This window comes from Wolffia australiana, chromosome 11, assembly GCF_029677425.1.
Source record: "Wolffia australiana isolate 7733 chromosome 11, ASM2967742v1".
NCBI classification, from domain to species: domain Eukaryota; kingdom Viridiplantae; phylum Streptophyta; class Magnoliopsida; order Alismatales; family Araceae; genus Wolffia; species Wolffia australiana.
This window is the reverse complement of record NC_135845.1, coordinates 13,473,489-13,545,577: the sequence shown is the minus strand read 5'-3', so window position 1 is coordinate 13,545,577 and position 72,089 is coordinate 13,473,489. Positions and strand designations below refer to the sequence as shown.

Genomic DNA, 72,089 nt, shown 5'->3' with positions numbered 1-72,089 from the left:
CGATATCAGAAACTGCCTTGTCATTAACCGAATATTGGATATCGGTTGTTCAATAAAGGATACAGACGGATATCGGATGACCGATCACTAATCACAGTGATATGGATCAACTCAAATTCATTGGCCAAAATTTGGGTTTATGCTTTCGGGTCAACAATGGGTTACTTAAATGAATGTTTGTATTGTAAACTAAACATTGAATTATTTTCTACTTTTAAAATAAAAAATTTGACTTTTCATAAGTTTTCCATTGAATTAATTTCATAATTTCCTTAAGTGTATTTTGGCGTGTAGGCTTGGTAGATCAAACAAAAGTGCCTTGGTTGATTTTTAAAATATTTTATGTAGATTATTTTGATGAGGTTGATATGACATCATCTTGATGATAGAGAGAAAAGATGAAGAGGTAAATAGATTACATTACTCTTTTGATTTTCGCTTATCTCTTCCCTCAAAAGCCAGCTCCCCTCTTTCCCAAAGAGGTAAGTCACATGTATTTCCCTTAATCCTACATTATATGATTTTGTTTTACTTCAGATAAATAGAGAATGTCCTCGCCAAAGGATTATATTAATGGCCTCACGTTTCAAACCTTCATTTTGACCTCAAATTAATACATGATTAAACTTACTCGCTCTATCTTCAGTTAGTCAATTAAATGGCCCTCTCCATAATGTCCTAGGTCATCTCTCTTCAATGAATCAATTATTCACATGAACCAAGGTGCAGCCACCTGCAAGAAAGAAAAAACGAGGCATTCAAGTATCCAACACTCCCATTGATCATTAATAATCTTAAATTTAGGGTTTTAATTTGTCATTGGAAATTGAGATTATTCAATAAAAATATATTTAACCATACTTACTTAGGAATATTTAGCTAGTGATGAGTACGGATCGTCTCCAGAGGAAACAATGATTAAGGATTTAATTTTCTTATTATGTTGATTAACAATACGAGAAAAGATAAAGATGAGAATATAATATGCACGATAGTGAAATCGGGTAAAAGGCTGTAATAATTATAATTCAAACTTGGAATTAGCAAAGAAAAGAGGAAGTAAAAGTAGAATTACGGGCATGTTACGAGAACAAGGTAGAGGAAGTGAGAGATACGATAGTGGTCAAGTGTGTAAACAATGTGATGGTAAAGCGAGAGATGAGATACGAGAGTGAAATGATTGTGAAAAGATAATAAAAACCCCTAATTAAGGTAACGACGATATCAAGAAAAGAGCAACATAAGGCGAAGACGCTTACCTTAGATCCTTATGTTCCGCCAGGATCACAGAAACTTACAAGTGCCAGTAAGCTCCCCCTCTTCTCCAATACTTCTTCCCACACATCCAAGACACCCAAAACACACTTAATGGATCTCAAAACTCACTATCTTTCAATCATCCCACATAAGTTGGAATCAAGTTCAAGATGAACTTCACAATGATCCAGTACTCTATTTATAGATCAGCGGTATAGAAGGAGGAGTGGGAGACAAATATCAGAGTTGTAGATCGTCAGATATCGCTCTTTGAAGTTGGAGCAATCCTAGCATTTGATTTCTTTCTCCCTCATTGTCAGCATCGCTGACACTTCCTCTTTTCCTATTTCCGTTAAACTGTCACATTGTTAGGAGTCCATGCTGCATTGTCTTCCACGCTCGCAATTTCAGGAGGTGCGACATGTACGTGTAGTTGGAAAAAGACAATAAAATAATAAGCAAATATCAAATATGATATATAATAAGGTACTAGCCCATGTCAGCATTTTCTGTTTTTTCCTCTAACCAGCTGCCGACACGCGTGCACCACGTGTACACTCATAGGCCACGTGTACACTTGGCGCCATGACATCCCGCCAAGTTGACCTTTTTTCTTTAAAATCACAAAAAAGACATCTTTTTTTTATTGGTTCACATCACTCTGCACCAGAGAAAAGCGAAAAACATAATTCATTAGTTGCATGCCTTATGGCATCACTTTTCACATGCCATAAAGGCCTAGAAAATGATTGGTTGTCGCCAATCATTATCGTTAGTTCAGATTCGTCGCTGTCGATAAATCAAAGGGTGACACTTGGTGGCCCAAAATAGAAAGGTTCAAAATGGATACAAATTTTCATATTTAATAAAATAGAAGTCCAAAAAATACGTATGAATATATATTTGGACTTACAAAAATTATATCTTTCCAAATTTAATGTCAAAAAATTCCAGAAAAACATATTCTGACTCATAAAATTATATTCTTTTAGAATCTGTTGTCATAAAAATCCCAAAAATACATATAAATGTGGAAAATTCAGATCATCATTTTAAAAATAGATTTAATCATTTTAAGATTGATAGCATGCATGTATAATAAATTCCATGCAAATAAACATGTAAATATTGTTCCATTTTGAGGTACTAAAAGTGCATGTTATCAATCATCTCTCACAAAGTAAGAGGAAGAATAGACGATTCATTCCCCATTCCTGGTATGTCTAGGTTTCTTTAATTTTTTGCATCAATTTCAGGATTGAATCCTCAGGAGGATCATCGAAGGGATCATTAAAAAGAAGTTGGACATGGAAAGAAGAAATGAAAGGAAGATCATTGAAGGGAAAAGGGAATAAGCAAATATCGAGGATTGAATCCTCAGGAGGTGCACATTTCCACTTTTACATTATTCATACATTAAATAGGAAAGAGAGGGAGAGAGAGAGAGAGAGAAAGGACTAGTTAGAGGGATTTTGGAAAATTTTAAAGAAATGAAAGAGGGAAATCCTTGGATTGAATAGAGAATATCTGTGAGAAGAAGTAAAGTCATTTGAAAAGGAAAGAGGAGAATTGAAGCATCAAGTTAGAGAGAGATTGAGAATGAATATTATTTAGAAATAGAAAGCGTTTGACTGATTTTGAGGAGTAGAAAGAGAGAGATTGGGCAATCAAGGAAGATCAAGGAAATACCTTAATGGGCTATTTAATTGATTTCTTGGGAATAACATTATAATTATAACAGTTCAGGGGAATTTATTGGACAAAGTTAAAAAACTTTGGTGGGTTAAAGTTGGAGAGTCTTAATGTGCCTAAATTAATTACCTATTGGACCAACATTTGATTCTTAGTGGAATTGTTGGTGCGTGATTAAATTTAAGAAGTTAAATTTAGAAATTTAAGAAGTTATTTAATAGCTTATCGTGATTAAGGGATTCTGCAAGTGAGTCGAGAATTCAGTGGAATGCTAAGTCAAAGCCAAAAGTCGATTTTCTAGGAGAAAGAAGCAAAATCTGTGAACTTCATTTGATCTTACTTAACATTGTAGCATTGTTGTTTCTCTTTACTTTACATGAATTAAAGTAATTTATAGAGTTTCAAGAATTCTCTAGACAAGGCTCATAGGGCCAATCGACTGACCTGTATGGGCTACCCAAAGAATGTGGATTGATGATTGATAACATGAAAATAAGCATGATAATTAATGCTTAAAACATGGAATCTAGAGCATAATTAGGCTAATTTTTCTGCATGTTATCATGAATTTCTGGTAATTTCACTAAAGCTAGATAAGTTCACTAAATGATCGTTCTTTACATTAAAATGACTATATTTTGATGTTTCTATGAATTTAGTGAAAAATATATTTTAAAAAAAGATTAAAATTGGAGAAAATTTTATCTTAAAAAGAGTTGCAAATTGAAAGGTAGTTAAAGTTGAATTCTCGTCATTGTCTGGAATTCATTGGATATTTTTGAAGCACTTTCAGGGCAAAAGTGGGTCCACTTCCATCGGGCTGGCATGTCACGTCCGTTAGGCAGACACGCCTACATGGCATACCATAGAGGCCGAACATAAATGAACACAAATGTGTGCATGAGAGAAGACATATGGGAGCTTAACTGTACAATTTCAAACATCAAATGTCAGCTATAGATAAATTTGACTTGAATTTACTCCATATGGGGTTAAATTCTTCACTTCGGCGGAGTGCGGCATGGCATCATCTAGATTGCACAATCGTGATTGGTGAAGCGGTGAGCTTACCGGGTCGCTTTTGTAGTTTTGTGCAGGGAGAAGACACAAGATAATCTGGCAAAATCTGGTGTGGTGAACTTCAACTCCATCGCATCCGACGAGCGCAACTGCACCAGATCGAATTCCCAATGATCAGATGGCTGAGGATGAAGCTGACCATCAGGGATGGTTAAACAGCCAAAAAAATTCATAAAAAAGCATGACAATGTAGAAAACTTTGAGGCGGGAGTCTCTACTGCCAGACAATCGAGAGCTACGGTAAAGGGGCTGTGGAAAGGAAAGAGGGGGCTTTTCATTTAGTATTTCTCCATTTAGGAGACCTTGTGAAAAAAAATTCTGGGAAGTGCCAATTTGTAGGGTTTCAGCTTCTTCCAAACGTGAATTACTTCCCTATCTTGATCAATCTTTGTGTCCATTGCAACACGCCAAGCTCCGGGCAAAATATACAGGCTCATGAAGGGAGATTAATGTTTGGGAGCATAACTAAAGAAGGAGGTAAGTCCTGAACACTTAATAAGAGGTTTCATTCCATGTCTTACCATTTTTCCACCATTTAGATGAGCTTGCATCATTCCGCCTCTCTGTTGTAAGCTGTTAATTTCTATGATTAGAAATTAAAGCTTATACATCATTTGCTAATTAGGGTTTTTGTAGGAAATCCCAAACTAGAGTTTCCTCATAATAATCTCTACATTTCTCTCATCTTCTCTTCATTCCACGGTTTTAATATCATAATAATCTCTGTTACAAGTTCTTAATTATTACTTATACATATATTTATTTAAAATCCAACTATCATACACGCTTAATTATCTCTTCTCTCACATGCCCTAATTTAATCCACTTTCTTCATCACTAAATTACTTTAAAAACTCAAGCTTAATCCCAAACCCCTCTTTGTGGTTCGACCCCTTTCTCACCATTTATATCAGTTATAAGTGAATTAGGGTTTATAATAAGTTTATTGCTTAAATCTCAAAATTAAACATCGACTAGGTTAGAGACCTAAATTTTGAGATATCAATGATTATGAATAAATTGATGGATGGATGTTGAGAATATGAGATTGAATTGAGTGAAAGTAAATGCATCATGGACATTTATACTCCTCTGGGATCAAAGTGATTTGTGAGATCAGGAGAGCCCTCAATTTCTCTTTTGTCTTATAACTTTATCAACAATGAGCAACAAGAAAACTTGATGAATCTCAATTATACTTGTTTCACTCCAGCTACAAGGATGATTTTTACTTGCATGGAGGGGTCTATTTATGAGTCAAGCTGACAATATAGATAGAGGAGAGACCAAGATACCCTCAAAATTTCAGCCCTAACATCCTTCTAGATTGTTAGAATCATGATTTGAATTGAATCATTCTCAACAACTCAATTTTTTCTCTCGTCCCCAATCCATGCGGCAGATTGCCAGCATGATATGAGATTTTCAGAAAATGAGGAGAATACATAAAAATTCAAATTATTTTGTAAAATATATTTAACTCATATTCTGACTCATAAATTTATTTTATTTCTGAATATGATGTCACAAATTTCCATAAAAACTAATATGATATTCTTAAGCTTGATAACATGCATACATAATCATTATATTGAAAATAAATAAGTAAACTTAACGAAAGTAATCTAATCATTGTTGTGTCATCAGACCCTCCCTTACAATTAAAAGAATAAAACAATTTCACAGAAATCTTGATTTAATTTATGATGTGAATTTTATTGAGCATACCTCTTTGACTTCTATGAATAGACCCTGTTTATGAAGGATTTCCATCTTCATGCCTTGATGGTATATCTGAATAAAAATGATAAATAAGGGATCAAAGATTTTTTTATAATGGCAGGAATGCAAGACAAAGTTTTGGAGTATTTATGAATGTGAAGACATGATGAATAATTCAAGATGGCTTCAGTGGAAACATATATTGGGATAATGAAGGCAATGAGGACCATACCAAATAATTTTAAAAAAAAATTGCAGGAAGCTAAAGGGAAGGAATATAAAGCTTAGGTCAATCAAACATATAGCTCTTTGTGTTTTTGTGTATAATTTTCTTTATGAAATTACGTTGTGTATGACAGATGAAGCCCATATCACTTGGAATATTATGAAGGATAGAATTGAAATACAGGTAACATGAACAACTTTCAACCGCAACCATTTGTCCCCAAACTCCTCAAAACTATCATTATTTAAAGCCCTTTATTTCTGTTACATCCTTCTCTAGTGAACTTATTAGGAAAATGGAGGAGAAGAAGAGATATCAAAGGATAATATAGGTATAATAAGCCTTCATGAAAGTCAAGGGGCATCCCTTCTGTGAGAAGAGGAGCCCCTTATCGGCCTCTATGGGTGGACACCGGTCCATCTCTCTCTCTCTCTCCATCTCTCTCTCTCTCTCTCTCTCTCTCTCTCTCTCTCTCTCTCTCTCTCTCTCTCTCTATATATATATATATATATATATATATAGAATTGCCTCTTCCGATGAACCTTTGGGGCGAAGCACTCAAGACGGCTGCCTATTTACTTAATCGAATTCCAACAAAGGCAACTAAGAAAACTCCAAATGAGCTTTGGACAACTTGCAAACCAAGTTTGAAACATTTACACATTTGGGGTTGTCAAGCAAAAGCATGACCCTTATTGCCTAATGAACGAAAGCTTGACTCCAGAACTGTCACTTGAAATTTTGTTGGATATTCTGAAATGTCTAGAGGTTTTTAATTTTACGACCCCACTACTAAAACCATTTTTGAGACGGGAAATGCTCATTTCTTTGAGGATGTTGAGTTTCAGGGGGAGATAAAGTTCATGACATTGTCTTTACGGAAGAATTAGAGGATGCCCCTTTAGTTATTGTTGATGACCAAGAAGATGAATTAATCACACTTGGCCCACCAACAAAGGCACCACTAATTCAAGATAATGCTTCATGCTCCTCTATTCTAGTTAAACAAACATCACAACCTCAAATACAAGTGCCCTTAAGGAGATCCACTAGAGAAAGAAAATCTGCAATTCCGGATGACTATATTGTTTTTCTCCAGGAACATGAGGCTGATTTTGAGATCATGGAAGATGATCCTCTTAATATAAAACAGTCCATGCAGAATTTTAACTCTCAAAGGTGGATAGATGCCATGAACGAAGAAATAAAATCTATGGTTGACAATGATGTTTGGGATCTTGTCCCATTACCCGAAGGTAAGAAGCCCATTGGCTGCAAATGGATATTTAAAACCAAAAGGGATTCAAAGGGTAATATGGAAAGATATAAAGCACGTCTTGTTGCCAAAGGTTTTACTCAACGAGAAGGCATAGATTATAATGAGACTTTCTCTCCAGTTTCATCGAAAGACTTCTTTAGAATCATAATGGCACTTGTAGCGCATTTTAATCTTGAACTACACCAGATGGATGTCAAGACTGCGTTTCTTAATGGAGAAATTAATGAGACCATATATATGGTTCAACCAGAAAACTTTGAGATTGGAGATCCAAAGTCAATGGTCTGCAAATTAAAGAAGTCCATCTATGGTCTAAAGCAAGCTTCTCGTCAATGGTATCAAAAATTTCATCGAATTATTGTCTCTTTCGGTTTTGAGGCAAATTTAGCAGATGAATGTGTGTACCATAAGTTTAGTGGGAGTAAATACATATTTCTCATCCTATATGTCGATGACATATTACTTGCCACAAGCGATACAAACCTACTTCATGACACGAAGAAATTTATGTCGAGTCATTTTGAGATGAAGGATCTCGGTGAAGCCTCATATGTATTGGGCATTCAGATATATTGTGATCGCTCTCAAAATATCTTAGGTTTGTCTCAAAAGGGATATATTGAAAAAATCCTTAAATAATATGGCATGGAGGATTGTAAACCTCTAGACACTCCTATTGCTAAAGGAGACAAGTTCAATGTTGATCAGTGTCCGAAGAACAATTTTGAAAGCCAGGAAATTCAAAAGATTCCTTATGCATCAGCTGTGGGGAGTCTTATGTATGCCCAAGTTTGTACACGCCCAGATATTGCTCATATTGTTGGTGTACTTGGCCGATATTTAAGTATTCCAGGTATGGATCATTGGAAAGCAACCAAGAGAGTCATGCGATACCTTTAGAGAACAAAAGGACATATGCTCACATACAAGAAATCAGATCAATTGGAGATCATTGGGTATTCTGATTCTGATTTTGCTGGATGCGTTGATAGCAGAAAGTCTACTTCAGGCTATATTTTTCTGTTAGCAGGAGGAGCTATATCTTGGAGAAGTGCGAAACAAGCATTGATAGCATCTTCTACTATGGTAGCAGAATATATAGCATGCTATGAAGCATCAAATCAAGGCAATTGGCTGAAGAATTTTGTCACAAGCTTGAGAATCGTTGATGGCACTGAAAGACCGCTGAAGCTCTATTGTGATAAATAGTCAGCCGTCATGTTTGCCAATAACAACAAGAGCTTAACAAAGTCAAAGCACATTGACATAAAGTTCCTAGTTGTGAAAGAAAAAGTTCAGACAGGGCAGCTGTCTATTGAGCATATTGGGACAAACTCCATGGTAGCGGATCCACTTACAAAAGGACTGCCGCCAAAGGTCTTTCATGAGCATGTTGCTCATATGGGTTTAATACCTCATGAGGATATGTAATTCAGTGGGAGTTTGTATTTTGATGTTCATTCAGTAATAGACACACTATGGAGTTTATTTTCGTGCATGAGTAATCTCCTAAATATAAGTATGTCTGAACAAAATTCAGTTGATCTCCATTCAGAATCTGGAGGACTAAGTTGGAAATGTACACCTATGAATCACTTGTTGTGTAATTTCCATGCTACACATCCACACATGATCTATGTCATTCATCGAATTGGTGTATGTGATCATTGTTTGGGTTTAGTTACAATTACTGTAACAAAAGCCCCATGGTTCTATGCAAGTTTGTGATGGACGAGATTGGTTGAAATGTCTTAGTAATGATAGCAAAATTTTTGAGTTCCTACAGTGATAATATGCAATATCTCATGAACATATTTATATTGTCCAAGTGGGAGATTGTTAGATTAATTTCTTAATCTGTGGACAATTATATATATGTATGTATATAATTGCATATTGTTAAGCTATCAGTTATAAATCCCATTTCATATGTGATTCACTTAATGACGGGATTAAGACATTTATAACAATAAGTGTGGTAATTAATTGTGTAGAGGCTAAACTTGTCTTAATTATATTGATGGGATTAATTAAGACATGCTTAAGAGGCTTAAGTATCTCCTCTTCCTATAAATAGGGGCCAGGTCCTTGGGTCATAAGGCAATTGACTTTTCTCATGAGCATCCCATTACTCAGAGAGACTTCAGGAAGTCATCCGGTATTGATCCGAAAGGCCTCCCCTCAAGCTTGTTCTATTCAACTAGAGAAGACGTGATGGATCGAGGTATGTTTTACATTGATTTACATTCATGTACGATCTTCGTCATCCTTGAGAATCGATACAAGACTCCTGCGAATCTAAAATTATATATATATATATATAATTTTAACTCACTTAACGTAGTCGAATCAAACATTTCCTATTCTACACCTTCAACAGGTGAAGCGGGAGCTTTAGATGAAGTCCGTATAAGGAGCGCAGGTCAACTCAACCCAAAAACTAAAAGGATGAAAGGTAAATTGGATAGAACTTTTTTCTCAACAACACAACTTAAGTCAACCTCCCAACTCAGACTGTAGTTAATTGTAAAAAACTTAGCTTTTTTTTAGTTGTATTCTTTATTGTAATGGTATATCTGATGATCAAATGTACAGTATTTTTTCTTCTAGTGATAATACCTTTGATATTTAATACAAGTATGGTATGTATAACATATGATTGGAAGGAAAACACCTGATTAGTATGGTCTTAAAATAGAAGAAAACCACAATATGTGGTAAATAATCAATGGGAATAAGACTGACAATATGCTAAAGGGCAAAAGAAAATTCTATATCCATATCAAAACTGCAATTCCCCCTATATCCTTAAAGTCATCCATGGATAAACCAAAAATAATCATCTCCAAAATATATCTAAAAAGGATACCATCACTATCCCATTATTTGTGTATCCCACTAGGACACAATATTGGGTTCATCTTTAACAATATCAGTTAAATTTCATTGAATTCAATCCTTGTAAATAGAAGAGACCCTGAATCATCATTTGTGAAATCACGGTGCTGGGTACGTCCAACCCTGCGGTTGTGCCCGTAGACCGATCCAGTCGTGCCCTAGATGCCACCCAAGGGGTATTTTATAGATGAAATAGATTGTTTACTAGCGTTTGTAGGCATAAAGCGAGCATAAATATCCCAATTACACTCGGATCCCACTCATCTATGCCCATGTGTGGGAAAGGGAAAAGATACATAAGTGATACTTGGCAGGTGACCCTGAATCACCATTAATTAAATGTGAAACGGGTGGAATAATTTTACTAGGTCCCTTTGAGACTCTCAAATATTTCAATTTTTCCAAATCTATCCATGGTAAATTCCAACTTGGGGATGTAGATCCTATTTTTTTAGAGTTATAATGAGCTGACAGACATGTTGGGGAACCTTATTGAAAAGCTAGAGGATGAAATATAAAAACTTGAGAACTTTGTCATTCATGTGGATTTTCCAGTGACAGCTATGAAATGATGGGTTCTAGGTCATGAATGAATGACTTTTGGATCTCCTCTTCTTTTTTCCCATCTATTCTTGAAGATCTTGTTGATCTTCTCACCATCAATAATCTCTAATGGAATGAATAAAGAGTAAAACTGAAATAAAGGGGTGGTCCCAGATCTGCTGGTATGGGCACCTAAAATGGGTCCCCCTCTTTATTTATACTTATCAGGAACTTTGCATTAAATTATTATTAGAAAAGTAAATCTTCCAACATCCTTTAATATTATGTGTCTGACCCTCTAAGCCCATATATCAATTTAGAATAACTTTAAAGGGCTATTAAGATTCATTAATCATATTTAACCCAATCTATAGGTTAAGTTTCTATGGAGTGACAAGCTACACCTCATGCTCTAGAAGATGCAAAGAAGTATCTAAACTCTTTCATGGAACCTTTACAATTATCAATTATCAAAAATGAATAACTTTTTGTTCGCTCGAGGCACTTGAGTCACTTAGAGTATGGTTGGTTTTCAAACAATTACTTATCATTTAGTAAGTATTGAGGCGTAATGAGGATCAATGGAGAACACCTTCTTCAATATCTCTACTTTCTTGGCCTGGGATTTGACACTTCTTCCTCAAGTCAAATTCCTCTTATACCGATGTTAGATGGTATTGTCTTGACATCTCAAGCATCTTTGTATATCTCTTGCCATGTTTAAGCTAAGACACGTTTGAATCACGTGGGTTAGGGACTCAAAATATGTCCGTCCATACACAAGATGTATAGTACTACCAAGGGCTTCATATGGATCACTTTATCGAACTCTTTCTCTCAAGAGTACCCACCATCTATCCTAATAATTGTCTACATACTAATGGCCATAAGATCAACAATAATTTTTATATTAGGACTAGATAGTGTTATTCGATCTGAATAATGTGATGCCCATATTGAGTATCCAATGAATAAGAATATTTTGAATGCACACTTGAAGACTAATCATCACTTTAGTTTGATCTCATCATAATTTATTAAGTCATTGCATATATTCAGGGACTTCATTGTAAACATCACACGGGAATAATAGTTAATAAATATTTATTCATTAAAATTAGATATATTTTGCAGGGGTGATAGGCTTGGCAGCCATATAATATAAATCATTAAATTCACTAGAAATTTGAGTCATTGACCCATGATCTTAGGCAGGCCTTTCAAGGCACGACCAAGGCCATCATAGCTTGGAGTATGTGACAGTATAATTAAGAGTATGAATAGAAGATTTTGAACAAACCATGTCTAAATTAAGAAAATATCATAAATAACTAGATCAACATGTTAATATCTTCAGTCTAGTGGAAGATTATGATTATACTTTTGATCCATTATGTTGAGATAAATTTGAATAACAATCCCTTGAATCTCAAAATTACTCGAAGTTTTAACTTAAAATTTTTCCCTCTTCTCTTAAATATAAATGTTTAAGTCTAAGTAATCATATCACTAGATAGAACTGAGAATAGGAATAGGAAAAATTGAAATACCTATACCTGAATTAATGAAGTACGTTGAATATTCACATGTAGATACTTTTTGAGTTTGGTGGAATAAGATGGTTTTGATTTTGATCCATGCAGTTATGGTTTATTTTACTCTTGATGTTGGGAAAACTTTGAATAAAAATCCCTTGAACCTCTCAATTTCTCAGATATTTAATTCCAACAGTTTCCATCTTCTCTTAAATATGCATTTTTACAGTTTGGTAATTCTTTTTGTATCAGATAATGCAAATTTTACTGTCAGAACAGTAACAAACATAATTTATATTATTAAATTCATATTAATATCTAAAGGGGTGGACCATTTATGATACATAGAGCAGTAGCCTAGATATATGTGAGAACATAAATTTTAATGAAGAAAAATCTAAGCGCACAAGAAACCCTCAAAAGCCATTGAATCCACATATCCTTAAGGTTTTCAATTAATAAATTTTGAAATGGCTAAAGGCTGGTTTGATTAATACCATTTGTAATAGTCCTTGGGCAGAAATCTTGAAATGGTGAATCTAAAAATCAGGGATCAATGTGTAGAAAATTAACAATGATGAGTAACTACATACCATAATAGCTTCTAGTGTGAGAGTAAAATCAAAACACTTTAAAATGACCAAGAGAAAACAACCTTCACTTGTCATATGGTAAATTTTCTTTTAAATAATTTATTTTTGGATTACCCAATGCATCAGTTACGTTTTAAAGATGTATGAGTGATATGCTCTCTGATCTTTCAATTCTAGGTTTCTATGGGGTTCTTAGTATTTGTTGACATTTTATGGAGTAATTTTGAGTTGTTGAGTTTTATTTTGATACATTTTTTTGTTAAACTTAACACAGTTTTGTAAACATATGTAGAGAATTATCTAGGGAGAAGTCAACCCCATGTTGGATGAGGGAACAGTTTTGAAGTAGAAAGGATATGCTAGAAGTAGGCAATCCCAAATTGAAGAGATCAAAATCCCAACTCACCGACCATCATCAAACAACTTGAATGATTCATGTGGCATGATGGCTTCTATAGGAGACTCAACAAGGAATTTACTCAACCTCCAAGTCCTTGATATGTCCTATTTAAAGACATTGGTTTATTTCTGATGACAATGTCAAGATTTCATTTCTACAATTCAAAGAAGCTTAAATTTCAGCTCCTATTTTTTTAGGCTTCAAGTTGAATCCTTCCTTTTTAACATTTGTATGATGATTTTGATGTGTTAGTTGGAGCAGTTTTAGCTCACAGGGTAGACAGAAAGCCACTTTCCTTAAGTCAAGCTAAGGTAAATAACAACACCCCGGAGAATGAATTGCTAGCTATTATTTTTGCTTTAGAAAAAGTCTGCTCTTAAATAATAGGTTTCCTCATAAAAATCAAGGTTAACAATGTGGATTTGATTAAGAACTAATATGAGGTGGAAATCCAGGATAGGTACAATGTGGTAGAACCAACTAAAGATTGGAACTAAATATGTATTTTAAGATGTATTCAGTTTTACTTTTTATGATTAACATAATTTTTTAGGAGAAACAATGGAATAATCATTCAAAGATTATTCAAAGAATAATCATTCAAGTTTCATCATATGTCAGGTGATCATTCAAAGATCGTCATCAACATAAGACTATCGCATTTGAAGAATTAAAGTTTGGATTCTTTTGTTCTACATCATTGTATGATGATTTTGAGTAGTGATTTAAACGCCTTAGTGAACTTGATCAATCTATGTTTTAGTTGCTTGGACCACAAATAATGAAATTAACTACAACACTACACATCAATTATTCGTCCATTTTCAATAAGACTTCTCTAAAATTTTGATAACGACAACTAGTTTGGCTGCGCTCCTAACTTTCTCTAACGTTTAGCAAAATATGACTCACAGAACTTATTATGTAATTAACATTTGGATTAGATAATATTGATGTTACTAAATGCTCAATGTTAGTATAATATAAGAGCTCTTTCTCCAAAAGTAGGACAGAAAATTGGTGCAGAGTGTTCAACAACAATTGTTGAACATTGAAAGTAGCAGAAAACCTAAAATTAAAAAATTACTTGTTCGAAGAAGCTTGATTCTTGTCTTCAGCAGCTGCCTTGTCCGCGTACTCTTTCAACTCTTTTCGGTAGATATCCATCGCCTGAGCTGCCTTGTCGTTCCAGACTTGCTTCTCTATAGCGCTTAGATCCTGATCAATAATTGACTTAGACCAAAGTTGTATGAAGGGATTGAAATAATAGAGGAGAGAGAAAAGAATGAAAAAAAGATAGATAAATACGAGAGATCTTGATGTAGAGAGAAAAACATAGAACGAAAGAAAGAATATTTCATAATTATATCAAAAAGAACAATTTGAACAAGGCAGTGAGGGACAAGATGCGGGGGATTAACAATGAAGATGGAAAAATAAAATGAAGAACAATAAAAAGAAATATTCATGAGGATTGAGTGGGGGAGAGATTGAACTATAGATTGACAGAGAGAGAGTGTATGTGTTTATTAGAAAGAGAGAGGACAATCGAACCTTCCATTTCACTGAAATGAGAGCATTGAGAGTAGAAATATCAATCCCAGGCCTCTCCACTTGCAGAAGTGCCCTCGTTTCCTTGCTGAAGAGCAAAAAAGAAGACGGTGGTCTTTTGGGTTTATTCGGATCTGTAACATTCTGCTTCTTCTTCCTTGTTTCCTTGGCCTTCTACACTCCAGAATAAAATAATAATATTATAAGAAGCTGTGAAGAAGCTTTAACTACAAAAAAGATTTCATAAATTAGCAATCCACCTTGATGATGTGACCTGTTTTTTCCTTCTTCTTCAGCAACTGAAGAGCCTCTTGTTTCATGACCTTCTGATGTTCTTCTTCTTCCTTCTTTAGGTGAAGGGTTTCCTGAGATAAAGTTTCATCTTTGAGTCGGCAAAGTAATTCATTAGATAAATAAACCCGTAAATGTAAAGTTCAGCAATCACCTCGGCTTTCTTTTGTGTATATTCTTCCATGTGCTTTGTGTAGAGCTCTTTCTCTTGCCTCGCCATCTCTTCATATCTAAGCTTGCTTTTGGAATCCATGTTCTTCCACTCCTCACCCGTAATCTTTGCAATCTGAAAGAGAGGGATTATAAACTGTTATAAAAGAGAACCGGGTACGCCCAGAAGAGGAAATTGAGGGATTGAAAGTTGAAGCCCGCCTCAAGAACACTCTTTTTATCCTGGCCCAGCGCTGCTCTACGTTCATTGCAGAAGAGGAAGAAAGCGGACATGGGTTTCTTGGGTTTCGAAGGATCCTTCTCCTTTTTTGTTTTCTTGATCTCCTTCTCAGACTCCTGTTTGAACTGAATATACTGTTCCAGAAGCTCCATGGCCGTCTTCTGCATCTTCTCTTCTTCAAGAAGTTTCATGGCTTCTTGCTCGCGCTTCTCCTGGCCTAGAATTTGAAGGTAAGCCTCTTTCTCGGACTGGTATCTCTCCTCGTACGGTTTCTTCTCTTCCACGCTTAGAGATTTCCATCTTGCGCCTAATAAATTGGAAATCTCTTTGAATTCTGCCTCCGGCTTCTCCTTCTTGATCTGTGCATCAAACTTCCCTCAGCGATCTATTTCGCCTTCCGATTCGTGAATAACGTGAAACAACTGTTACCTCGTTCCACTGATCTTTGCACCATAGCACGTAGGCAGGCGAAGGCTTCTTCTTCTTCACGTCCTTCTTCTCCAGATCCTTGCTGACAAGCGACTGGAAAAGAGGAATACTCTGCAAAACTCGCAAGAATAATAAGCGCGAAACTCTCCGGGAAAAAAAAACAAACATCGAGTGAAAATCGCACCACACTGGGATTAAAATCCCTAGTTTTCTGGAGTTTCTTAATTTCCTTATGAAGCTTCTCCCGCTCCTCGTCCTTCTGCTTTAGAAGCTCGTCCCGCTCCTTGATCATCTCATCGGCCTTCTCCTTCTCGATCCGGAGCTGATTGAGCTTGGCCTGCAGCTCTTCAAGATCATCAGCGATTGAAGCTCCGGCGTTGCTCGATTTGGGCTTATTTCCAGCCTTGGACTTCTTCGGAGAGAGCAAATCGCTGATTCCAGCGCTCTTGCTCTCCTCGCTCGACATCTCGTTGGTGGACAGATCCTTCAAAGCCGCCCTGCGACCTCTCGGCTTCTTCTTCTGCGCTTCGAGAGCAGGAATCGCCGCTACGTCCGCCATTGTCTGCTCTCCTGCTTCTTCTACTTCCCGAACAAGACAAGATTTCGAGAGAGTGGAAACTCGGGTTTATATAGGAGAGGACGATAACCCCAACGGTCATCAACCAAATTTGAATTTTAAAAAAGTGGGACCCACATTTTGGAAATATTAATAACGATAGAACTACACTACTGGGCCGTAGTACAGGCCCATAACCGTTTTAGACGGCCCATTACAAAACATTGGGACCCACGTATAGGGTACGGACGTGGACGGGAAGGTTTCTCGTCCCGCTTAGAGCCTCGGGGTTCGGACGAGACGGAAATTCGTTCACCGGAACATGGACGGGACGGACTTTTCGTTCTACGACGAGAAAACCGTCCCGTCCCCTCTGTACACTATAGGTGGGTCCCACTTTTTGTATTGGGCGATCTAATGGCAGTTATGGGCTCTAATGGACGAATGTGCAAAATTTTCATTTTATGATTTTCTTATCAATTTCTTGTTTTCCATACCCAATGTCATAAGTAATCGGGCTGTCCGGGGTTTTTAACTGTTCTGCTTGGGATGATTACACAATAAGGTTTTGGATGGGATAGTGCAGTTTTGGACGACCCAAAAAAAATGGGACATGAGATGGAACGAGAACTATCCCCAACCGTCCAATGTCCCCTGCCTGGAGGATCGTGCACTATGAACCCACGTGTTGAAATTTATCTGCCGGCCAACTCGAGAGTAGACATGATTGTTCTGTTCTTTTTGTGCTAATTTGTGCGTATTGTTTGTTCTGTTCAGTTTTCCAAACAGAACAAAAACAAATTCGAATAGAACATCGCACAGACCCATGTGCAGTTCTTTTGTTCACTTTGTGCAAATTTTGTTCTAGTTTTGTGCGAATGTGCGAATTTTGTTTGTTTTCAAAAAAAAAAAAACAGAACAAAGAACAAGGCCGTGCATGGTTATTTTGTGCGATTTTTTTCTCATTTAAAACGAACAAAACAGAACAACCATGTCTACTCGAGAGCCTAATGAATGGGACCCACTGTTTGGAAATAATAGCAAAATAAAAAGAGAAATATAAAAAATAATAAGCTACTAGGCTGAAGGAAGAAAGTGGGAGACAATATGGAGCGAGCCCGTGACCACAATTAAACGGCCCAACCCTATATCAACAGGCCCATTTGGGAGGAGCTCGTTAGCGAGTCTCAAGGAGGCCATTGGCAAGCCCAAGCAGCTGACGAAGGCTGTGGGCCCACCGGGGTTAATTTTTTCATTCGGCCCAATGGGCTTGAAGCCAAGGCCGAGGCCCGCGGCCGCATCCACCCAGGCATCTTTTAGAGAGAGAGCCGAGGCCGTGCGGGAACTGCTGCCCGCGATGCTCGCCTCCGTCAGCACCACCAGCTCTGGCCGTAGACCTGAACAGAATTTTAGAGAGAAAATGGAGAAATTTTCAAAAAAAATAAAATAGGAGACTTTTTATTTTAGGTGTTCGCTGACGATAACAAGTTATCGTCATCGTCTGTCAGCATGACTGATGATGATAATTTCACCATCGTCTCTCGTCACCAGAGCAAGATTAACACAGGGACAATGATGGGAGACGATGATGATTATTATTTTGTCTTATAACTGTCATCCATTCGAGGACGAAAAGTCGACGACGACCCATGATCATCATCTGTGATGGCAAACACAACATTTGATTGTTGACTTTTTAGATGTAGTTACCAGAGAGGAGTTGACTTGCAAACTTGAGATGGTTCTTGTCACTGGCCATGGCGACCACCAAGGCCAGATGCCGGTTGGGAGCAACAGCGTTGACCATGTCCGCCAGGGCTTTGGCAGAAGCTTCAGTATGGGCTGAAATTTATTGATTATGGATAAGAACAGAGAAGAATGGGGATCGTGACGATGAAGATGCATCGTGATCATGACCATAATGACTATGATGATCTCGTATCCTCGTAACTGTCATAAACATAAGTGAATAAAATACTGCGTTAATAATGAACCTGTCATGTTCATCATCATTCGTTCAAGCTAAACATGTATGACAATGAGGACGGCAAATTTTGTGGATGACGATGATGAATTCATCATCCATCTGCTGATTTTTTCAGAGTAGAGTTCACTTGTCAACAAAGATGATGACAAGTGGACAATAACCATGACAATGACGATGACAAAATGTAGGGATGACCATCATTCTTCACCCACCAACCTCAATTGGCACAGGTTCTCATGCATAGCCATGATTCTTGAACATCGAGGTGAATGAAAGAATAATTGAAGAGCACAAAAGAAATTTGGGTAGAAAATTAAAATAATCCTAGAACAGTCATCATGGTTCCTACCTGGGATCTGTGGACAAGTCAGATAAAAGATTTAAATCATGATGAATACCTCCATCAAGGAGCACTGATACTCCCGATAACCCTAGCCCTTCGATAGCAGCTGAAGTCAAGAACTGGCCTCTTCCGGGTAACTCCGTCTTCTCCAATCCCTCCTGGATAGACTTGGCAGGAATCGCCCATCCTATAACTCAAAAGATTTTTAGAGGAGATTGTTTTTGAGGATGTCAACCAATGAGAAAAATGACAAATCACTAAAAATAATTACTACTATTATGATACTATGTTTAGATTTAATGGCTAAAACATCTTTTAAACAGTCAAATAGATTTTTACTAATTTTGGTAGCCCTAACGACAGTCAATGCACTCACCCTGATTGCGGAGACACAGAGCAGTGCACGTCGCAGTAATGGCATTCTGCAGCTGATGATGGCCAAGCATTCGCAGATTAACATCAGAGAAATCTCCTGACTGCAGAAAAAAATACTTATTTTAGGCTTTTAAAGGACTAGTTGCAAAATAACATGTCGCCTCTAAGCAGAAGACAATATCTTACCAACCGTAAGTCTCTTTCAATGTTGATGTGAATATTGCATGACTGGCATGGCCTGCAATCGACAGTTCCAAAGCTTTTGATAACTCCATGAACTCCAGGGTCACACCCCGACACTACCGGCGAATCCAATGCTGAAGCTCGACCCCGGATAATGTTTTCTATATGTGGATCAAATGGGCCGCCAATCACCACCTGAAAAGCAAAAGGGGTGAACCGTCAAAGAGAGTTATGGTAAAAAGCAACGGTGATTGGAGTGAGAAGAGGGGGGGGAGGAGGGGAGCGAGGAGAGGGGAGTAATCTAGAAAACCAGGTATGCAGCTTCCGGATTGCAGATTTAAGGTTTAGACCTTAAGACTTTAGGATGTTTGGGTTTAGGGTTTTATGTTTTGGGTTCAGAGGTTTAGGATATAGGAAAATCGGCAGCCGTTCAACATTCTAAATTTAAAGTGAATGATTCATAGTTGATTGTCGTTAAAATTTTCACCATGGTGAATGCAGATTCTCTTTGAAAAAAGATAAGAAAAAGAATACCTATTTCTTGAAATCGATCAACTCTAACCAAGATAAAAGAAGAAAGAAACATAAGAAGTATCAGTATCAGAGCATGAGGCATAACTAAAAAGACGATAATTTTGGATTTATTGAGATCCTTGAAGAGTGAGCAAAGAGAAGAGCAGTACCGGGCAGTTGCTCTTTATGATTCCTGATTTTGCTAGAGCAATACTCTCTAACGATCCTCCAAGGGCGGCCAAGTGTTCCTCTCCGATAGTTGTTATAACTGCAGCGGTCAAATTTCTGCTGCTCAGGACATTCGTTGCATCTCGCATGCCACCAAGGCCAGCCTGTTAAATATAGAGAAAGTATTAGAGTAGATCATTTCAGAAATGAGTGAATTTCTTTAGGATATGATATAAAACATGTAGAAAATACAAAAAAATGTAAAGGTGGAAGACGGTTGCAGAATAATCACAGACCTCAATGACTGCGATATCAACTTTTTCTCTCGAGAACAGAGCAAATGCCAGAGCAGTAAAGACCTGATGATATCACAGCAATAAATCTTTAGGTAGCCGCAGAAGTTAATAAAAATTTGAAGGGATGGGAGCGCTAGGTGTGCACATGGATAGATGGATAATATGAACAGAGAGACATGAGATGCTTCCAAACAATATGCTAACAATGCAATTAGCAGAAAAGTTGATACGTTCCTCATGAGAGAGTGTTCCCAGGATGAAGAAGAGAATGGGCAAGGTCAAGGGAGAGGCCAAACGGAGGAGATAGGGATCGACCAAGGATGAGCCGCCGGAAGAGAGTAAATAGGAGACGATCACGAGGGATGCCGATCGCAGAGGAAGAGAAACGGCTTGGATATAGAGGGGAGAACGGACAAGCGCTTCCAATAGCAAGATACTTTCTGGCTACCCTCCTAAAGGGAGGGCCAGCCTACTTAAAGAGAGCATGCAGAAGCAAAAAAGACAAGAATGCCCTTAATATCAAGGTTATTTAACAGATCTCCAATATTTGAAGAAGAAACAAAGAATACACGATAGCAATTTGATTATGAACTTGGATAAAGGCAGCCCCCACTTCAACCAGAATGAGTAATTGGTCAAGAGAAAGTTTTACGTTCACTGACCTCAAAATGAGTAAGCAATCCATTCTCTGACTTGACAGATTCGTCGATAATTCTTTTCACATCATAAAAGAGATTCCTCAGCGTCTTAGCTGAAACATAGTTTCCGCTTCTTCCGAGAGACATTCGCTCCCGAATGGTTCTTACGTGTGGACTGCCTGGGAGAAAAAGGGGATACTCATGCAAAACTTTCTTAAGAATAGGACATCACAGTTAACATGAATACACCAATGAGGAAGAGATTGATGGTGTAAATTTTCAGCGAGCATTAAAATTTATTTGAAAAGACTAGAGAAGTGGGGTTAGCCATCAAGGTAGACTAAAGGATCGCGTGTGAAAATGGTAAGTAGATAATTATAACTAAACAACATTGATACAATTCGCTAATATTCTCTGCCAACCAATAGCCACAGAAAAGAGTCAATCATCAAGTATCATCAATCTGGCTCATCAATAATGTAATGGTTAAGCCATTTGTTTTCACCCTGATAGTGAAGCGAGTAAAACGGAAATGCATCCAAGATTTGCAAGTAGCCAACATCAGAACCATTCCCGGAGTTCATTTGTTTAACATTAGGCAAGATAAAATAATCCTTATACAGAATGACAGATAAAATAAACAATAGAAGTCTGGGAAAATGCGAGTGGAAAATAACAAAATGACGGCCATGGCACAGAAAGGGAAGAGGAGCAATCCCCAATCTTAGAGAAAAATAGAAACGGCTAACTTCTACTCCTGACAAAAAATAAATATCTACAGGTAATCGGGAAATTTAGTGAAGGCTATATTGCCTAGACACGTATGTAGAATTTGATGGGCATGTGCTACATTATAACAGAAGAGATCACACAGACTCTTGAGAAAACAAAGAATTTAACCAGAAAGCTTCAGAGTCAGAAATATGCCGCACCCTTGCGGTAAAGGTGGTTAGGTCTATATTTTTTAATTAAAAAGGTGGTTAGGCCTATATACTGTACTTATTTTTTCGATTGATCTCAAAGATTTACGATATGAGGATTACTGATTTTTTTAGAAAATAATCCATATATTCCATTCATCTACAGTGCAAATTAAATGTTCTTACCTTTGCTTCGAAATTTGTCACCTCCAATGATGAGGCTTTTCAAAATGTCAAGACGAATGGAGGTGAATTCAATATTGTGAAAATAGATCTAAACACAGTTACTTAACCTTGGTTGCATCACACACTCACTTAATAATGACGGAAATTCAGATACTTGACGCACAGAACTTAATTTTAAGCACCATCCAACAGAAAAAGATAGATTTACTAGTCATATAAAATAATGATGAATGTCTGGATGTTTGATTCTCCAAAAGCTTGCTTTCAGTGCAGTCCAAAAGGTAAAATTGAGTAAAAAGTTTTTCTTCGTCTAACGTTGAGAGAAACAGAAAAAATGACCGGACCTTGAGAATATTCTGGGGAGAGATATGCGAACAAAAAATTTAATGGAATCCGAAAATAAACTGGGTGAAAATAGGAATGCCTGAGGACGCATCCTATATATATATAACAATTTCTCAAAATATTTACTTAATAAACTCAAGTATGGAGGCATGGATGATGTTAAAAGAAATTTTCAAACCTCGAATAAGTCCCAACATTGAACCCACTTTCCCGCAGTATGCTAGAAATAAATGCCGCGGTTGATCCTTTCCCTTTTGTCCCGGCAACGTGAATTGCCTAATCGAGATTAACACAATCAAGTTATACTTAATTTCCTCCTTTGGCATTCAAAATCTATGCGAAGGAAAGAAATGCACAGCTCATATGAGACTACGGAAGACAATACGCGAAGCAGAATTTGGAAGCTGACCAAAAACGATTCAAACTCTTTCGTCACGGATGCTGAGACCCATTGTCTAGTTCAAACACACAAGGGCGTCTATAATAGATGAAATTAATGACTTCAAAAGGGCACACTAGTGATGAAATTATCTGTTGTTCAAGTGAATAACAATGTATAAACTTCAAATCATACGCGTAAAAGCAATGAATTAATAATATTGTCATTCAAGCCTGATACGACCAAACTCTGGAATTTAAAATTCAGAGGAAACGCCAAAAGACATCCATGATTCGCCAATGAGAATTCAACGAGATGAACAGCGCCGCCAGCAGCACTAGTGAATTCAATTTGAAATCACCAGTGACGATTGTATAAACTCGAAATCATACGCGTAAAAGCAATGAATTTATAATCTTGTCATTCAAGCCTGGTAAGACCAAACTCCCAAATTTAAAATTCAGAGGAAACGTCAAAAAACATCATTGAATCGCCAAGGAGAATTTTCAACGAGATGAACAGCGTCGCCGGCAGCACCAATGAATTCAATTTGAAATCCTTCCAATTCAAAACGAAAAATTAGACAGCAACCAACGAGAGCGCGAGAAAACTCACAGGGAAATGATGCTGGGGATCGCCGAGGCGGCTCAGCAGCCGCCTCATCCTCCCGAGATCAAACCCATCTTCAGAGTCCACTCCAGCGTCCTTGGGGACCCCGTCCTTCTCATAATTCTTCAATCTCTCCATGAAATTCAAGAAATCGGCGATCTCCGCTTCCTCTCCCGCCATGAATGCCGATGAACAGTGTCGAAGCCCCAACCCCCATCCTCCCCTGCCGGCCGGCCCCTTTCGTAACATCTCTTCCTCTGACAACTAACGAAGAAGACAGAACCATTTAATAGAGACCTCCGGGTCGGACTGGATCGGGTCGGATCGGATTGAATCGGGGTCGATCAAGTGGGCTGGATCAAATAGAAAAGTGTACAGGGATCGCTCCAGTAGACATGGTCGTTCTGTTCTTTTAGTGCGAGTTTGTGCCAATTTGAACAGAACAAAAACAAATTTGAACAGAACATCGCACAGACCCGTGTGCGGTTCTTTTGTTCGCTTTGTGTGAATTTTGTTCTAGTTTTTTGTGAATGTGCGAATTTGTGCAATTGTACGAATTTTGTTCGTTTAAGGAAAAAAAAAGAACAGAACGAAGAACAAGGCCCTGTGCAGTTCTTTTGTGTGATTTTTTTGTTCGTTTCAAACGAACAGAACAGAACAACCATGTCTAGGATTGGATCGAATCGGACTGAATTGGGGTCAATCAAGTGGGCTGGATCATACAGAAAAGTGTACAGGGATCGGATGGGATCAGGTCGGATTGGATTGGAGTTGATCTATTGGACTGGATCAAATAGAAAAGTGTACAGGGATCAGATCGGATTGGATTGGATTGGATTGGATTGGATCGGATCAGATCAGAGAGAATTAGGGTCAATCTAGTGGCTGGATCAAATAGAAAACTGTATGGCGATCGGATCATATTGGGTTTGTCAGTCAATCAAGTGGGTTGGATCTTGATAGTGCTTGTGGCTTACCTAATCTATAAATATTTGATTGAGGATCAATAAGAAAACTGCCTTCGGATTGAATCGGATCAGATCGGATTGGGTTCGATTGGGTTGGTCGGTGGATCGAGTGGGCTGGATTTTTATCGTGCTCATGTGCTTACCTAATCTATACATATTTGATTGTGGATAAAAAAGACATATGTGATCAGATCGAGTTGGTCGATAGAACAAATGGGCTGGATCTTGATTGTGCTCATTGAATCTATACAGATTCGATCACAGATTGTCAATCAAATCTAACTTTTTGATCAGCTCGATCCATTGGCAGATTATAGTAAATTGTGCGCCAGTATCAGACACTTTGATACCTTGTATCCAGGAAATACAACACGGTGGCAAGTGATTATATGTGATATTGGGATATATATTGGCACTATTGCAGGCATCAGAGATCGAGACAGATATTATCATCATGTAGATGGTGATGGACGCCATATTGGATCTTGGTTATCGGTTTGAATGTCTGAATGTAGGAAAGTAGCAAAGGATTGAAGCAATTTGTCCCATATTGGCAACATTAAAAAGTGTATGCATACTAGTTTGTCAAAAGGACAATGAATTGTAATGGTGGATTCATGTACTTCATGCTGCCTCGCATGCATGCCTCGTGGCGTCAATGTGGAAGGCAACAGGTGGGAAGAGATTTGCTCTTAGGCTTGAGAATGACACATACATGGGTAAACTAACATTTTCATATTTTAAAGTTTGACTAACAACTCGGCATCTATTTATCTATAAATCATTATTTTGGTTATCAAACAGAATTTTGTTTATTTGCTTCAAAGTAAGCATTAAGTTAGTTGTGACCCACTTCTTCCTCTTAGGGAAGGGAATTCGAAAAACAATAGTAACATTAAATTGTGTTTTGGGTTGACTTGACTATCTCTTGCACATTTAGCAAAAAGGTATATGAAAATAAATCTAGAGGTGAAATTAAACATAAGTTGACCAGTCTGATGGGAATTTCATGCCCAATCAAAAATAATTTCTGCTAAGAAATCAAACTGTGATCTAACAAAAAATTGTGATTATATTCAATTTTGGCAGAAATAAAAAATATTTAGACAATTTATTCTAAATTTGAGTGAATGTGAACTTGATGAAACAAGCAAATCTTTCATTCACCTCACCATGATGTCATTGCTCTGCATTGACAATCTAAGTCTTATACTATGAAGTTGTACAAAAATCAGTTGTTAGCACAAAGCCAGATCTTCATTGTTTTGGAGGATTCAATGCTAATAGTTATTAGGTGAGATCCCTTTTATGTTACCATAGTGTTTCTAATAAAGAAAAATTGTACCCCTAGACACACATCATCTATACCGAACAGAGTTCTCTCTTCGTTGTATCAAGTGAGGCAAATCATCATTTTCTCATAGTGGACCAAGAAAACAATGGTACTAAGTTTTTCTTAATTTTCAAATAAGTCAATAAAATACAAATTCAACTAATTTCTCGGTGACATGGAATCAATCAAATGACAAGAAGCAATTATCATTGTATTATCTAGCTAGTACTACATCTCATTTGTTTCTATCTCATTACCCTCATTATATCGCTCTATAGTGCGTGGAAATGGCGTGGCAATAGGAAAGAGTCCTCAAATGTAGGATGTTATCTTAGTGTCAAAAAATCACCTATTATGGAAGGGGTCCATCATTATCACCTATGTTATAGCTTTATTTTTCCACAACATTATCACATTGATCTAGAATTTCTTGGATCGCCAAGTTAGCATGGATTTTGGCTAGGTTATTGTAATCATCTAATACCTGAGAAAAATGTCCCATCACTGATCTTTCTCTCCACTCATCCATGTGCTTATAAAGAATTGCAATGAGGAACAACACTTCATCAATGGTTGGATTCTTCATCTTGCGAACCCCATTCCTAGCAGTATGGAACCAACTAATGACACAACAAAAACTCATTCAAGAGTTCACATTTATCCTTTGATATTGTGGTAGTCTTTTTGTTGGGCTTTAAGGTTTGATTGATATGAAACATAAATGATTCATGCAGAAGAAGATTTGTAACAAAATTGTAACATAAAATAAAGCATAATGATCAAATCAGTTTGTCGCAGATTGGATCCGTGATCTATTTTTTCCTTGCACAATACCTGTTAAGTTTTTCATGTGTCCAGAATCTACATTTATCCACATAATTTCTGACATGTCAAATCTCCTCCATCTTCACGATGTCATTTATCATTCCATTGTCGTTGTTACTTAGTTTCGATCCCATCATGAGTGGAGAGGAACCAGTGGGATATGGAATAAGAAGGTGGGCACCTGAGAAATTCTAGAGTAGGTTATTTTCTTTTAGGGGTCTTCCCATTATTTAACTCAATGATATTTTTTCATAAAATCCCTAAACCTTAGGTATACCCTCTAACGTACATTTAGGCCCTTGTATTAGACTAGTTAATGAATCAATTGGCATAATAACCTTTAGTAGCATGCCAAAATAATTATGTATCAATTATACCGATTAATAAATTATCAATTTCACCGAATTGATAGCTTGAGTTTCTAGGCCATGGGTTGGCCATACTCATCATATGAGAGGGACTTGACTATGTTATTCTTCTTTGATATTTCTATATCCTCGTTAAGCATCCTTTGAATAGGAAACTTAGAAAAACATGTTTAAAAACAAATGATTACCATATTATGATATCATCATAATTTATTTTGTCATTTTGTGTATTCACACACTTCAACAATAAGCATCACACATTTGGTATAATTAATACATTTTATTAGAGACCAATGAATGAGACATGGCTGAAATAACAGACATTTCCAACACTTTTGACCAGTGCTCCCTCATTCTTGTCATGAAAAATCCCCGCATTTGAATTCATGGACCATGTCATTTCATCAACTGCACCATATCATAAGCACGAGATAGAAAAATAATAAGAAGATTAGGGCAATCAATATTGTCGTTCATTCTTATTTGAAACAAAAGACAAAAAATATGATTTAGCCTGATCTAGCCATACATGAAATCTGCAAAAAAATGACTTAATCCCATAATGAAAATTTTAAAAACTTGAGGGTTATACTTGTGCCTACTATATACGTGTCTTCAATATCATTGTACGCTTGCATGTGAGTTGTTGACTAAGGGTGCCTCCTTGCTATGTCAAAACGCATAGCACAAGGGACAAACTTTGGTGGAGATAGACCTCGCTTTGAGGCACATGTGTAGTGTACGCAGCCATGTGTGAGCTCTAGCTGTGAGATTGCTTATGTTTTTTAGGTTTACCGAGAGGTGTCTTCTAAAGTGGATTAGCCCTTATATTGATTTTCATTATTATTTCTGAATCATCTGATAGTAAGTAAAACATTTAGAAGTTCCATCAGACATTTACTTCTTTAACATTATCTACTTCTTGCACAAATTCTTTAACATTTCCTTAGGGTCTTCTTCCATTAAATAACTGATACTAATCAGATCTCCACAGAAACATCAAATTCACATTTGTTTGGCATGGTAAGTTCAAATAGTCCCAGTTAATAAGATGGAACCTTAAGTTCAAATAGTTGCAAAATTTTAAAAGATAGTGGGTGATCTTTGGGGAAAATAGTTCACTAAATTTATCTATGTGAATCCCTAAATCAGAGTATACCTAATGTCACAGTTTATCTAGTACTTAGCCTTGATACATGATAATCACACATAGCGAACTAAATTAGAATACGTTTCATGTTCTTTATGTGTTAGAAAGTATATTATAATTTCCCGATAAAGTTTTGTTCTTTCTTAATATTATGTTATTTAAAAAAATACATTAAATTTCATAGTAAGAGTATGAACTTATTTAAATATTTTAAGGGATTTATCATATTTGTAGAATTAAATTCTTGTTCTTCAATTTTTCTAGTATTATATGGAACTTTTGAGACTAAGTTCATAAATAAAACAATTTTATAAGTCAGGAAAAATATTTTTTGATTTATTTAGATATTTTTATGGGTTTGTTAAACTTTTTGAATGATACTATTATGTTTTCTGTATTTTCTGGTATTAGAGTTTTGTACCTTTAATGTCATAGAGAATATATAAATAAATCAGAAAATAAAATTTTGAATTCATTTACATATTTTATCTCTCCTCCTCAATCTACATAGGTAAATGCTTGAGAATGATTCAACTTCAAATCACAATATCTAATGATCTGGATGGATTTTAAAGCTAAAATATGAAGGGCTTTAGCCCCTTTATCTATCAAATGAGTTCTAATTTATAAACAGACCCCACAACTTTGTAAAAAGGGTTCCCTTGTATTGTCTTTCTAATTACATTTAGTAGAGTGATACGCTCGTTCAAAATCATAATAGCGTGATCTTGTATTTGGATCACAAACTAATAGAAAATTTGATTTTATGATCAAGACTTGTGAAGATAAATCACTAGGCCCATTGAGCATGTGACAATGAGGTTAGTGTGATCTTTATCTTTTTTTGAATTCACACCTTTGTCCTTTTCCTATGTTATCATCACCAATACCCTAGGCTTTTACCATCATGCACACCACCCCTGATTATGGTGCTCACGAGCATGTATTCCCCCCTATCTTTATTTCCAGTAGCAATGGTAGATCCATATTACCCACCCACTCCCATGCTTGTTTTCACGTATCTGCCATCATAACCAATATAATCAGGGAAACTATTGTTGTCCATTTGCTCCACTTTATTCATGCCACAGCCATAAACCATCACCTAGAGCTAGAGCTATTTAAGTATCTATTAAGGTATTTATTTATAACTAGTTAGTATTTTCTGCAAGAAAGTTCATTAAAACTCCCATATCTATTTTTAAAACTTTTATAATTATTTTTCATCAATAAATTTTATTGCTCTATATTTAATTCTGTATTATATATATATATATAACAGCAATCAAATTTAAAATTCACTAATTAAATAATTTCTCCCTATGGATTTGACCCTTACTCGTGTTGTGCTCGTAAGAAAAATAAGGCACATGATTGACATCGGCCAATCATTGGCAGAAAGCATTTAAATGTCACTATTTCTAGATCACTTTTTACCTAATGGAAAATTACAGATGAAAATCACATATTTGGACCCGTACTTTCTCTAAGGTTGTTAGGTCAATTATATATTTTTTGCATAAACTATAAGTCTTAAATGAAATTTACAACTCTAATTTCTAATACACATTGACGAGCGGCAAGCAAGGGCAAGTAATGCGACTTTACCTTCGTTGATGGAAATGAAGATGGAGGAGGATATACGTTGATGAGCAAGATAGTTGGTGATGGTGTGCATGATGGTGAAAACCTAGGATATCGACAATGATATTCTAGGAAAAAGGATAATGCCATGAGTCCAAAAAGACAAAGATCACACTAACATTGTCATCATGTGCCTAATGGGCTGTGATGTTTTTTCTTCATGTGTCTTACTCATAATGTCACAACTTCAATCACTCGCTCTTTGAATGTGAGAAAAAATCCAAACTATCTTTTGAATGAATGAATCACTATGTTAATCAAAATTAGGAACACAATTCAAGGTGCTTTTTTTATAAGAATGATGGGGGTATATTTATAGATCCAAGATGGTGGATAGATAGAGGAGATTAAGACATAAATAGCCTCAAACTTTTAGCCCTATGCTCCTTCCAAATTCTAGGATATTACCATTTTAATTTAGATAACCTAGGACCTTCATTTTATCTCTCTCTCTTCATACCATATTACCAGAGTGTGCAGAATCATTAGACTTCTCAAAGATTTTATGCTATGATCTACACTCATAAGGCCCTCTAATTATGAGCTGACACATGCCTCATTATGGCAAAAAATGCCAATCGTCGATGCGCCCAACCGTAAAAGGTTATGTGTTCCTACGAAAAGGAGAGAAGTGAGAAAATAATCGAGAATTTAATACACATATTTTCACTATTCATTCTCATTCTATCACATGTCCAAATGCGTTCAAACATGATTGCAACTTTTGTTTAGGTAAAAAATGATATAGAAATATGCACCCTAATCACTAGTCGTAGCCAATGATTGACCCGTGACAATCATTGGTTGCAATATAACAAAATTGGATTGTGACACCTGGCCGTGTAGATTTGATGAAAGTATATGTGGCCGGCAAGCCAATCACACATTCCATATCTCGTTCCATGTTCATTAGTAGAACATATTCATTATAGTGCACGTGTAATCACTAGTCTTTAAGCATGTGATCTAAATATTCCTATTCGAAGGATACGCGAGAAGGACATCAAAGTATCTTGATAGAATAACACTATCTATCCTCACTCATATGATGAGTATTGACATTCCCATAGCCATTAGTGTGGAGACACTAAGGATAGATAATGGGTGCTCTTTAGTAGAAAGAGTTCACTGAATTTATCCGTACAAAGCCCTGAATGGTATTAGACTGTACTATCAATCAGGTTGATTCACGTCACGGTTGTGTAAGTGGTCCTTAGACCTGATACACCAAAAACATCTTGTGGACGGATAGTTGTACTTTAACTATGACCTACGCGTCCGTAATCATGGGATTCTAAATAGTCTTAGTTCAGGTGCATCAAGAAGTTTAGGAATATGATTGAGCGATCCAGATGGGATTGTCCACCCTCGGTATAAGAGGTGACAGCTCAAGGAAGAGGATGTGATGGAGTCCTTGGCCAAGGTAGTGAAATATCAGAAAAAGAGTTCTCCAATGATTTTCAAATACATTAGTACTAACTCGGATGATAGATTAGGGTTTAACAGTTGACCATACCCTAAGTCATCCAAGGGGCATTAAGTGGATGAGGGATCATACCTATACAGTAACCGATGATGAGCAGGTTCTGTGAGTGAGTCGATACACACTCATTTGTATCTTCTAGAGCACGAGCTGTAGCTTGGCAGCCCAAGTGTTGGAGACTCAACCTATCGATTGGGTTAAATCGATCCAACGTTAATTAATCTATATGATGATATAGTTAATTAATTTGGAAGGCCAATAAAGGTTATCGAGCCACTCGATTCGTTAACTAGACTAGCACATGGGCCTAGAGGGTCACACACAAAAGGTCTTTTGGACTTCGGAAGATATACATAAGTTTTGGGGGGGGGATTATGAAAAATACCCACTTAGTATAAATAGGGGAAGGCCTTGAAAAAAATTCACCCAGGCCAGAATTGTTCAAGGGCCTTCCCCTTCTTCTCCCTTTTCCCCACACCCTCTCTCCACTCCCAATGTGATCGGGACGGCGTAAAGACGGGGACATAGGTTGAACGTGGCTTGTCAACGAGGAGGAGATCTGGCGTGCTGAGGACCGCATGGATACATCTAGAGGATGCACAATTGAACAGCTCGATTCGTCTCTCTCCGAGATGCAAGAAATCACATATGCAATCCGTGCACAAGTTCTTCAATTCAATGTTTTTTTATGATGTCGTTACGATTTCACTAAAGTCTTCCGCTGCGAATCGTTTTGATTTCTTCATCCACGTCAAGATCTGTAGAACCCAACAAGATTAAATAAAAAAATATTTTACACCCTTAAAATATTTAAATAATATTTTAAATCCGCAAATAAATAATAGTTTTCCCAATCAAATAATATTTTTGTATACTTTTGTTGGTTGGAATATATATTTATGCCAAAAATATATTCCAACTAATAAAAGTATTTAAAAATATATTTTAAAATGCTATAACTTGGGAAAACTCAGATTATTTTTCTAAATTATAATAAACTCCTAAGAATATCAAAATATATATTTTATGACTTGTAAAATTATTTTATTATAAAATTAATGTTGGCAAATCATGAAGAGGTGCATAAAATAAAGAAAATTCTAAAATTCATTCTAAAATTTAAAAATTCATTTTAAGCTTTAATAGTATGCATTTTTATCATTTTCATGAAAATAAACACACAAATACACAATTTTACTAATAAAAAATAGCATGTTATTTGTGATTATCAAAAATCCTAGCTAGGGTAGTGGAAATATTGGAGAAGATCTTCTCCAATGATTTTGCCATGCCTTAATACTGAATAGGATGACTGATTAGGGTTTGATAATTGCGCATAACCTAAGTCATTTAGGAGTGACATACGGATGAAGAATTCTACACAAAGTAACCGATGATTGCAAAGCATGACATACTCCTTGGTATCTTCTAAAACATGAATCTTAGTTGGGCCATAAAATTATTAATTAGACTGATACATGGGCAAAAGGGTCACATGCATAAATATTTTATGATGTTTGTGGATTTTCATTAAATTCAATGACTTATACTAAGTTTTCCCCAGGACCAAAGCTTTTATGAAAAATCTCTTTGGGACTTCTATGAAAAATTTTGTGTAGAGTTTAAATATAGGGAGGAACCCTCATATGATACCCTTTCTTATCTTGCTCTTCCCAAGTGTTGCTTCCATTGAGACTGGATAGAAATGAAATTAAATTTCTGACAACAAATTTTAAGGAAAGAAAAAGAGATCCAACGTTCTAAAGATCATGTGGATATGTCTAGAGGTTGGACGTTTGAATGACTCAAAGATGTTCATTCAAGGAACCAAGAAATCAAGGATTGAACTATACGTAGGTGATGTTCCTGGTTTATCTATTTTTTCTTTTTTCTTTTTTTTGTGCAATCAATCTCGGTTGAGTTGATCAAAAATTATATTTCTAACACAAAGAAGGTTTATTGTTCTCATTTAATCACTGTTGTTTGCCTATTCTTGTACAAAAATTAGAGTACCAAGGACAGAGTTATCAATCTCCACCCATGGCCATCTTCCACTTCAACAAAATGGTGGATTCATGCAGCGAGAACATGGAGATCCAATACTAAGGTGCCCATAGGATCTTATAAAAGTGCCCCATGTGATCGATAGGCCACATAGAGGCTAAGGATCTATAAAAATATAATTTTGATGTATCTATGAGCCACCTTTTCATTTGGGAAAATTAAAATAGATCTAAGACTGGAGATGCAGATCCAAGAATTGACTGAGTGTGTGAAGGCTTTATAAGTTTGTGAGGCACAAGAGAAGCTCAAGGTATGTCTGGATCCATTCCAGAATGAGCGATACAAATCAAGAATCACATTTGTATTAGGAGGCGAAGATCAATGGCCCTTTTGTAGAGTAGATGAATTAGGGTGATCTCGGTAACTTTAAACTTCTTCTCGATAAAGATTTGTGTTATTTATTAGCTGGAATAAGATTAGTAAATAGAATTATTTTGTATCAAATTAGCCAAGATATTGAAGTTGAGACATTTCGTCAAATACTTGTTGACTCTCTCTAGTTTTGTTTTTTTTCTTATTTTATGTTCGATTTTAAAATAACACTACTTTAAATAATTACATGAATCCATAGAGCTAACTCCCTTCTCATATCCTTGACATAAATTCACCATAAGTTATTAAATATGTTAATTATCTGTTAACATATTTTGATTCTTATTACCCCAATTCCTTTCATCTGTATTTGTATATTTTTTGTTCTTATTTAAAATAAATGTATTATCCCTCTCTATCCCAATGTCAGTATTAGAGGATTTGATAGAATAGTTTAAATCACGTTTCATATGGAAGAAGGTTTAAATCGGAGCACAATTGATTAACAAAATAGTTGATGATCTCCTCATCTCATATCGAACTAATTTCCCCCTTGCCTTTCTCCCTAGAATAGTTTATTCAAGCCATTCACATGTTTGTCCTTTAGGCATAATCATATATGTTGAGATTCGGGGCTCTGATATCACATTTCATTCAGCAGAAGATTTAATTAAAAGCACAATTGATGAATAAAGTAGTTAATTATCTATTCGCATTGTGTGGAACTAATTTCACCCTTGGGTTTATCCTTGGCATAGTTTCTTCCAATTGTTCATGTGCTTGGATGACAGATATATTCACATAATCCATGCAATGATGGATCTCCACTTCTCCTCCAACTATACATTAAGATCTAGTAGATACGTATGCCATGGGCGCACAAAATGGGTGCCGCTTCTGTTTATTCTTATATGGGATTTTTTTGCAAAAAGCCCTTATAACTTATGTATATCCACCACCATCCATAGATCTTTGATGGCCCCATAAGCCTTATTGGCCAACCTTATTAATCAATGATCGATCTAACCTAATTGATTGGCTATGTTTCCTGGCTATGCGGTAAAGCTACACCTCATGCTCAAGAAGATACATAATATTAGATATACTCTCCCATGAAATTTAATTGTCATCGATTACCATATAGGTATAATCCTTCATCCGTGAAAAACTCCTGAATGGCTTAGGGTATGGTTAACCTTCAAACCCTAATTTGTTGGTCCAGTTACTATTGATGAGTAATGGAGATTATTGGAGATGCCTTATCCAATATCTCCATTAACTTTGACATGGATTTAACGCATCTTATTCCATGTGTCAATCTCCTCCTATACTAAGGTGCACAATCCTATCTTGACCGCTCAACCATCTTTGAGAACTTACATTTATATCCATGGTAATACTTATTTATAATCTAATGATTAGGACTCTTACGTCCAAGTCAAAATATAATTTTCCATCCACAATATGTGTTTAGTGTCTCGGGCCAACGGACAACTTATACAACAGTGACATGAATCAACCTAATTAACCTTTAAGTATAATACCATTCATAGATTCGTACGAAGTAATTGAGTGAACTCTTTCCCTAAAGAGAACCCATCGTATGCCTTAGTGACTCTACACTAATGGCTTTATGATCAGCCATGCTTATCATATAAGTTGGATCAAATAATGTTATTCTTACTTGATAGTCTGATGTATGTCTCAAGTATCCCCCGAATGGGAATAGTTGGAATACATTTTTGGAGACTAGTGATGACTTTACTATCATATCATTATAATTCACTAAAGCATTTCTCGTATTAAGGGACTTCAGTATAAGATATCACTTGAGAATAATATTTAATAAATAGTTATTTTAATACACTTAAATATGACATGGAAGTATGGTTGACTCGAGGGGCATATTTTAGTTGGTTAATATGACCACATGTACTGGTTTATTTGCATTAAATTGATTATATATGTGTGTTATCAAGAATAAAATGATTAAATTTATTTTTATAATGATATTTTGCACTTTTATGATTTTTTAATGATTTTTATGACGTAAATGCTGATAGAATATAATTTTTAATTTGGAATATAATTTTTCCTGAATTTTTATGGCATTAGATTCAAAGATATATCATTTTCAAAAATAAAAAATATATTTGTAATACTTCTATGAATTAATATCTATTTTTTGTAATTATGTAATGGCTCTTTGACTTTTTCAAAATTTTAGGAGAGAGAAAGTTGGGGGAGAGAGAAAATCAGAGAGCTGAGAATGATCGAAATTCAAATCGCGATATCTTACTATCCAAAAGGAGTTTTTGACTGAAATTTTGAGCAGGGCCTCCTTTTTTCCATCCTCTTTCTATTCATATTGTTGGATCTATAAATATAGCCTCAAATTTAGTTAAAAATTATATTTAAGCTCACTCCCTCCTAAAAAGGCAGATTTTAAAAAATAAAGTTTTGAAGGTCCATCAAAAGTGCTCGGGGAAGATCAACAAAAAAGTGGAGAGGCTGATCTGCATCAGAAAAGTGCTTTGATCTCAGCAGAACATTGTGATCTAAGGTTATCCTTTTGCCTTAAATTTGGTTTCTCATTTTCACATATCTTTACTTAGACCTACATCCTTATTTTCATCATGATCTCATTCTCATCACCATCTTCCATCATCTCACACTACCACATCCATCTCTGATCTCGATCTCGTCACCTTTATCTTTTATTAAAAACCTAAATCGTCTAGTCCATCATTCTCTCTCCATCTCTCAACCATCTATCCATTCTTCCTTTCCATCCATTGGTTAGATCATCATCATTTATTCTTCCACCATTCTATTTCACCATCATCCATCCACATCCGCTTACATCTACTCACATCCATTTACCCATTTCATCATCCTATTTTCTTATTCATTTTCAACGTCCATCACTTCACGTCTTCATTTAACTCATTCTCTCACCTCTAATTTGATCTATCCACATCCTCTTACCTATTACTTGTGTTATCATTATCATACTTAATATAACTGTTATCGCCCTCTCTCCACCTCGTACTCGTCACATCACAATCTCCTATTTTATACGTATCTCCTCTCATCCATCTTGAATTTTAATTTAAAAAATATTCAAGCCCTAATATCTAATCCCTTTGGAGACAAACCTTGCTCACCATTGACTAACTATTATTGACTAACTCACATATAATCTACAAACTAACACCCTAAATTTGAGTTCATCAGCATCCTTGTGATTACTTTGCGTAGTGTTGGACAATGTGCAAGTATTTTATGATAATACATGCTTAAACCATAAAAAATAATATCAAATTGAGCTCATTCTGAAATAAAAAAATATTTTGAAAAAATAATACATATAAATGAATAAATATTAAAATCTGTATTAAAAAATTATAAATAAGCAGGTTAATCATCGTCAAGATTTGTAAATGATCATATTGTTAATGATACTATTTTTGTGTCATGATAAATTATATCAAAATTTTTATTGATATTAGAATATTTTTCTGATTAACTTCACCAAGAGAGAGCCACACGAAATTGTATGAATTGATAATATGTTTACACCAATAATAATTACCTTTGAAAATCAAAGAAATGTGAAGAAAATGAGAGATATAAAAGAGAGAGTTTGATTATGATAGTAAAGAGGATAAAGAATAGAAAAATATTTACAATTATTCAAAATCTATATTTAAAAAAAAATTAAATATAGTACGATAAATTGAATAAAGCGTCCAATTTAACGAAATAAGGAGACAACCCTCACCCACTCATCCCCACCATCTCCCCCTAAATGTTTTCCACCCCCAACCCCTCACCACCTCATTAAAACATTTAAAAAATAAATCAGAGTTTAATTCAATGTTTTAAAACCTAAAGTCCAGAATCCTATTCCAAAATAATATCACATACATATTTTCAAAACTAACTCAAGTCTTTAAAAAAATTAGTTTTCAGTATTGAAGAATACTTCTTCTGAGGTTATGCATTCAATGATTGGAATTTTTTCGGCAGTCACAATTGATCAGATTTTACAATTCTTAGTTTCAATAAGTATTTGTATTTTGGAAAGGAAAACATTGAGGTGTAAAAAATGGCGCATTCAAAGAGCTAGTAGTATTTTTAATTATTTTTATGTGATGTACCAGCTTAATAAAGGGTCATGTTATATTTCAATCATTAATTTAGAATTGGTTTTTGTTCCAGGGACAGTGAGTAAAATATTTATTGGGCTCGAAGTTATGCTTGAATCTCAATTTAATCAATGGAGAAATCTAGGTAAATTTCTAATAAATGGGTATATTTATCCATGAAATACTAATGTTCAATAAAATGGAAAATGGACTGGGATACAGACTACGTACATATCTCAGGACCATGAAGATAAAGAAGCCGAGGACAATTGGGCCAGCTGGGTAATATTTTCCTTTCTTGGTTGTTGTTTTAGGAATGTACCCTATTTATGCGATGTTCTTCTGAAATTTGATCACCTTTTGTTATTTCAAGTGCTTTGATAGAGTTTGCCCAAGTGTAAAGCCAATGCATCACCTCAAAGAAGTAGCAATCAAAATCTAGATTAAATCTTTCATGATGGATGAAAATGGTCTATTAAAACATCTAAATAAAATACAATAAGTTCACCCTCCCATAGGTGCTTAAGAACTCTCTCAGTCGCGATAATACTCTCGTAACTAGAGATAAATAAGTTGACACACATGACACAGCATGTGCCAAGGATATGTTCTAGAATCAGCTTATTGTACCTATATCCATTGTCACATGCTCATGCACCATTACCTCTCTCCAATTGCTCATCCAAGTATTAGAGGCTCGAAGACAGAGCTGATTATTGTATGTTGGTGGAAGGCCATTTGATGCTCAATGCACAAAATTCAAAAGTTAGAACATTACTTTGAGAAATTAGAATGAAAACGACTTCTAACCTAACATTACAGGCTTGGAATAATAAAATTATAGTGCTTATACTACTTCTGCTTATCATATTATTAATAATAGTTTTTAATAAACATGTTGGATATCTAAAATATTGATACCCCTCACTGGAGGCAGATATCGGCATCCAAGCATGAAGACACTTCCTGATCCTGATATCAGATATCGGTTGTTACAGTAAGGATATCTGGACACCTAATATTGTTTTTTGATATTTCCGGCATGCATTGGGGCATCTATCATTTTTTTCATTTTCATATCTAAACACTAGTCATAAAATGTATTAATAAATGTGGGACACCTCAGGAGACTACCACTAAATGTGTCAATAAATGTGTAAAGGAAGAAAAATATGGCTGTGGAAAATCCAAATTCATCCCAACTCTTTTCCTCAATTTTGCCAACATTTTAAGTCTCACTTGGGTCCACTGATAGTCTACCTATCTATAGATCTGGCTAGATGGGAATAGCCGATCGATCCCACGGGCCCCGTTCCGGAACTAACCCACTACAGACTTGAACACGTCGAAGTATCGGATCACCAACCAGATCGACCCGATCGAATCCCTGGCCCTCGACTCCCACGGCCTTGCCCTCTGGAAGAAATTCCAAATCCATAACCATAAAAAATAAAATAAAAACCACCTCTTTCTTACACCAGAATAATAAATTCAGGCCCAAAGCCCACCTCCAGCTAAAGACAAAAAAAGGCTGACGCTTTTGGATAAACATCCCCCCTTAACCCAGCCTGTCGTTATCGGGTTTCCTCTTCACGAGCAGGACCCGTTATCCGTTCTGCGCCACACAGAGTCCGACCCGATAGTGACGGTTATGCCAACTGTAAAGACGATAATACCCCAACATTTATCATCTCTGAGAAAGGTTTTATCGTAATTTCCTCCCTTTACCCAGCCTGTCGTTATCGGGTTTCCTCTTCACGAGCAGGACCCGTTATCCGTTCTACGCCACACAGAGTCCGACCCGAAAGCGATAGTTACGCCAACTGAAAAGACGATAATACCCCAAAATTTATCATCTCTGAGCATGGTTTTATCGTAATTCCTTCGGCGGCTCGTCCTCAGCCACCAGAGTATTGGACTATTGGAAGTAGCGACCGTCCTAGGTTTTCCTATTTGCCGATTTCCGCCGCCGCGTCGCCGCCGCCGCCGCCATCGCCGCCGCCGGGGAAGAACATTGAAGATCGGAAGTGAGGAGGATGCGGTGGTGAATGTTCGGGGATCGGCGGTTTGTTTGATTTTTGTGAGAAATTTTGAGGTGGGGGGGGGTTTGGGGGATCGTCCATGGCATCGGAAGATGTAGTGGGGAAATCTACGGGGGAGTCTGCGGTGACGACGATCGTGAATCTGGCTGAAGAGGCGAAGCTCGCTAGGGAAGGCGTGAAGGCGCCGGGCCACGCGATTCTCTCCGTTTGCAAGTCGCTTGCCGCGGGTGGCATTGCTGGGGGATTGTAGGTTTTTGACCCTTTTTGATGTTTGTTTGCTTGTTTTGATTCGAATGTTATCTTTTTTGAGATGGATCTTTTTATCGTCTTTCTTCTTTCGGGGATCATCTTTTTGCTTGCGTATAACTTTAATTTATCGTTTTTGTTTAGCTTATGTCGGAAATTTTAGAGCTAGAACCGTGGATTCTTTGGTTTTTTTTGTTTCATTTACGTAATCTTGCCAGTCGCTTGCCGCGGGCGGCATTGCTGGGGGAGTGTACGTTTTTGACCTTTTTGGTTGTTTGTTTACTTGTTTTGATTCGAATGTTATCTCTTTTGGGATGGATCGTCTTGTTGTCATTCTTCTTTCCGGGATCATCTTGTTGCTTGCGTATAACTTTAATTTACCCTTTTTGTTTAGCTAGTATCGGAAGATGTAGAGTTAGAATCCTATTTAACCGTGGATTCTTGGGATTTTTTTTCCATTTACGTGATCTTGCTATTCGATCGCCTTGAAAAACAACTTTTTCGATCTGGGTATTCTCAGAGATGTTAAACGCTATCATTAGTTTCACTTTTCCGAGGCAAGTTATGAACTAGGGGGTGTAGTGGTTATAGAATCTTCGCCGTGCTTTTGAATCAATGCCCGTTGCCCGTGCATTATCCTGTGACCGAATAGTCTTGAAGAGTTCTTCCGTCTTTGAGCTCTTGCAATTTGAACGCCTTGAAAAACAATATTTTATCGATCTGGGCTTTTCTTAGAGATGTTAAACATTATTAATTGTTTCACGTCTCCCAGACAAGTTTAGAACTGGAGGCTTAATTGATTATGCCGAAGAGCATGCTGCTGAGCTCTAGATAGTTTCTGGGTCATAGTTGCGATTTATAGATTTCACAATTAAGAGGTCCGTTCCTAGAAAAGTTAGGATCCTTCATATCTCTCTCTATTCGTGCATTTCAGAGAAATGGTATTGTTTGGATTGGTATCAGCCTGGCATTGCTTGATCTTTCGCCAGAAATTTTTTAGTTGCTTAATTTGTTTATCATTGGGAGCTCCGGTTTATATTTCTGAGGGGGGGAAGTGTAGTCTGATCGGTCCCCCTAATTTGTGATATTAATCGAAACTTCTAATCTTCCGAAACTAACGTGAACTAAGTTGAGTTAGATCGGTTCTCCTTCATCACTGGAAGCTTAGAAACATTTCAGATGTCAAGCGTGTCAATCGTTAAATTCCCACTTTATTCTACTGTAGTTAGTTAATTTGCTTCCTCTATTTTTTAATGTATTCAATATTTAAGTGGTTGTGTCGCTGGAAACGTTGTCTGATTATGGATATTTGTCGAGTCAGATAAACTTTATGGAGACCCGAATGTATCATGCTCCATTACTGTCAGGATCCATGTTGGATCGTGCTTTCTTCTTTCCTTTACTCTCTGATATCACTTGACGTCTAGGGTTTGTGAGAGGAAAAAACAGAAAAAGAATCACTTTACTAAGTCATCGTGGCCTGTATAAATACATGTTAGATTGTTAATGTGTCTGGCTCAATAACGACCCTTAGGCAGCCTCATGGGTAGTGGGCTTTACAGTACACATAGTAGAATAATAGTTAAAGAAACATAGAAAACAGACATGAGTACGCTGCCTAACAATTAGTATGATTTGTTGTGCCTGTCTCTATGCATCCGACTTTATTAAATGCATCCAAATTCTTTCCAATCTTTTCGGATTGCAGATTGCAGTATTGGCACTGGATTTGCGATCATTTTCTTTGACTAATTTTCTTCTGTTCTCTTTAACCTGTTACTCATAAGATATTGAGCGAGTCATCGTTATAGCTTTCCTAAACTTTTAGTATGAATTATTTTTTAGGTCTAGGACAGCTGTGGCTCCTCTTGAACGGCTGAAGATTTTGCTTCAGGTGACCGTTTTAAACTCTTACAATGTCCTTTTTTTGGAATAGAAAAACTATTTAAATTTACGTGCTTAGCCTTTTGATCAGAACTGTTATGAAAACTACTGTAAGTAATGGGAGAGAGGATGGGGGAGGAGAGAGATAGAGAGAAAGATGCACAGAAGATTGGGCAGAAAAATGGATCATCTATTTACTTCACCAGTGTCCCCTTTTATACACTTTAAACAAGAGAGAGAACAGCCTTTCCAACGGTCATATTTTTGAAAAATATGTCCGTTGGAAAGGTTACATCCAGCTGTTTTTCGCAGCTGGATGTCCAACGGTCAGTTTCCTGACCGTTGGAGACTGGGCCTGATGTTAATCAGGCCCAGTAAATATTAGGTCCTTATTGGACCTAATATTTAGCCCTAATGGGCTCCCCACTATTGGGCCCTTAATGGGCCCTTAGTGGGCTCTTATTGGGCCTCTATTGGGCCCTCTCAGTCAGCTGCTCTCAGTTAGGTTTTCCATTATCCCCTAGGGTTATTCTATTACATATACATGGCCTCTGGCCCATAAGTTAGTACTGCATGATCTAACAACTACACCATTAAAACTTTCAACACTTCCATTAACCCAGTTGATCTGCTTTACTGGGAGGTTATAGTTTTTGATTTTCATTTTCAGAACTCTATTAATGAACATCTATTGCGGAAGGATATGGATGATATCTAACATGTCATCAGAATCTCTAAAATATTTTTAGTCCTTTGCCCGTGCGATTGATTTTATATTATCAAATTTGAACGATTGGTATGTGTATCACGAGAAACGGGTATGATAATTCAGGTTAACCCGATTTGTGTTCTTTCTGAAAACCCTCGTGTACTCGTCTTATATAATGACAAAAATCTGTGAGGGTAATGAAAAATCTTCTATGTGGTACGTAATTAGAACTAAATTTAAGTCTTAGCACTCTAAACAATTACAGTTATTTTAGAAATCGATAAATCTTGGTAGCCTGCATCAAAGTTATGGATACATAGTGAAGAATTTTGATCTGCAGCGAAGTACTGGCATGCAGTGCTGTCAATCGTGCTAAGACTTCTTTCACTATTCATGCTCTTGCCCCAAGCACCTTCGTCCAAACTTCTTTCTAAACCTACGCCTGGTAAGTCCGTGAATGTTATTAGGATGTCCTTCCATGGAAGACATTCTTACATGTCTAGAAATACTTCTAGTGGACGTATGCATGCGGCCAGGATCATATTTTAGCCCTCAATAAAAGTTTATTAAATTCAATTTTTTGAACCCATAAATACGTTATAACCCGAACTTTGATCCAGAAGTATTCTGCCACACACCGATTTGATACCGGTTATGTTATGTTAATGTAATATTTCTAGTTCTTCAACATCTGATTTTAAAGTGACTGTCATGTTTGAAAGCTTGCTTAAGGTCCGTTTTATTTATATGACCTTTGTATCCTCTGAAAAGTTCTCCACCACCGTAAGTTCTCTGTTGGTATTTTTTTCAGTGATTCCACAATAATTTTCCCTTTAAGACCTGGTAGTCGACATTTGGATTGTACGTATTTTTTTCGGTGATTACTCGATAATTTTCCCTTTAAGACCTGATGGTCGACATTTAGATTGTATCGCTAGTTTCGTTTAAAGCATGCTCTACAAGAATTGTGTTTATATATCTGTGTTGAATTTGGAACTTTTACCGTGTGGCCCTGTTTGCTTTTCTGACGGCTTTTCAAGTTGACGTCTGTGATAGATAGGATACTTCTCTATCAGCCATCGTCCTTTGCCCATAAGCTGATTTTTGGAAGGAAAATCTTCTTGAGATCAGCTTTTTGGTCAAACTGATATTTTACGGTCCTCATAGAAATATTTGGTTTTGTTTCGGTCGTTATTTTTACTCCTGATTCTTTTAAGTTTCAATTTGAGAGCTTGATTTTTATTCATTTTTTGCATTCTACTTGTTTGGGTTTATTTGCGCATCTTCTTTTGTGTGTTGTTATCTTTTGTTATTGTCTGAAAAAAATATTTCTGTCCTAATATTTTTCGTGGCATTACTGACGTGGTCTTGGCAATAAAATCAGGTTCAAAATCCTCACAACATCAAGTACAATGGAACAATCCAGGGGCTGAAGTATATCTGGAAAACTGAGGGCTTCCGTGGATTGTTTAAAGGCAACGGCACAAATTGTGCTCGAATTGTCCCAAACTCAGCTGTCAAATTTTTTAGCTACGAAAAAGCCTCCAGGTTTGTTCCTCTGAAATGTGGGATTGTCATGTTGGATTATCTAAAAAATGCGATGAAACTCCGATTTTCTGTTGTAAGTTTTCCTATCAAAACTAACATCCTTTAATATTGTATCAGCGGTATATTGTGGCTTTACCGGCAGCAGACTGGAAATGGTAATGCATAATACCTTGTGGACCAAATTTCTCTTTGTTTTTATTGCTACGCCTTGTTAGGAAAGTTTGGTCGCTTATTTACGGTTCGTTAAGTTATTTGGCCATTGAAATTCATGCTTCCTTTTCGTGGGCACAATTCCTTTGGTCACTCTTTACTGGTCAGTTGATCGATTGAGTGAATTTAACTAATGTATTTTCGTTATTCCTTAACTGTCCGGTACAATGTTCTACATTCTTTTCTTAAAAGAGCTATGTTTCTTTTTTCAAAATAAAACGGATTGTAGTTTAACCCTAGTTTTCTCAGGTTTAGCGACAATGTGAGAGCGATTTTTTATTTGAAGCAATATCCTGCGTCTTTCTTTTTTTCGAACCTCTGTTCTTTGTGACGTCACATTATTAAGTAACGTTTCCACTCTCAGTTTAGCTCAGAGAAATTACACCCTACTGTTTTTCCATTTCTGCGATTCCATCCATTTTTTTTGTATCTCTTCTTTTTCTTCCCTCCCGTAGCGTAAATTTAGGTACATCATTTTTAAGAAAAACAATTAATCGAGCCGGATATCTTTCTTTTCTTAATACGATGGTATAAAAAATCTGCTCCAACAGTATGGGCGGTTACATGTAGAATTAAGTGGCGCTGTTCTGTCTTGATTTCTTCAGAAAATGCGGAGCTCTCTCCAGTTTTGCGTCTTGGTGCTGGAGCGTGTGCTGGAATCATTGCAATGTCTGCAACGTATCCAATGGATATGGTCCGGGGCAGGATTACTGTGCAGGTATATGCTTTCTTGGTCTTCCAATATGACTATCTTCGCCAATTTCACTCTATTACCTAATCCCTCTTCCATAATTTCAGACAGAGAAATCACCCTATCAGTACCGAGGCATGTTTCATGCCTTGACCACAGTCTACCGCCAGGAGGGTTTCAGGGCGCTGTACAAAGGCTGGCTTCCCTCTGTTATTGGAGTCGTAAGTTCATCTACTATACCTTATTATTAAATTCTGCCCTCTTGGGTTTTGGTTTTTGGGTCAAGGGTTTCAGGTTTGTACTCAACCTTTTTCTGGGCATAGCAATTTATCAGTGCTGTGTTTTGGTTTTTTTATCGGTCAGAGGTTTTAGATTCAGGGTTTTAGGTTTAGGGTTTAAGATCTAGTTTTATGAATATTATAAGTTTATTTTAATGCCTCCCTTGTTCTAACGCCTGCTCTGCTTTACGCAGGTTCCATACGTAGGTCTAAACTTTGCTGTTTACGAGTCGCTCAAGGACTGGATCGTCAAGTCTAACTTCTACGGGCTGGCCAACGACAACGGCGAGCTAAGCGTTACTGTTCGACTCGCCTGTGGTGCTGCCGCCGGCACCATGGGCCAGACCGTGGCCTACCCACTCGACGTCATCAGGAGAAGGATGCAGATGGTGGGCTGGAAAGACGCCGCGCCAGTCGTGGTAGGGCAGGGGGGCGGAAAAGCACCACTCGAGTACTCGGGCATGGTCGACGCCTTCCGAAAGACGGTCCGTCACGAGGGCTTCGGGGCCCTCTACAAGGGCCTTGTTCCCAATTCAGTCAAGGTAAGGTCTTTTAAATCCTCAGAGACTGTTATTCTTTTGCAAAACTGTCTGATTCACTAGTTCTGAATTTTGTTGACAGGTGGTGCCATCAATTGCAATTGCTTTTGTGACTTATGAGGTGGTGAAGGATGTGCTTGGGGTGGAGATGAGGATATCAGATTGAGGGTTGGATGAGTTAGTGGGCTTGATGTGGAAGGCAGTTTCATTTTCTTTCTGGACTGCTGTTGTTCTTAAGGGGGTAAGTTCGAGCTTGATCCATGGCAAGGCTGGGAAGAAGGAAAAAAAAAAGGGAGAAGAGGACTCAGTTCCCTCGTTAGGATAGTTAGTAGGGTTAATAAATTGCTACACTTGTTTAGTTTGCCTGTCTAAATAACCTGCAGACTATCCTATGAGGAGATCTTGCCTGTATTTTCTGTGAAGCAGGTAGAGGCATGGCTTTGTTCATCAGATGTTTCAACTGGCTAAAAGTTGAATGCCTGTTGACTGGTAGGCCATCAGATCTTCTGTGTTTTTCCACCGTTCAATTTCTGTGAACCTAGGTGCTGCCTTTTCTGTGGTTGAAGAGGATATTCTCTTTTTTTTGAAAGATGATTGAAATTCACTTATTTTATTTGATAACCCCTGGATTGTCACTGCGTCTAATTAGCTTATTTGAATCAATATTTACACAAATTTATCATCTCTTTGCACGATATCTCCATATCTAGATCAGTATGTCTTAGAGGATATCCAACTGCTTAGAGGAAAATTTGTCTTGGAGATCAACCAAATTTGAAAGAGGAAAACATTTATCATTACTACCATTTTAGGCAGAATCCAGTGTAGATGATAAAGTCACTAATGTAAGGCACTGTTTTTTATATTAAAATCATATATAAGCACTACTCTTGTATTCATATATTTCTAAAGGTATGTTCAGTTATTTTTACAGTTTTTCCATCTAAAATTTCCCTCTTCGATAGGGACCTGACGAAGCGAAAATGGGGTGTTAAATTTGTCGTTATTAATTTTGCTTCAATAAAATAAAATTTTTAATTTGTAAACTTACTCAGAATTGTTTAGTGTTGAGTAAGGTCATATCCACAGGGATTGGCACTAAGAGGTAGAATTAACTAATTGTATGGGATGATAGAGAGAAGGAATTTCAGAATGATAATACTAAATATGGAATTGCATGTGATCATTAATATTTGAATAGTATATATGGAAGTGTTTAAGAATTTTTAGACAAAGATTAAGCAGAACTTTAATGTACTTCAATGGAACTTTCCACAATAGTAATAAACAAACACCATTAGGTGATTCTTGTAATGTCTAAGAGAGAAGAAGAAAGAATTTAATAGTTATTTTATCAAGGAAGTCCATCAACGATTTTATTTAGACCTCAAATTTTATATATATATGTGGTAGAGATATATTACTGATTTTAGGATTAGAGAATTTTTAGAAGTTGATTTATCGGATAAAAGAAAGAATCAAATATTGAAGACAAAGTGTTTGATAAAATGCCTAATATAAGAAATTGTATTTATCTGGATATTTATAGGTATTTTATCTCATTATGTATATAAAATAGGAAGTATATCGCCCTAGATTTTATTGTATTTTTATATATGTTTAATTGGTTTAAAGATAGTTAAAATGACTGTTTAAAATTGTTTACAAGATGCACACATCAAGTGTTTGACGAAATGCACCAGAGAACTAAAAATGCTTCTATAAGATTTATGGTGGATTCTAGTTAATTTTTTTATCAAGATAAGAGTTAAGTGAATGAAATTCGTGACTTACCTCACTATGTTGTCGAGTGGATGATCGCCGGGGGCTTCAGATCTCCTCGCTCAGTGGCATCGTCTTCCTGGTTTAGCTCACAAGTTCTTCTCCCTCTTCCACTCTTCTCTCTTGCTAATACCCCTTCAGGCTACAGCTCTGTCACCGCCGTTGCCCGAGAGACTGAGGAGAAATGAGAAGAAAATGGAGGATCTTCCCCTTCGTCATTTTTATTATTTCAAATATGCAATTCAAATCTGGCGGCAAAACATCTGTTCCAGGTTGTTTAGAGAACTTTTTATAGGTTAGGAATGGTCTACAGACCTGCCTGACCGATATGGGACTTTTCCCCCACCCTCTCCGGCGATGAATCAGCGGAAATCTGCCTTTTTGTCACCGGAATAACTGTTCCAGAGACGGAGATGGCAGGGGGATGAAGACAAATTCGTTGATGCCCCTGGTCCATTAGATCCATGTGTTGTGAGTTCAACGGCTATGATTAAATCGTAGCCGTGGACCCCTTTAATTTCGATGGGTCCTGCTTCGTCAACCAAGCCAAGTCAGCGTCGATAGTCCAAGTGTTAATGCTTGATTCGTCCAAGTCGGCGCTCGTCACTGAGTTGTCGCCTGAAAAAAAAAAGAAAAATAGAAAAATAATTTAAAACTGATTTTGACCATTCGATCTTCAAAAAAAAATATCGATAGTCAATATTCTATCAGTATACTAATAAAAGCCCGGTCTGGTTTTCTGTGTATTTCTCTTACGATCACAGCCCATCATCTATGGCCCAGCCCGATCCTCTAAAAAGCGATGTGTTATAACAATCCCATATTGCTCATTTTGGAAAAAGCAAACAGTATATAAATTTCAAGTTTTCACAACCATACGAATTGAAATAACATGACTTACCTTGGGCGCGTGCTGCTGTTACCTTGGTGCCGCTTTGAGGAGCCGGCCTTGGCTGCAGTTGTAGGTGCCGCCTGCAGTGCGGCCTTTGGCTGTGTCTGCGAGTGGCGCCTGCGGTGTGGCCTTGGCCTTGGCGGCTCTTTGGGAACTCGTATTTATTTATTATATATATATTTATTATTATCTTTCTTTTATTATTTTTTTATTTTACTTAATCAACAAATTTCATAATATTTTTTTAACAATGCAAAAACTCATTAAAAATATGATATTTTACATAATGGATGAATAGTTGCATAAAAATAGAATTTAACATAAAAATGCATCTTCATTTTATTATATGACTTCATAAACCCTTAAAAAATGTTGATTTGCAAGCATGATTTTTGATGCATCAGGACCTACATCAGCTTCTCTATCACAATGATGATAGCTGACTTGTTCAAAGCTCTAATAATTCATGAAAATGGACTGACTACCCTGCTGAAATTTAATGTGAATATATGAGAAGATTTTACGTTGTATCCATGGGTGTAGACTAATCAACTGTCCTTTGCCATATCAGAGACATGGCTTAGAAATTGTTTCCATTTAGACTTCTTTTTTATTATTATTTCTTTGTATTATTTTTTCTTCTTCTGTTATTATTTATTTCTTATTCTTTCCTTTGTTTTTATTCATCTTTTCTCTTCATTTTCCATGCCATTTTTAATTTTCTTCTTTGATAAGGTTAATAATCAACATAACTGGACCAAAATTTGGATAAGGTTAATGATAATCTCAATTTTAGGGTTAAAATTCGTCTTTGGTGATTGAGATTATTCAATAAAAATATATTTAACTGTACTTAAAAATACTTAGTAAGTGATGAGTACGGATCGTCTCCACAGGGAACGATGATTAAGGAATCACTTTCTTAAACTAGTGATGATCAATGGGAGGATCGACAAAAACATGATTCAAGGATATGAGCTTGTGATATCAATTAAGAAGTACTTAATTTATTTGTTGATTTCACTTAAATAAAAGAGTAAGTGACTGTGATGGATATGACAATGAATGACGGTATGAATGAGGATAGTGGTTGGATATGGAGTGGTACAATGGCAATGATGGAGAGACGAGAAACGAGAGTGAAATGAGAGTGCAAGTTCGATGATAAATCCTAATTGTGTTAACTATAATGACGGGAAAGAGACAACGTAAGGCGAAGACACTTACCTTAGATCCTTACGTTCCGCCAGGATCACGACAACTTACGAGTGCCGGTAAGCTCCCCCTCTTCTCCAATGCTTCTTTCCACACACTCAAGACACCAAGAACACTCTTGATGGATCTCAAAACTCACTATCTTTCAATCAGCCTACACAAGTAGGAAGCAAGTTCAAGATGATTTTTACAATGATCCAGGCCTCTATTTATAGATCAGAGAGTATGGATAGAAAGAGGGGAAGATCAAAAGTTATGGTCGTTAAAAGTTGAAGCAATCCTAGTATTTAATATCTTCTCTCTCCTCATCAATTTCATCGGTTTCGTGCCTGTTAAGAAGTCAAAGCACTTGGTATTCTGTGGCTTTTTGTATTCCGTGGCTTTTCATATTCCGTGGCTTTTCGTATTCCATGGATTTTCGCATTCCGTGCCACATGTACATGACAAAAGGACAAAAAACAAAGGGAAAATTCTCGACGCTGGCGTGGTGGCGCATTGGCGCGCCACGTCACCCTATGCCATAAAAAACCAAAATACTTAAAATTTCATATAAAATAAAATAAAAGCCCAAAAAATACGTATAAATATATATTTTATCTCAAAAAAATTATATCTTTCCAAATTTAACATCAAACAATTCCAGAAAAATCATATTCTGTCTCAAAAGCTATATTATTTTAGAATATATTGTTAGAAAAATCCTAAAAAATACAAAAAATTCAGAAAGTTGTTCTAAAAATTGAGTTAATCATTTTAAGCTTGATAACATGAAAATATGAGTAGTTAATGCATAAAAACACGTAAATATGATATAATAAGGCACTAGAAATGCATGTTAACAGTTAAGGTCCTTGATAAAAATAGGGACCGGACTATCAAACCCTAATATGGGTGACATGATTTAGGATGATGATGATTTGTCACCATTTTCTCATCATCATCATCTAGGACACCAAAATCTACTACAAATATTTCTATAAAAAAAATTCTTTTCAAAAAGTGATCTTGGGGGTTAAGGCCAACGAAAATGCCGCAATACTGATGCTCACATTGTTAGCCTATAATGCTTGGACATTTCAATGGTATTCTATGCGGCATGATTCTGTTCTCTTCTTTGCAACCACTCCTCTCCTTCTCTTCTCTGTGGCCATAGATAAACTCTAAATGTATCTTGAAATTATGCATATTCTAATGTCAATTTTGGGAAAATTTTATGTGTATTTTCTTCAACTTTACAAGAATTTTCATCTAATGCACTAAATGGTGCAAGTGATAAAAAAATTCATTTTAATGTAACTTTTAAATTACATTAAAATGTTTTACAGGTCCAAGTACTTCTCAGTAAAAAAATGTATTTAAAAAATGGTTGAGATTAATACTCCCTCTAGTATGTAAATCTATGCTTTTGTAGAGAGGAAGTCATATTTGAAGAAAGAAATTCATGAGAGAGAGATAGAGGAAAAAATAAATTTATATACATAAAAAATAACTTAAAAATGATTTTTGTGGCCAGCTGCAGGAGGGAGCGGGCAGAAATCAAGCAAGTTGCCAGCTAGTAAGAGCACAACACTCAAGTAGGCCAGCATCCGGAAAGTGATGCTACACATGGAGCCTCCGTTGGCACGCACATAGAGGGCCCATAAGGCCCACACATAAGGCCTGCATAGAGGGCTTAAAATGGCCCGACATGATACGAGTTTCACGCCGGGTTGGCTCAAAGCCTGGTCATAATTTTCTTTTTTATTTCTAAAGGCCACAGTCCGTTGGGCTGCAATTGCTTTGTTACTTCTTGGCCCGGCCTGACGCGAACATGATCTTAGCCGTCCAATCTCTTTATAGAAGATTAGATGGTAAAATCTATTTCATGATATTTAATCATTTTTAGTTCTTTTTAGGGCGTCCTGATTGGCTATGGCATATGATGATGACAAAGGGACCCATGAACGGAAAAATCACGAGGGTGAATAATGAAAGGGCATGCTAACGAAGACACAAGGGGTACACCGATAAAGAAGTGCCCACTGCTGCGATTTAATTGCAGCCATCAACCCATCATAATAGAGATTGAATAGTGGGGGGGGGGGCTATGACGTCCTACGCCACCCTGACACTATCATCAGCCGGACAGAGGCCAATGATGAGGGGATCACAGACTGATCCAACAAACCGTGGAGAGCTGTTGGATCAAGTCTGACCCATTGGAGGGTCTAGAGAACCTCTATCGACCTGTCTTACCGCATGGGAAGAAGAACAATTGGCGAAGGTCCCTCAAGGAGCTTGGCTGGAAGTGCTTGGCTCGGTCATAAAAGATTTTTCATTGCACAGACAGCTCAATGATGTGTCAGAGAAGAGCTAGGAAGTGAGAGATCTGCGCCACCATGTAGGAGAAGGAAGGGGGAGACTACACACCAAGGCTAGGGGGTGATAAACGACATCCCCACCCCCATCTTTTGGTTCAGGGCGGATATGGTAACCTCTTGAGCTCTATCTTGTTGATATATATTAGAAAAACACTATCGATTAGATTCAATTTACTTTAATAACTTATTAAGTTTAATTTCATCAAGATTCAGTTTCGTGGTTTCATTGAGACATTTCGTCGAGCACCTAGTGTGCATTCAAGGATATTCACCAATTTATCTAAGTTTCTTACTGATTTTACCTTATAAAAAGTAATAATAAATATATATTAAGTCCATTTCTATCGTGTGATCTCATTGAGGCATTCTATCAAACAGCTGCACGGTGTTGACAGAAACACCTGTATTTCTTGTAATTTTCTTCTATTGAGAAATACTAAAAAATATTTCTTAAATATATTTTCCCATATAAACCATATTACTATCTACCTAGGATAATCGTAAATATAAAAGATACAATTATACACTAATATCCATCTTCTAATTATTCTTAATATATTTACCTTTTCTCCCGTTATCTCCAAATACCTATTTATTTCAACTATATCAGATATTATTCTTATCTATCTACTTAATTCTCTTACTAATTAAATAATCCATATACCTCTACTTATCTTCCCTATTCTTAAAATCCAAGCATACCTATACATCTTTTCATCTACTCTAGTCCATCACTCAACTTATGATACCCACTTTCTCCTATCTTTAAAGTACTTCTCTTTCTCTCTCTCTCTCTCTCTCTCTCTCTCTCTTTCTCTTTCTCTTTCTCTCATTCTTCTTACCTCTTACTAAACAAAATACTGCTATCTACTAACTACTTGCATCTTATTACCATAACACCTTACTCACTATCGAACTAAAATCTTATTATCCATTATCATTATCTCTCTCTCCTATTATTAATATTTCATTATTCTCTCTACCTCATTAATCTTCTTTACTTCTTCCACTACCTACATTAACATGACCTATAACCATGATACAATTAATCCATTTCAAATCTCGTGCTTGTTTATTATTTCTAGCATCAATAAAAAGATATAAATAATAACTGATATTTTCTCTCTCATATCTTGTTCTCTCATCCATTTAATATTTCCTCCACTTACTAACTACTTTTCACTTATTATATTCACTATCATCATTATTATTATTTATTCCAATCTATAATTTACATCTAAAGGCCAGCCCCTTTGGAGATGACCTCGCTCCTACTATACATCTGAGTGAATTTCTATTTTCATCAAATTTATTTGGTTATAGGCAAATTAAAATTACGACGATACTCTAGTTAAGTATGCAATTTTCCTTCATCAGGCATTAGAGGGTATTTTGAAGCAGTAAGGTCTTATAGAAATTCCTGTTACTCAGTCTGTTATCTTATTCTCTCCATTGTGATATCTCCTCCTCCTATCCCAAATTTTTGTACCCTTCTATCCATATTGGATGACCCTTGTTTGGAAGCTCTTCTTCGAATGAGATTGTCCTTTAAGATGTAGTGGTTATCTCCTAAATCCACAATAAGTTACGATGTACTTAAATATGGTGTATGGTGGTTTCATTATAATTTTTGGTCAGTTATTTTCTCAGATTTGGAGTTCTTTGGTTGGTTTATTTTATCAACTGGATTGTGACATTTTGATGAAATATGGTGTCGTATGATGAGTCTGAGAGTACTATCATTATAAGATACACCCAAACATTGAAATATATGGCTTGTATGTTTTATAGGTTTAGGAAATAAATGATATATTTTAACGTGTGCTACTTGTTTTGATTGTGAATATCATTATTTTGTCAGTCTCTAAATTCAATTTTTTTTTAGCATATCATTTTGAATATTGAATTATACGAGTTTGAAAATATGAAACAATAAAATATTGGAAAAATGAAATTATTTGATCTGATTATCTGTTTTAAAACCAAAAAAGAAAGTTTGATTGTCTGCCTTTGGTCTCGATGACATATGATCACTGAAATTAAAATTTTAATATCTAGATCATAAATTCTAGATGTTACTTTTAACATGTATAAATGCTAATATCTAAGTATATGATTACATCATTGTTAAGTTAGAATAAAAAATCAAATTTCAATAAATATTGAACCTATTGGATTTTTTGTAATTGAGTTTTCATCATTAAATTAAGAAAAATATTTAAAATTCAATATTAATGCGATTTAAGAATTGAGAACTTGAAATCAAGACTACGGGTAATTAACAAGAAAAATTTTATTAGCTTCACAGAAGTCTATGTGATCATTTAAATGTGTAATCTTGAAGGTAAGCAACATGATATTATAACTGTGTCACTCATCAACACTACAAAAGGCTGGTTAGAAATACACGTGTGGAGTGTTTAACAGGATAGTTGAGAGATAAGAGGTCACAAAATATAGGAAACGAGATTCTTTTTATAGGCATTTCAATGATATGTGGGATGTTTCTAGTCCAAAAACTTGGACACCTGAGTTTGCATCCGCCAATGAGAAGTGTGTGACTCCAAGAATAAAGTCGTCAGATTTGAAAAAAAGCAACTATGATGCTGCATTTTAATTGCATAATGCAAATAACTAGGCCTAATATTTAATGCAATCATCCACTGATAAAAATAAGAACTGTGAGTGTTGACTTTTTGAACTCTTATGTTCGAGAAGCTTCCGGAATGATCTAGAATTTTCCAGACTCATCTAGAGTCTTCTAGAGCCTTCTGGATGCTTTGAATCTTATGGAGTCCTTTGGACTATTCTAGAAGCTAATGTATCCTTCTAGAAGCTTGGGGGGTTTTTAAGAAAAATACCCATTTAGTATAAATGCGGGAAGGCACTAAACTAAATTCACCATTCCAAAGCTGTTCAGGGTTCTTCCCCTTCTCCCCATAGCTCCTCTCCATTCCTGGTGCGATTAGGACAACGTAATGACAACAAAAAAATATGAATAGAGCTCGTTAAGGTAAAGGAGGAGATTCAACGTGCCAGGATTTCTCAGATACATCTATTGGCTGAACACTAGAGCAGCTCAACACATCCCACTCAAGATTTAATAAATCATGGATATAATGCGTGCCCAAGTGATATGATTATTGTTTTATTGATGTTGTTTTGACTCCATTAGTCTTCAAGTACATGAATCATTGTGTTTTATCCAGATAAAGACCCTAGAAGCCAACATTGGTTCATGGAGGAGGTGACATCACCCTTGTAAAATATCATTGTAAGGGCTCCATAATGGTAGACAATACCTTTGGCATTCTACGCTATGCACCACTCAGTGGGTTTGTTCGAGACAATAATGCATTGTGTAGGGATAACTGCCATCTTACAAATGAAATTTCAAAACATTTTAAGATATATTTAAATTTTGGTTGTTTTATGAAAAATTTCCACAATATAAAGAGGAAAGGCCCTGAAAAAAAATTCACCCATCCTAGAATATTTCATTACCTAATTCTTCTTTACCCTCTCCCCTTTGCTACTCTCCATTTCCAATGTGATCAATACGAGATAAGGACAATGATGCATTGTGAATGAAGGCCTGTTAAGATGTAGGTGGTGATTCAACATGCCAAGGATCACACGGATACATCTAGAGACTGCACCCTTTAGCAACTTAATATGTCTCACTTGAGTAGCCCAGAAATTATAGATTTAATCCATGCATAAGAGATCTAATCAATAGGTGTTGAACAAAGTTTCCATTCCATTCAAATTCTACCATCGGAGGAATCCATTTTGTTTCATCCAAATCTAGGCCACGGAACCCATCTCTAGGATGACTAATTCGTGCATATAACTACGAATTGGTACACCTATCCCTGGTACCATTGACAACCTCAAGAAGTGCAAGTGACTGTTGTGACCATAGTTTCCTTCCTGTCCAACTCAATAGAAGACCTGAATGTAAAAAAACCCTCCCTTATCACATAACCCCATAATGAATAAAGTGTGCAAAGTTGAATTCACACCTATCATTGAGTTGAGTATTGCGATGATCTGCTCTCTTCCAAATTTTTATCTTGTTTGCCATCAAACTGACTTGTCTTTTTTTATTGTGGCCTTAAAGTACTAGGATCTTAGCTCGAACCAATTTCAATTAATTCTTGACTCATTATTTATGTCAAACCTATAGTTGATCTTGGCTTAGGTTTTGATCCTCTCCCCTCAAATGTTCAGTTTTTACTTTTTTTAGTCCAAGGATATCAATATTAATGAGTGAATTATGATGAGAGCATGATATATTTAAACATGTTCCCTAAACATTTATATTAACGGAATATAAAACAAGGCCATTGCAGTATATGTATAAAAAATGATCTTCTCCCACTCTTATGATGACCATGTTTGATCTTGTAACCATTAATGTGGATACAAAGGAGAGGTGGTGCTCTTTAGTCTAGGAGGTCGCTGAATTAATCTGTAAGAATCGCTGGTATTACAAAATTTATTCCATATTTATTTTGGCTGTGTAAGTGATACTTAGACCCGAGACACCAAGGACATCTTATGGATGGACGAATCTATTCTTGAATATGACTTAAATGTTCATAATCTAAGCATGGTTAATATTATAGACATTTACATGAAGAGGAGAGAGGCTCAAGGAAGATGGTGTCATGAAATCCTTGGGTAAGATACTAGAAAAATAAGAGAAAGAGTAGTTCATTTTTTATCCAAAAGCATCAGTCCTTACTTGAATGACTAATTGGGCTTTGAAAGCTTACCATAACCTAAATCATTACAGGATTTCCATATTGATGAGGGATTATAAATGTATGGTAAATGGTGACAAAAATGTTTCATTAAAGAGTTCATGAACTTGTTTGTACCTTTTCTTACACACCATGTAGCTTGGCACCTACCTTGTTGGCCACATAACCTCTCAATTGTGTTAAACTAATCCTTACTTAATTAACTATAATTTTGATATAATAAATTAAGTTTGTTAGCCAATAAAGAGTAACGAGCTTATGGAGTCATTAACTAGAGGGTAACACATAAGTTTTAGTGGATGTTTGATGATATACTTAAAATTTAGACATGTTTATTAAAAATTCTTATTATGCATAAAAGGAAGAACCCCGCACTTTTACAAACAATATGACCATACCACTCTTTCTTTGGGCACCTCTTCTTCTTCTCTCTCCATGTAAGACTAGAAAGGTGAGAATATCATCCCAATGTGAGGATGGTACTTATTGATTAGAAGATGAGGAGATTTGATGAGTCGAGGATTGCATGGATACCTCAAGAGGCCGGACATGCGCTCATTTTAATTTAAACATCTGATCAAAATTTGATTAAATTCATGATATGAGAATCCTCTCTAGTTTGTTTATCATAGAAGAAAACCCCTTTAATAGATCATCCTTCTGCATGCCATTCTACCATATGAATAAAAAATCCAACTTGGTTCTTCTAGAGGATATGAAAAAGTATCAGGATTTGGGAAATGTTTGCTACTCTTAAATTCCTCACCATCATCTTTCAATAACCTGCTCTTCTCTCTAAGTAATTTGATGTGGGATGGAGTCATGCTAGAATGAAACTCATAAATATTCCATAAAGTTCATATCAAAATCATGGCCATGCTTATTCCATAAAGTTCTTGGATACATCAAATAACATGTCTTGTTGCAATTCGTCCTCCCATGTGTCCTAGTTTCAAATTCATATTCAGATTAAACACTATTTAAAGAATCAAAACATATATAAGGAGGTTTTGGAAAACATTATGGAGAATCTTTAAAAAATAACTCTAATGAACCATTTTTCAATTAAGCACTTCATTAGTAAAAGGATCAACACATATATAACGAGGGTTTGGAAAGTTCATGGAGACTAATTAAAAAAACTCTTATTAACCATTTTCCAATTAAGCACTTCATTAGTAAACGGATCAACACTTATATAATGAGGGTTTGGAAAGTTTAAGGAGACTAATTAAAAAAAACTCTTATAAACCATTTTCCAATTAAGCACTTCATACGTAAAAGAATCAACACATATACAAGGAGGGTTTGGAAAGTTTATGGAGACTAATTAAAAAAAATAACTCTTATTAACCATTTTCCAATTAAGCACTTCATTAGTAATAGAATCAACTCATATATAAGGAGGGTTTGGAAAATTATGAAGAATTTTTAATTGGAAAACAATAACTATTGGGACCACACAATCTTTGTATAAATGAATACTTCATTAGTATACACTGAGTTTTCAATATTATGATGGCACATATTTTCACCCTGGAATAATTGTGATGTCGGACGTCGTCAACGACATCGTACGACGGGTAATTCACTAAAGTGAATGTAACTACGTGATGCGATGAAACCCTAGATGAGTGTACGCGCAGGTCCGACCTGTGGGAATTTGCCGAGTTCCGAGCTCCAGGGCGGGCGACTGATGACAGTGACAGTGACCTTCTGTCCCTTGTCGGAGTGACAACGACGACTACGGTGCCAAATGGAATAAATCCGTAGGGCTCGCATGTAACGAACCGGCTCGGCCCGTGCCTAGGGAATTACTCTATTTGTAGTTTCCGCGATAATATTCTCTCACCTAATCTAACCCAAGCGCGGTGGAGTGGAGCCGAAGATACACTGAAGACATAAATAGACTGACGAGCAAGGGGAACGACGTACCTCGTTGGGGGCGGCGATTGTCATCGATGTCTTCATTGACGCGAACCGGTACGGAAGAGTGCGGTGGAGGGGTGTCAGAGACGGGACAGGTAGCTCGACTGGTGGTGATGGAGCGGCGCGGGAGCGGTAGTAGGAGCAGAGGATTAGTCGAAGAAGAGACCGGAGAGAGATGGAGCCGGCGAGAGAGTTCCAGGAGGCGTATGAATAACCAATTCCGGATAAAAAGCGTCGAGAGTGAATTACTACCGAGAGCGAATCACTGTACCTTCCCAGAGAGCGGGCGACACAAGGTGCAAAGGTAATTCAGCGACAGGGAGTCGGTTTGATCCGATCACCGGCGGCCAAATCTTGTGGCGCAATCTTCACCCATAATGGACAAGAGAAAGTCCTAAAGACCGCATGCGTCAACGCAGCGCAGGTGTTGCCGTGACTCCCACTTTACAATGTTGTAATTTTTTGTTACGCTATGTCGAGAGGGATGCCACGGGTAGGAATAATGCCAGCTGCTTGATCAGGTAAGTAGGGATCGCAAGACTGGTCGTTGTCGACTATGTGGCCGCTTGATCGCGTGATCAAATTGAATTGATCGGTCGTGCGGTCAACTCTGTGCGGGGCCAGTCAGTTGCGTGGCCGTATAAGGGTCTTGCGAGACAATCACTGACACATCAATGGGAAAAGGACCGTGGTTGAAGACTGGTAGCAGTGTTCCGGTGTTGCAAGTAGGGATCGTCAAACGTCATCTGTCACGTCACACATCACCGTGACGGAAACATGACGGATGACATGACGGTGACGGTGACAGAATTCAGAGGTCATGATGGTGAGGGTGATGCGTGACGAGGTTTACATGACGGTGTCGAGGTGGCCTGGATGCGTGACATGACGGAATGGCCGTCACAGATGACGGCCGTTACGTTAAATTTCTAAATACATTTAAAAGAGATAGATATATATATATATAGAGAGAGAAAGAGAGAGAGAGAGAACGAGCCACAAACGTGACATAGAGAGTTTGTGGAGAGAGAGAGAGAGAGTGTGTGTGTGTGTGTGTGTGAGAGAGAGAGAGAGAGAGAGAGAGAGAGAGAGAGAGAGAGAGAGAGAGAGAGAGAGAGAGAGAGAGAGAGAGAGAGAGAGAGAGAGAGAGAGAGAGAGAGAGAGAGAGAGAGAGAGAGAATGAGGAAAGAGAAAGAAAGAGGGAGAGAGAGAGGAACGAGAGAGCTACAGAAGAGCGCCAGAGAGAGAAGCGAGAAAGAGGTGTTGAACACAGCCGAAGAGAGAGGAGTCGATCGCAACGAGAAGATTGGAATGAACACACAATGTAGAGTACATGTATTGAAGTTGAAGAAGTAGAAGAAGAAAGAAGTGAATTAGCGTGATTTGTACAAGGTGCCTCAAGGCTTGTTTATAGTAGCAGGAGAAGCTTCTGGAGACGACGTGTGTCTGGGAACCTGTTGTTCATGATAACATGTCTTGGGACAAGGCAGAAATGATGTGTCTGGGAAGCTGGCGATGACAGAAGATGGCGGCGAAGGGCCTTTAGGCGAAGGGCCTTTAGGTGACATGGCGTCGATAGGTGTCTTGACATCCCCCGGCAAGCTCAGCCGAGGTGTTAGGTTGAGCTTGGACCTGAGACATTGGAACTGTTGCTTGGGGAGACTCTTGGTCAACAGGTCAGCAAGTTGTGTGTGACTTGACGTAAATCGGACTTGCAGTTGATTTGCCGCCACTCGCTCACGAACAAAACGATAGTCAATTTGTACGTGCTTCGTGCGGGGATGAAAGACGAGGTTCTGAGCGAGGTAGGTGGCGCCAATGTTGTCACACCACAGAATGGGAGCCAACTTCGGATGTTGTAGTTCTCGCTTTAGAGATTGAATCCAGATCAGTTCCGAAGTGGCATTGGCTAGGGCCTTGTATTCGGCCTCGGTGCTGGATCTGGATACTGTAGATTATTTCTTTGAGTTCCAAGAAATCAGATTGGTGCCGAAGTAGATGAGGTAACCACTTGTAGAGTGTCGATCCTGAGTGTCTCCCACCCAATCAGCGTCACTGAAAACACTCAATTGGGAATGTGTGTTAGAATGAAACGTGAGAGAATGATGAGCTGTACATTTCAAGTAGCGCATAAGGTGTTTGACGGCTTTCCAATGGATGGATTGTGGATCATGCATGTGTTGGCATCCTTTGTTGATGGCGTAGCAGATGTCAGGCTGGGCGATGGTAAGATACTGAAGTGAACCGACAATCTGGCGATAGAGAGTCGCATCGCAAGGCTCGGATGCCGCGGAAGGAGGTGTCAGAGGAACAGGAGTGATGGTGGGATTACAGTTGTGCATGTTGGCGCGTTAAGTATAGTATCAAGATATTGGGATTGAGAAAGAAGAAGTCCATCGGAGTGAGGAAATAGTTCGAGACCGAGAAATTGGCGAGCGGGACCAAGATCACGAATGACGAAGGCTTTGAGAAGAGATTTGAGAAGGGTTTGAATTTGAGAAGAATCCGAACCAATAACAAGGAAGTCATCAACATAAATGAGAAGATATAACCGAGAAGTGGGTGTTATTTTAAAGAAAAGAGAGGAGTCGGTCCGAGAACCCTTGAATCCTAGAGAGAGAAGATAAGTAGATAATTTTAAAAACCAAGCTCGAGGGGCCTATTTAAGACCGTAGAGCGATTTTTGAAGAAGACAGATATAGGAAGGGAATTGAGGATGTTTAAAACCAGGGGTTGTTGCATATAAATGGTTTCTTGCAGATCACCATGAAGAAAAGCATTGGATAGGTCAAGTTGATGGATGAACCATCATTGGGAAACATCAATAGATAAAAGAAGACGTATGGAGGTTACCTTGATTACTGGACTGAACTTCTCTTTGTAGTCAAGGCCGGTGGTTTGACGATAACCCTGAGCTACAAGTTGGGCTTTGTAGCGACTAATGGAGCCATCCGGATTTGTCTTAAGACGAAAAATCCACTTGCATCCTAGCACACGAGCTTTGGGGACAGGAGGGACGAGTGTCCACGTACCATTGTTAAGGAGAGCTTGAAATTCATCAATCATGGCGCGACGCCACGCTGGATGGCGAGCGGCGATGGCATAGGAGGTGGGTTCAGAGGGGAGTTTGTGTAGCGAGTAACACTGAGGAGTTGTGAAGAGGGGGGCGGTGGATGCATAGAGGTCGCTGAGAGTGCGAGTTGGGCGATTTGATGAGTGGGGTGATGAATTGGTGGATGAGGTGTGGACAGTGTGAGATAGTTGAGTGGGGTTAGTAGAGGTTGAAGTCGGGTCAGAGGGGAGAGGAGAGGCATATGATGATGGACTGGATACGGGGGAATTCGGTGGGAGGAATGAGGGATTGACTGAGGGGTTGGATGGAATGGGAAGAGGACGAGAGAGAGTTGGCCGTGATTCGAGAATACCAGGGTCTGATGAAGGAGCAGAGGATACATCGGTAGTATATGAGGAGGATACCAGGCGGGAAAATGGAAATTGAGTTTCATCAAAATGGACATCACGTGAGATATAAATCTTACCTGTTCGTGGAACGAGGCAACGATAACCATGATGATGCATGCTGTAGCCGATGAAAACACATTATTCTGAGTGCATACTTAGCTTGTTTGCCATGTAAGCACATAGATTGGGAAAGCAGAGGCACCCGAAGGTTTTAAGAAATTGATAATTTGGTATTCGTTGGAAAATTACCTGAAATGGTGATTTGTTTCCGAGTAGAGGAGGTGGCATCCGATTGATGAGAAAAGTTGCTGTAGACACGGTCTCATCCCAGAATTTTGAAGGTAATTGTGCCTGGTGGAGCATTGATAAGCTCAAAAATTACGTTTATATATGTCGTTATTTAGGGATTTTTTTGAGCTTAATCACTAAAATTTTTATATCCCTTAATACTTGAGTAAGGGGTCGATCCTAGGGAGGCGATGATGAATTCAGTTTTCCTCAAATTAGGGAGTAGCACTCAAGTTTTAATAGCCAAGCTCCTTTTACTTTTGACATATTTTATGATCAGTTAACACTCCTTGGCAAGACTTACTACTGTTCCACTACGAAGTGGCTTAAGTATAATTTTTTAAAATTATCTTTTTAGTCAATTAGAAACGATTAAGAGAAGGAAATTTATCCCAATAGTTGCTACCAAATTTTTTTTGCTAATGATTAATTCAAACTTCTCCTGGACTAGGATGCCTAAGATAGTATTTTCTCACGAATTGTATTTTTATTTGATCAATTTCTCACGGATTTAGGAAGTTTAAGCAGAATTTTATTATTCCTATTAATTTTATACCAATTAATTTCAAATTGTAGACATGTCCTCAAACAACAAATCGTGAATGTGATTCACGCTTTGCTGAGTTTCGGACGCCAGAGATTGAATTCTTTTTGATTTATGAAACAAATGTGATTAAAAATAGGATGGTGGCAATTGATCTAGGCTAACTGGTGTGTCAACAACTGAAAATTCACAAGCTTAATGAGTAAAGTTGGAACATAAAAAGAACGATGGCGAGCCTAAAAGGAATGCAAATTTCAGAAAATCAAGTATGAAATAAAGTGAAAAAATCAAAAAGGAATAAACCTAGAGGTACCAGGAGTGATCATGACTTGATTTAGGCGAATTCCGCGCAACGAACACCACGATTCCCGTGAATTTCAGCTTGAACTTTGGGGAAGAATGCGGCGATAAAAAGCGAAAAAGGAAGATTAGTCCGGCATTCTTGATTTTTTAAGCTGAAGGATGGATTTTGTTATTTTTATTTTCTTTTTCGCGTTGTACGCTGAGCGTACAACGCGACGCGATTGGCTCTTAGAGCCTTTGCGTGTCTCCTTTTTGTGCGCGACACGCACGAAATCACATACGTGCATGTCGCGCATAGAGGGGTCGGCTTCTTCTTCTGATTGGCTTGCACGGCGCCGGATGCGGAGCGCATTGTTCGTGCATTCTGCGGGTTCTAAAAGAAACGTTAGCACTTAAACCGGCCCACTAAGGGCCAGTTTTAATTTTAAAAAAAGTTATTTTAATTTTTTTTATTAAAAGAAGACATGAAATAAATTGTAGAAATAATTTCTAAATGCATTAAAGAAACTATTTTATTTATTTCGAAAAGATTTTAATTTTCAGCTTCTTTTTATTTATAGAACTAGGTCAACTCCAATCATTTAAATTGTTATAATCATCATTTTAAATCATTTAAACGTGTAAATTGACCTAAATATTGATTCAAGGTATTATTTAACTTGAAATTCAAGAAATTTATTATTTTAGCCTAAAATCATGATAACATGCGCTAAACATAAATGTTTAATGCATTAAAAGCCCACAAAATGTGATGAGATTAGTATTTATTTAACTTCTATTTGCATGTTATCAAGCATCGCAAGGGAGGTTTCAATGATGTGACGATGGTTGCGCTCTACGGCTCCATTTTGTTGTGGAGTGTGCGGACATGAGATATGGTGGATGATGCTGTGTTCTTGCAGGTGCTTGGTAAGAGCTTGAAATTCACCCCCTCCATCCGATTGGAAAGCAAAGATTTTGGCGGAGAATTATCGTTCCACTAAAGCTTGAAACTGGACAAAGGTGGTGAGAACGTCGCTTTTGGCTTTGAGTGGGTAGAGCCAAGTGTACCTGCTAAAATCATCGACAAAGATAACATAATATAGATAATTAAGATGTGATCTAATAGGAGCTAGCCCCTAGAGATCGGAGTGGATGAGCTGTAGTGGGTGACTAGATTGATGTGGAGATGTAGAGAATGGAAGTTGATGAGATTTTGATAAACAGCAAGAAACACATTTGGAGTACTTTGACAGATGAGTGAGCGGAAGACCATATTGTTTTATGGTACGATTCGAAATGCTAAAAGACGGATGGCCAAACCGGCTGTGCCATATCTCAGAAGAGTTGCGATCACCAAGATTCGCTTGGGGAGAGACGTAGGGAGGTAGAGTATACATGCCCGCGTCAGTGCTGCCCTAGAGGAGGACCTGTCCGGTAGCTCGTTCCTTCACAAGAAAGTAATTAGAAAAAAATTCCAAGGAAACATTATTGTCATTAGTGAATTTGTGAACAGAAAGAAGATTACGAGTGATCTTAGGTATGTGTACGATATTATTAAGGTGGAGAGGGCGCGAAGAGGAGGACAGCGCAGAAGAACCTGAGGAGTGTATGTGCAAACCTGTGCCGTCACCGATGAAAAGTTGATCAGACCCGGAGTAGAGTTGTGGATCAAGTATGACATTGGGATCCGGTGTAACATGGTGCGTTGCACCGCTGTCAGGATACCAATAGGAGGTAGGCGTGCTGGATGATGCCCCACTGTATGCCTGAGGAGATCTTGTTGAAGGATCAAAGGGAGATGGAGGTTGAGAGTGAGTGCTTCGTACATCTGGTTGACTACGAGGATTTTGGGGAGTATATGTGCGATTGAATCGCTCATAACACTCGAGAGCTCGGTGCCCAGTTCTTGAGAAAATTTGGCAACGAGGAGGTGGTCTTCCATTTTGAGCAAAACGAGTATTGCCTCGGCCATTTCCTCTGCCAAAACCGCCTCGGCCGCAATTGTTGTTGTCAGACTTTCCCCAACTTTTAGTGTTATTTGTTGCTGGAGCTACTTGTGCTTGATTTGCTGTAGCTGGAAAATCGTTCGTTGTTTCTTTGATGCCTTGGTGGTGCATGAGCATTGTGTCGTGATCACATAAATGAGAAAGAACTGTTTCAAAACTCATAGGAAATGTTGCCGCGCGTACTGTTGTAATAACATGTGCATATGGAGGGCCAAGTCCTCGCAGCAAAGCGCGGATGAGGGAGCGTTGATCTATACGCTCACCAGATGCTGCCAATGCATTTCCGAGATTCCTGAATCCGAAGATATACTCTTCAAGAGTTTGGTTGCCTTTGTTCAAGGTATGGAGCTTGCCAAGCAGCTCTTGTACTCTGGCTTCTGCTGATGATGCAAAGTCCTCTACGAGGATATCCCATGCTATTTTGGCCGTCACTGCTTCAGTAACACATCCTATGACAGATTCTGTCATGGATGACACCAAGAATGCGAGAACATGTTGATCGAAGTACCACCAATCGTCGTCTGGATTGGAGGCTTCCTCTGGGGGATCATCAGTAATATGCATCGGTAGGCGATGAGATTTTAGTGTGGGTAATACCTGAGTTTTCCACACGACATAGTTTTCCTTTGTGAGCTTGATAGAGGGCACGAGTGCGGATGAGATCCGTGTTTTGGATCGCCTATAAGGAGGTTTCTCTTGCGCAGCATCTCGTCCACTTTGCGATGAGGAGTCAGAGAAGATTTCCTCTTCATTCATTTCTTTCGTAGGGTCTTCGATCTTGCGCTCTGATACCATGTTGAACACAGCCGAAGAGAGAGGAGTCGATCGCAACGAGAAGATTGGAATGAACACACAATGTAGAGTACATGTATTGAAGTTGAAGAAGTAGAAGAAGAAAGAAGTGAATTAGCGTGATTTGTACAAGGTGCCTCAAGGCTTGTTTATAGTAGCAGGAGAAGCTTCTAGAGACGACGTGTGTCTGGGAACCTGTTGTTCATGATAACATGTCTTGGGACAAGGCAGAAATGATGTGTCTGGGAAGCTGGCGATGACAGAAGATGGCGGCGAAGGGCCGTTAGGTCCTTTAGGTGACGTGGCATCGGTAGGTGTCTTGACAAGAGGGAGAGAGAAATGAGAGAGAGAAGAGCGAGGAGAGAAAGAGAGAACGAGGAAAGAGAGAGAAAGAGGGAGAGAGAGAGGAATGAGAGAGCTACAAAAGAGCGCCAGAGAGAAAAGCGAGAAAGAGGGAGAGAGGAACAAGAGAGAAGAGTGAGGAGAGAGAGAGAACGAGGAACGAGAGAGAAAGAGGGAGAGAGAGAAGAGCGAGGAATGAGAGAGAAAGATGCAGAGAGAGAGAAGAGCGAGGGAGGAGAGAGAAAGATGTAGAGAGAGAGAAGAGCGAGGAACGAGAGAGAAAGAGGGAGACAGAAGAACTAAAGAGAGAGAGAGAGAAGAGCGAGGGAAAAGAGAGAAAGAGGAAGCGACTGAGAGAGAGGAACGAGAGAGAGAGAAGTGCACCAGAGAGGAAGAGGGAGAGAGTCGTCGGGAGAGAGGAACGAGAGAGAAAGAGGAGCAATAAGAGAACGAGAAATAGAGAGGGTTTTTCCCATCACCGGTGACGGTGACGCCGTCACGGTGACGTGGACGTGATGGGATGCCCAATAGACGGACGCGTGATGGAACGTGACGGTTTTTCTGTATTTTGCTGGGATGCATGACATGACGATGATGTGATGAAAGTTTCGTCACGTCACTGTCCGTGACGTTTCATCATCCGTCCCGTCACGTCCTGGGCATCACGTCCCGGACGTGCCGTTCCCTAGTTGCAAGACCGGTCCAGCGGTGGAGTAAGACCAACTCACGGACGGTGCAGAAAGAGATTGAGAACGGGCCATGACATACCGGGATCATGTGGGCCGCGATCAAGGGAGGTGCCGGGCTGCACTGGTGCTGACAGAGGGCGATGGCAGGGCAGAGATTGGTGCAAATCCAGTACCATCTACGTGGTTGTTGACCGACGGCACTACTATCGCAGAGATGTCAAACAGACGTCTCTGCACCACAACGACTGTGTGGCGGAGCCCAGAGAAGTCGATTCACGGAGCGATCTCTCCAGGCTAGGTCAGCGGTACAAAGTTTTCCCCTGGTGCATTCTCGTCCTATCTTCCTCTTCTCTTCTTCTACTTCTTCTTCTCCTTTCTTCCTAGTGAGATCTGAATAACGTGGGTTGCTGCAACACTTCAAAATCCAGATCTGAATGAACGAGGTGCCCATCATGGCCTTATAGGGCCATGATTGGCCCATTACAAAGAGTCCATTAGGGGGGGGGGTCCAATAAGAGACCTCTTTTTACAACATAAATAAAGAACCTAAGAAATTAAATGATGTGAAAATAAAATGATACAGACGGATACGAAAACACGATGATACGGACGCATCACGACGAGTAGGGTGCACTCGTCATGACAAACGCAAAACATAAATTAAACGAATGAAAACAGATAATTAAAATACGAGCACGTGCGCGGACATGCATTACCTGGGGTATTTTAACCCGGGGGTCTTCACAGATGCTTTGGTGTGCTGGTCGGGTTGGACAAGGACTGTCGGTGATGTTGTCGACGGCGAGGATGGCTCTGAGGACGCTCGTCGGTGTCGTTTGGGCGCGCTCTGATGACGAATGCTTCATAAAGATACATTGAGTATTCAATGTTATGATGTCACATATTTTCACCCTGGAATAATTGAGCATTAAACAATGGCGAGAGCACATCAGTATGAATCGAATGACATCAAATTAAGAACCTCCCATGTCTTTTATTTTGGTGTGAAAGAGTTTTTACATACATATGAAAAATCTGAAACATAAATACTAATTTTCATGTAATATTTCTTCTCGTCTCAACATATTTTTAATAATTTACCTAAACTTAGAAAACTCTAGACAAATGAAATAAATATTTTACTCATTTTTTAATAGTACCCATCTTTCCCTCCAAAATTAAGAACCTCCCATATCTTTTATTTTGGTGTGAAAGAGTTTTTACATAAATCTGAAAATCTTAAACATAAATACTAATTTTCATGTAGTTTTTCTTCTCACCTCCACACATTTTTAATAATTTACCTAAACTTAGAAAACTCTAGAAAAATGAGATTTATATTTTACTCATGTTTGAATAGTACCCATCTTTCCCTCCATAATTAAGAACCTCCATATCTTTTATTTTGGTGTGAAAGAGTTTTTACATATATCCAAAAATCTTAAACATAAATATTAATTTTCATGTAGTTTTTCTTCTCGCCTCCACATATTTTTAATAGTTTACCTAAGCTTAGAAAACTCTAGACAAATGAGATAAATATTTTATGCATGTTTGAATAGTACCCATCTTTCCCTCCATAATTAAGAACCTCCCATGTCTTTTATTTTGATGTGAAAGAGTTTTTAGATATATATGAAAATATTAAAGTGAAAACTAATTTTGATGTTATCCTTCTTTCCGTCTCTACCTATTTTTAGTAATTTACCCAAACTAAAAAAACTCCAGACAAAATATGATAAATATTTTATGCATGTTTGAAGAGTACCCATCTTTCCCCCCATATATTTTATTTTGGTGTGAAAGAGTTTTTACATATCTCTACTACTATAATAGGAATTCATGTACCCTTCTGGATTCTGATTGGCTGATAAGATAGTAAGATAGAAGAGAGAGAGAGAAGCATTTGTTCAGGAGGTTACGTCGTGCACAAGAGAGAGAAGCAGTTGTTCAGGGATACGCTCAGGCCAGGGGATTACGTCGTCAGCATGGGAGATCGACTGGAAAATTTATATTAATTTTATCTGTTAGATTAATTTCTTAATCTATGGACAATTATATATATGTATGTATATAATTGTCCATAGATTAAGAAATTAATCTAACAATCTCCCACTTGGACAATATAAATATGTTCATGAAATATTGCATATCATCATTGTAGGAGCTCAAAATTTTGCGATTATTACTAAGACATTTCAACCAATCTCGTCCATCACAAATTGGCATAGAACCAAGGGGCTTTTGTTACAGTAATAGTAACTAAACCCAAACAATGATCACATACACCAATTCAATGAATGACATAGATCATGTATGGATATGTAGCATGGAAATTACACAACACGTGATTCATACGTGTACATTTCCAACTTAGTCCTCCGGATTCTGAATGGAGATCAACTGAAGTTTGTTCAGACGTGCTTAAATTTAGGAGATTAATCATGCATGAAAAGAGCTCCATAATGTGTCTATTACTGAATGAGCATCAAAATACAAACTCCCACTGAATTATATATCCTCATGAGGTATTAAACCCATATGAGCAATGTGCTCATGAAAGACTTTGGCAGTAGTCCTTTCGTGAGTGGATCCGCTACAATGGAGTTTGTCCCAATATGCTCAATAGACAACTGCTTTGTCTGAACTTTTTCTTTCACAACTAGAAATTTATGATACCATTGACGAGAAGCTTGCTTTAGACCATAGATAGACTTCTTTAATTTTCAGACCATTGACTTTGGATCTCCGATCACAAAATTTTCTGGTTGAACCATATATATGGTCTCATTAATGTCTCCATTGAGAAACACAGTCTTGGCATCCATCTGGTGTAGCTCAAGATTAAAATGTGCTTAAGTGCCATTATAATTTTAAAGGAGTCTTTCGATGAAACTGGAGAGAAAGTCTCATTGTAATCTATGCCTTCTCGTTGAGTAAAACCTTTTGCAACAAGACGAGCTTTATATCTTTCCATATTACCCTTTGAATCCCTTTTGGTTTTAAATATCCATTTGCAGCCAATGGGCTTCTTACCTTCGGGTAATGGGACAAGATACCAAACGTCATTGTCAACCATAGATTTTATCTCTTCGTTCATGGCATCTATCCACTTTTGATAGTTCAAATTATGCATGGCTTGTTTTAAATTAAGAGGATCATCTTCCATGATCTCAAAATCAGCCTCATGTTCCTGGAGAAAAAACAATATAGTCATCTAGAATTGCAGATTTTCTTTCTCTAGTGGATCTTCTTAAGGGCACTTGTATTTGAGGTTGTGATGTTTGTTTAACTAGAATGGAGGAGCATGAAGCATTATCCTGAATTAGTGGTGCCTTTGTTGGTGCACCAAGAGTGATTAATTCATCTTCATGGTCATCAACAATAACTAAAGGGTCATTCTCTAATTCTATTGTAAAGACAATGTCATGAAATTTATCTCCCCCTACAAACTCAACATCCTCAAAGAAATGAGCATTTCCCGTCTCAAAAATGGCTTTAGTAGTGGGGTCATAAAATTTAAAACCTCTGGACATTTCAGAATATCCAACAAAATAGCTAATGATAGTTTTGGAGTCAAGCTTTCGTTCATTAGGTAACAGGGGTCATGCTTCTGCTTGACAACCCCAAATGTGTAAACGTTTCAAACTTGATTTGTGAGTCGTCCAAAGATCATATGGAGTTTTCTTAGTTGCCTTTGTTGGAATTCGATTAAGTAAATAGGCCTCGCCCCAGAGGTTCATTGGAAGAGGTGATTCTGCAATCATACTTCTAACCATATCTTGGAGTGTTCTATTTCGCCTCTTGGCAACACCATTCTAATAGATATTTAGCAAAAGGGCCTTGACATTGTTCACCTGAACCATCATATCGGCCATAGAATTCTCCTCCACGACCAGATTATATGGTCTTAATCCGCTTGTTTAGTTGATTTTCAACTTCAGCTTTATATTTCTGAAACATTTCTAGAGATTCTGATTTCTCGTGAATGAGATATAGGTGGCCATATCGAGAATAATCATCTGTGAAAGTAATAAAGTAGCGTTGACCATTTCTAATTGCTATAGGAAATGGTTCACATATATCTGTATGAATCAATTCCAAGGCATCTAAAGCTCGAATGGCCCCTTTTCCCTTAGGTTTTGTTTGTTTACCCTTGATACAGTTGATGCAAGTATGGATATTCTTGTCATCGAAGGGATCCAGAATACCATCTGACACAAGGCGATCGATTCTCTGATGAGAGATATGCCCAAGTCTTTTGTGCCATAATGAAATGGAATTCTTATTTGTTAACTTCATCTTTGGCCCCTTTTGCACTACTATGCAAAATTTCATTGGATGGCATGTCCACATCAAGTATATAAAGGTTGATATCAGTCAACAAAGAGACAGTGCCAATTAGACTTGATTCATAAAAGAGACTAACTTTACTATTTCTGAATATACAAGTATAACTAAATTTGTCCAAAATGGAGACAGAAATTAAATAATGTCTAAAAGACGATACAACAAAAGTCTCTATCAAGTCTAAATGATATCCAGAACTTAAGTGCAACCTAAACATCCCTATTGCTACCACTTCTTCTGAATTGCCATTCCAATGTAGATGAAGCTTTCAACGTGACTGGATTTTCAACAATGGAGGCAACCTTGCATAGACATGCTAACATGAATAGTGACCCTAGGTCGAGCCAGCACGTGCCTAAGGGTGTTAGGCTTAATTAATCCCATCTGCTAGTTTTCAGATCTCATGGCATAACAAAGATTTGAGTATGCGAGGGAAAGCATTACATCTTTCTTTCATGTCTGAAAGTTATTGGGATTCAATATAGGAATTTTATGCCCTTATACGGGATGTACTCGTGTGCAGTCGCTGTAGAATAGGACAAATAGCTCACATA

The 72,089-nt window shown here is 37.4% G+C and overlaps 3 protein-coding genes across 4 annotated transcripts; 1 reads left to right on the top strand and 2 right to left on the bottom strand.

Moving 5' to 3' along the window:
- Positions 1-14,198: 14,198 nt before the first annotated feature.
- LOC144709785 (high mobility group B protein 13-like) lies at positions 14,199-16,497 on the bottom strand. Its single transcript, XM_078583430.1, has 7 exons — positions 16,072-16,497; positions 15,888-15,998; positions 15,440-15,817; positions 15,222-15,353; positions 15,037-15,141; positions 14,780-14,950; positions 14,199-14,443 (listed from the first exon to the last, which is right to left on the bottom strand). Exons 1-7 carry the CDS (start codon positions 16,444-16,446, stop codon positions 14,309-14,311), a joined length of 1,407 nt encoding a protein of 468 aa, XP_078439556.1. The 5' UTR covers positions 16,447-16,497; the 3' UTR covers positions 14,199-14,308.
- Positions 16,498-17,377: 880 nt separating this feature from the next.
- GLA1 (Folylpolyglutamate synthetase family protein) lies at positions 17,378-23,629 on the bottom strand. 2 transcript variants are annotated; one of them, XM_078583281.1, is made up of 10 exons: positions 23,392-23,629; positions 22,576-22,673; positions 20,971-21,121; positions 20,309-20,371; positions 20,015-20,176; positions 19,335-19,526; positions 19,150-19,249; positions 18,829-18,960; positions 18,154-18,285; positions 17,378-17,840 (listed from the first exon to the last, which is right to left on the bottom strand). In XM_078583281.1, the coding sequence occupies exons 1-10, from the start codon at positions 23,563-23,565 to the stop codon at positions 17,521-17,523; spliced, it is 1,524 nt and encodes a 507-aa protein (XP_078439407.1). In that variant the 5' UTR covers positions 23,566-23,629; the 3' UTR covers positions 17,378-17,520. The 2 variants fall into 2 exon arrangements, with proteins under 2 accessions (XP_078439407.1, XP_078439408.1); XM_078583282.1 differs by having other exon boundaries at positions 20,971-21,125; positions 23,392-23,531.
- Positions 23,630-39,593: 15,964 nt separating this feature from the next.
- ADNT1 (adenine nucleotide transporter 1) lies at positions 39,594-46,451 on the top strand. The gene is made up of 8 exons (XM_078582734.1): positions 39,594-39,971; positions 41,817-41,865; positions 43,949-44,112; positions 44,230-44,267; positions 44,928-45,040; positions 45,121-45,234; positions 45,486-45,833; positions 45,913-46,451. The coding sequence occupies exons 1-8, from the start codon at positions 39,805-39,807 to the stop codon at positions 45,994-45,996; spliced, it is 1,077 nt and encodes a 358-aa protein (XP_078438860.1). The 5' UTR covers positions 39,594-39,804; the 3' UTR covers positions 45,997-46,451.
- Positions 46,452-72,089: the final 25,638 nt, after the last annotated feature.

Bases quoted from the DNA above. Each gene is read 5' to 3' on its own strand.
- LOC144709785 (XM_078583430.1), bottom strand. From the start codon at position 16,446: ATGGCGGACGTAGCGGCGATTCCTGCTCTCGAAGCGCAGAAGAAGAAG. The intron at 15,818-15,887 runs GTAACAGTTGTT...TTTGATGCACAG, and splicing joins GCAAAGATCAGTGGAACGAG to ATCAAGAAGGAGAAGCCGGA. The intron at 14,444-14,779 runs GTTCGATTGTCC...ATTATTGATCAG, and splicing joins TCATTTCAGTGAAATGGAAG to GATCTAAGCGCTATAGAGAA.
- GLA1 (XM_078583281.1), bottom strand. From the start codon at position 23,565: ATGGCGGGAGAGGAAGCGGAGATCGCCGATTTCTTGAATTTCATGGAG. The intron at 20,372-20,970 runs GTCAGTGAACGT...TGATATCATCAG, and splicing joins GATTGCTTACTCATTTTGAG to GTCTTTACTGCTCTGGCATT. The intron at 17,841-18,153 runs GTAACTACATCT...AATTCTGTTCAG, and splicing joins TGCAAGTCAACTCCTCTCTG to GTCTACGGCCAGAGCTGGTG.
- ADNT1 (XM_078582734.1), top strand. From the start codon at position 39,805: ATGGCATCGGAAGATGTAGTGGGGAAATCTACGGGGGAGTCTGCGGTG. The intron at 41,866-43,948 runs GTGACCGTTTTA...CAATAAAATCAG, and splicing joins GGCTGAAGATTTTGCTTCAG to GTTCAAAATCCTCACAACAT. The intron at 45,041-45,120 runs GTATATGCTTTC...CCATAATTTCAG, and splicing joins GGGGCAGGATTACTGTGCAG to ACAGAGAAATCACCCTATCA.